The sequence below is a fragment of the Sphaerodactylus townsendi genome, linkage group LG03, assembly GCF_021028975.2.
Source record: "Sphaerodactylus townsendi isolate TG3544 linkage group LG03, MPM_Stown_v2.3, whole genome shotgun sequence".
Taxonomy (NCBI): domain Eukaryota; kingdom Metazoa; phylum Chordata; class Lepidosauria; order Squamata; family Sphaerodactylidae; genus Sphaerodactylus; species Sphaerodactylus townsendi.
Window position 1 is genome coordinate 151,619,906 of NC_059427.1, and position 69,117 is coordinate 151,689,022.

The 69,117-nt window shown below is 70.7% G+C and overlaps 1 protein-coding gene across 2 annotated transcripts; it reads left to right on the plus strand.

The window, feature by feature from the left end:
* The first annotated feature begins 279 nt into the window (after nt 1-279).
* ABCD1 (ATP binding cassette subfamily D member 1) lies at nt 280-27,857 on the plus strand. Of its 2 annotated transcripts, XM_048490333.1 has the most exons (10): nt 281-1,454; nt 3,679-3,859; nt 9,731-9,873; nt 14,322-14,490; nt 17,321-17,415; nt 18,916-19,061; nt 20,269-20,414; nt 21,362-21,446; nt 21,642-21,767; nt 23,977-27,857. In XM_048490333.1, the coding sequence occupies exons 1-10, from the start codon at nt 531-533 to the stop codon at nt 24,179-24,181; spliced, it is 2,220 nt and encodes a 739-aa protein (XP_048346290.1). In that variant the 5' UTR covers nt 281-530; the 3' UTR covers nt 24,182-27,857. The 2 variants fall into 2 exon arrangements, 1 of the variants encoding a protein (XP_048346290.1); XR_007243976.1 differs by lacking the exons at nt 21,362-21,446; nt 21,642-21,767; nt 23,977-27,857 and adding an exon at nt 20,649-20,693 and having other exon boundaries at nt 280-1,454; nt 20,269-20,539.
* The last annotated feature ends 41,260 nt before the right edge of the window (nt 27,858-69,117 follow it).

The window sequence follows — 69,117 nt, forward strand, 5'->3', positions numbered from 1 at the left end:
ACATGGGAAGGTTAATCTTAATTAAATCAATGGGCTCTTAATTGCCGGAGGAAGAGCTGGGCTGGGCGGGAAGGGAAGGGAAGGTCCGCGGCTCGCAGCTCGAGAGTGCAACCTTTGGAAAGGCGGCTTGGAGGCGCGCCGCAAAGGAGGTCACGGCCGCGCGCCCCTCCCTCCGCGGCCCGCGCACGCGCGCCGCGTCCCGCGCTCGCTACCCACCGCCGCTCGGCCGCCTCCTCCTCCCCTCCTCCTCCTCCTGCCCGGCCGCCTGCCCGCTCGCCGCTCTATGGTGCCCCGCGGCCCCCTCTCTATGATCCGAGGGATGGCCAGGTCTCAATCCCCTCCCACGTTGTCACTGGGAGGGCCGGGCCTCGGGGAATGAGCCCGGACTCCGGGTAGATAAGCCGATCCTGCCGAAGCTGCAGGCAGGAAGACTTCTGCCTGCCTGCCTGCCAGCTGGAGGAGCTGGAGGGAGAGGAGGAAGCCCGGGGGCCAAGGATAAAGGGGCTCTGCCCCACTCTGCTGGCAGCACCATGCCACTGGCCACTGCCAAAGTGGCCGCCCGGCTGGCACAGGGGGTCACCGCCAAGAGGGCAGCTGTCGCGCTCTTGGTGGCCGCTTATGGTGCCAAGAAGCTGTACCCTGTCCTGCGGCAACAGTGGGCTGCCTCGGACCTAGGGGCCAACGCAGGAAGAGGTGGAGAGCCCCTGGGCAAGTGGGGGCCAGCAGATGATGCCACGGCAGCACCCCCAGGGGTGAACAGGGTGTTCTTTGTCCGCCTGCTGCGTCTCCTGAGGATGCTCTTCCCCGGGCCACTGTGCCAGGAGACAGGGCTGCTGGCCTTGCATTCGGCTGCCTTGGCTAGCCGCACCTTCCTCTCTGTGTACGTGGCCCAGCTGGATGGACGCTTGGCCCGCTGCATTGTCCGCAAGAACCCCCGTGAGTTCACGTGGCAGCTGCTCCAGTGGCTCTTGATTGCTCTGCCAGCCACGTTTGTCAACAGTGCCATTCGGTATCTGGAGGGTCAGCTGAGCCTGGCTTTCCGGGGGCGCTTGGTGGACCATGCCTACAAGTTCTACTTTGAAGGCCAGACGTACTACCGGGTCAGCAACATGGACGGACGCCTGCGCAATCCCGACCAGTCGCTCACGGAAGACATGGTGGCCTTCGCTAGCTCCGTGGCCCACCTCTACTCCAACCTGACCAAGCCGGTGCTCGACCTCATCGTGACCTCTTACACCTTGGTCAGCTCAGCCCACTCGAAGGGAGCCGGAGCGACCTGGCCATCCCTTATTGCCGGCCTGGTGGCCTGTCTCACCGCCAAGGTGCTGCGTGCCTGTTCGCCAAAGTTTGGCCAACTGGTGGCTGAGGAGGCCCGTCGGAAAGGGGAGCTTCGCTACATGCATTCCAGGGTTGTGGCCAATTCTGAAGAGATTGCCTTCTATGGGGGGCACAAGGTAAAAAAGGGGGGTACGCTAAAGACCAGAGCTCTCTAGGAGCAAAACAGGATTAAGCTGATGGGGGGAGCTCAAGAGCCATGATTCTCCGGCGCCTGTTGTAGAGGGTTAGCTCTGGGAGGCAGAAAAGGTTGTTTTCAGTCTGTGTTCTGCTTCTTCCTGTGTCTGCTTGCTCTGTAGGACTAAGTTTTCAAACGGAGGCTGCCAGCCCTCTTAAGCCGGGCGGGAACAAAGATGTCTCCAGAGAGGGCTGACACAGGCCTCCCTTCTTGTTTACTTCCTTTTCTGCGTTGTCTCCTTCCTTGAATTCACCCCAGAGCAAGACTGAAGGCCCTGACCTGATTTTATCAGACAGGGAATCTGTCCTTGCTCGGGAACTGCCTCTGAGGCTGCCAGCAGCTCTGCGATTTCTACAGGAATGCTTTCCCTTGCTGACGCTTGTCTTTCTCCAGGGCCAAGGCAAGGCTCAGAGGTTGTCGGTGTTTGCCAGGGCACCCAGAGTCCTTGTGTTTTCGGCAGCAGGGTGTGTGTTTGTGCATGCACTGAATAGCTGGGGGTGGGGACCCTCGAGATCCACAGCTCTGGAAAGTCAGCTGATCCCAGCAACAGATGCCAGCTGGGAATCTGGATCCTGCATTCTTTCTGTCCTGCTGGCAGCCAGCAGGAAAAGGCTGTTAGTATGAAAAGGAGATTTGATATCGATATTGATTTTTTTGTTTGGTCAGATAGCACTTTGCCCCCTCCCGGCCCTTCCACATGTTCCAATCCAGCCATGTCAGGAAAATCTCAAGGCCAGAAACTCTCCCACCTCTGGCATCTAGCCAAAACTGAGGGTAATTTTAGGTCATGAAGACTTTATTAATGTGGCCTGCTTTTATTCTCAGCCTTTTCTCCAAATCTAGGTGCACAGCATGGTACACACACACTCACTGAATAAAATGTCTGCAGAAACAATTCTTTGTGATACAGAAGATACCATGTCCCATCTAAGTGCTGACAAGAAATGTAATATGAGGAAGATAGATTGTGTCCCCCTAGTTGTGATATTTCAGGCACACCTGACAGTCCAGAGTATCCTTAGAGCTCTCAAGATGCATTGTGTGTGTTGCATCCAGAGTTCCTTTTGCCTGTTTGTCTCAGGCTTTAATCTGGAGCAGAGTGGGGTAGGGGTAGGAAGAAAGGACAGTTAAGCCCTCATTTCCGGTTCCCACAGGAAAGCCACCCTTGAAGTAGCAGGACCATCCCAGATGGAACAACCCCAAACCTACAAACCTGTGTCACTGTGTTGTGAAACATGATGGCTGCTATCCTAATAGCTGGATTCTGGGAATGGGAAACTGCACTGGAACACAATAAACAAGTTGGGATGTGAGTACAGGATTTCCCTCTGCTGCCTTCTTTTTGGCGAGACGTTTCCCAAGTATTGCTTTGGCAGTAGTTGAGAGTCCCAGTCCCAGGGCAGTCTGAGACTCTGTTATCCAATCAATGCTATTTAATGCACTCAAAGGTGAAGCCAGTGGGGGGAGGCATTCAGAGGTGATTTGCTGGTGTCTACTGTCCCCATTGTCTACCTTTGCAAAGCCACACTGGTATTCCTCCCATCCAAGTATTGACCAGGGCCAATCCTGCTTAGCTTTGGAAATCTGATGAGATTGGGCCAGCCTGGGCCTCCCAGGTCAGGAATCACCAACAAGGTGCCCAGGGGCACCACGGCACCCGCCAGCATCTTTCCTGGTGCCCACGCAGTGTTTTGAGGAAGTGGGCAGGGCTTGTGTCCGGCAAGGCTTCTGACTGTCTGCTCAGATGAAAAGGCAAACAGAGCTTCTGCCTTAAATATCAGTGAGTTACTGCAGGCGTTATACATCATGTCACTCCCTGACATTTTGTTGCCAGCTCTGCCCCTTTTTTGTTGCACCCACTGTCCTGTCTCAGGATTTGAAGGGTGTCCACTGGCTCAGAAAGTTTGCGGACCTTTGCCTACGTCAATTGCTGATTTTTTAAAAAGTCCTCCCGCAGTGGACCTCTAGGGCAGGAGAATGGGACCTTGGGGGCTAGAGAAAGGAGAATGGTTCTGATATGGGCACCTGGACTTTCCCACCTTCAAGGCAGCTTTCCTGACTGTTCTAAAATGTATCAGCAAAGCAGGTTTGGGCAGCCCTGCAGTCCATGGAAGGACCACTGTGAGCCGAATAATGCAGGTCTCTCCCTCTGGCGCCCACTCTAGGTGGAACTGACCCTCCTGCAGAAGTGTTATCAGGAGCTGGCCTCCCAGATCAACGTGCTGCTCCTTGAGAGACTCTGGTATGTCATGCTGGAGCAGTTCCTCATGAAGTACGTGTGGAGTGCTGCCGGACTCGTCATGGTGGCTGTGCCCATTATCACAGCCACTGGCTACTCTGAGACGGGTGAGTACAGGCACATGTTGTCGCTTGGAGGGGACCAGAGGACAATCTGCCAGGGTGTAGCCTGGACAGTTGGCCCTGAAACGGGCATTGTGTGATAGTAAATAATGGAAAGAAGGTTTCAACATGTTCAGCGAGAGTTTTGCTCATAAGCTCAGTCAGGGCAGCTGGCCAGGCAACTCTCTCACAGACCCTCTGCCTAAGGGACTAAAGCGGGTTCATCATAACCAAATACTGTCAGAGGGCAGAAAGAAAATTGAAGCCCTGACAGAGAGCATTAGCATTCGGTAGTACCCCTTGACCCGGAGCAGTCGAGGTGTCTGTGTGTAACCTTTGGTGGAGACCTAAGTGAGAATCCTGGTCCTTGGCAAACAGCTGCGAAGCAAAAGGAGTTATTAAAAACTAGGGAATGGATGTTCTTAACTGTTTCCTCCCTTTCCCAAGCAACCAATCCCTGGTTACTTTGTCTTAAGATTTGGCATAGAGGTGTCTCAGATCCCAGCTGGGGAAGCTGCAGGAGAGTGTCTACCCAAACCCATTTCCTGATAGTCTTTTTCAAGTTGCATTGGCTGTTGTGCAGCTCTTCAGGGAACAGCTCTGTTCCCAAAACTCTGATCTCTGTCCAGATCTAAGTCCAAACTAGACATGTTTTTTTTTAAAGAATTGGGTCCAAGTTTCCGGTTCTTGTTCTTGCTGGGCAGCTGCGGGGAATGGCTTTTTACAAATAAAGGTTAATATGAAAAGGAGATTTGATATTAGTATTGACTTTTTTGTTTGGTCAGATAGCACACTTTGTCCTCTTTCAGCCCTTCCTATGTTCCAATCTAGCGGTGTCAGGAAAATCCCAAGCCACCTGGCCAAAACTGAGAGTAATTTTAGGTCATGTAGACCTTATTAATGGGGTCTGCTTTTATTCTCAACCCTTTCACAAAATCCCAGGGTGCTTGTACAGCCACGGAGGTCTCTAGGGGACCTCTGTGGCCCCACAGTACCCAGGTAAGAAAAGAAAAGAAAGTATCTCCTCATCCCCCGCTTCCCGCTTGAAACATTTGAATGGTGGGCAGCAAGAGATCCCCACCACCCCAGCTGAACATGGCGGCCGTCATTTGAGTGGATTCTCTAGAGCTGCCATTTGAGTGAACTCTAGAGAATCCATTCAAATGGTGGATAGAAGGGGAGGAACTGGATGCTTCCTGCAGGCGTAGTTCTCACAGCCAAGCAGGAAGCATTTGAAACCCGGGATTTTGCTAGTCTAGCAATTTCTATAAAACTCAGGTTGAAATAAACATAACAGGCTGAGCCCGTTTTGGGGGAAGAGGCCTGTGTGAAGTTCTTCCCCAAAATGGGATATTTTCCTTCCTAAGGCTGGCATTGTTTTCCACGGGGAAAATAAGTGGGAGGGAAGCGAGAGCTGTTCCTCTCCCTGCAGTGGCATGCTGAGCACCTTTGGGGTCTGTGTTGTTCTGAACTCCACCCTGGGGAGACTATCTTTGTGGACTACCTATCTTTTCATTATTGTAATTTATTCGGGTTCTAGCCCGCCTTTTCTTGACAAGTCGGGCTCAGGGCAGTTTATGACCAAACTGACATACATGAGTTCAATTAAAATTATCTGAATTTCCAATGTTAAAACCTCTCTAGACAGTTCCAAAACATACTCAGGACCAATGATGGGAGTATAAGATCAGAAACAGATGGAAGAACAAATTCAGTATAAAAGGGAATAAATGGGTGGAGGGAGGCAGGACATAGGTATAGATTTTTAAGGGGGGGGTTCGGTGGTGGGGCCACACTCCCACCCGCCTCTAGGGCATGGCCACGCCTCCCCAAGCCCCGCCCCTGGCCTAGCGCTTATAAAAGCAGCTCTCAGAGGTCGGGGATGGCAGACTGCCCTGCCCTGCCCTGCCCCTCCCCTCTGGGCAGAGGCATAGAGGGAAAATGGAGCCTGGTGCAAAATCTGAGTTTTGCACACGCACACACACACACACACCCCCGGGCAGCCACTGTGATGCCGGAATCCACCCCCAAACAGCATCACTTTCAATGGTGGTTAAACCAAATTCTCCTTTTAAATCCAACAACATTGAAAGTGATGCTGTTTTGGGGTGGATTATCCCCCACCCTGAAACAGCATCACTTTCAATGTGGTGTAGTGGTTAAGAGCAGGTGCATTCTAATCTGGAGGAACCGGGTTTGATTCCCTGCTCTTCCACATGAGCTGTGGAGGTTTATCTGGGGAATTCAAATTAGCCTGTGCACTCCCACACATGCCAGCTGGGTGACCTTGGCCTAGTCACAGCTTTTCAGAGCTCTCCCAGCCCCACCCACCTCACAGGGTGTTTGTTGTGAGGGAGCAAGGGAAAGGAGATTGTAAGCTCCTTTGAGTCTCCTACAGGAGAGAAAGGGGGGATATAAATCCAAACGCTGCTTCTTCTTCTAAACTGAGGACCTCAGATTCTCCCTTTAAATCTGGGGTGGATTTAAAACGAGAATCTGGGGAAATTTGGGGGGTGCCTGCTGTCAGGAGTGCAATTGTTAAGCTAGAAGCACCAAACTTTCAGGGTATCTTTAGGAGTCTCTCCTAATGATATCAACTGGGTTAGGTGAAGTTTGGTTCAGGGGGTCCAAAGTTATGGTGTAGCCAAAGTTATGGTGTAGCCAAAAGTGTAGCCCGCATCTCCTGTTAGCTCCCATTGGAAACAATGGGGGATGGGGGCACCCCCTTTGGGAGTCCATAGCTTTGGACCCCCTGGACCAAACTTCACAACACCTGGGTGGTATCAATAAGAGACTCTCCTGATAGTACATCCCAGGTTTGGTGAAGTTTGGTTTAGGATGTCCAAAGTTATGGACCCTCAAAGATGTAGCCTTCATCTTCTATTAGCTCCCATTGAAAACAATGGAGGATGGGGCACCCCCTTTGGGAGTCCATAACTTTGCACCCCCTGAACCAAACCTCACCAAACCCGGGTTGTGTCATCAGGAGAGTCCCCCAAACAATCCCAGAAAGTTTGGTGCTGCTAGCCCAAACAATGCGCCCCTGCAGGCCAAAAACCGAAAAAGCACTAAAATGTTTTTAAAACCACCAACGGGGCGGAGCTTCGGACATGAATGGGGGCGTTCAAACCCGAGGAACCCCCCCTTACCTACGTCCATGTGGGGAGGCCAGCTAAGATGGAAACTCACTTTCCTCAAATGTAGGCCTGGTGGAACAACTGAGAAAATATAGCGAAGAGGGCATATTGTTGAGAGCCAGCGTGGTGTGGTTCTTAAGAGCAGGTGGTTTTTTGATTCCCCTCTCTTCCACATGAAGCCTGCTTGGGTGACCTTGGGCCAGTCACAGTTCTGCACAATTCTCTCAGTCCCACCTACCCCCCACCCCCCCCACCCCAGGTGTCTTCTTTTGAGGAGAGGAAGGGAAAGGAGTTTGTAAGACCCTTTGAGTCTCCTTACAGAAGAGAAAGGTGGGGTATAAATCTAACTCTACTCCTTCTCTTCTTAACTGTGGTCCAGTGTAAGGCTGGCCGTCTCACAGGGTTTTATGTATAGATTTATTAATGAGCTTTCCTGTTGCTTCATGATATTTCCATGAGCCCATTGTTGGAATATACATGCAGGATAATGACATCCTGCTGGTTTATTTCATGCTTCCTGCCTCCTCTCTGCTTCTGACAAAGTGGGAAAAGGAGCTGCAGGTGGATGAAGGGGGCCGAGGGAGTTCACTCTGGAGGGAAGGGCATGCTCCTCCCTCCCCTGGCATGCTCCTTGGGGTCAGTGGTTCTGGCGTGGCAGCAGTCTCTGTCCCCCTCGCTTGCTCATCAGCCTGCCTTGCAACTGCCTCTGGGATATCATCTCGCCCTGATAGCCAGGTGAGAAGTGTCTCCCCCGGCCCAGATTCCCAAAAAGAGAGAGGTAGTCTAGAAATTTAAAAATAAATAACAATAATTCTCATCAAAACGCTCCACTGGGATCCGAAAGAGCGGTCAGGCCAGTTTCGTTCCCTGTGCTTCATCAGCTCAGATTCTTGATGATCAAATGCGAAGGTGTAGCAGAAGTCTCAAGGGTAAGCAAGCGTTCAGGGCGGCTGACCACACCTTGTTTGGCATTCTGCGTTGCTTCTCTGGGTGGTGGTTTGGAAGGCTGCTGGTTTCACTTCCATTGCTTTCTCGGCTAAATAAAGAGAGGAGTCTGGAGGCCCAACACAGCCCCCGGAGCCACATTTGGCCCCGGCCAGATCCTTGGACACTGCTTTGGTGTGAGTCTACTTAGCCGAGACATAGGCAAAGGGCTCATACAGACAAGGGGCTCTTTAAGAGACACCCCTCCTCCCCTGTGTGGACAGCTTCATGATTTGAGTCTTGAGAAGGGAGAGGCACGAGGGAAGCATTTTTTACCATTCATACAGAAGAAGAGCAAAAAGCGCTTGCCCATACCTTGAACAGTGTGGCCAAAGTCCCATGACAAGGAAGGGCACCACTGGAGCTGCCTTTGCTCCCTAGGAGAGAGAGGATAAAGAGCCCTTTGCCTACATGTTGATTCCCATGAAAATCAGACAGAGGGCGGAGCTTGTGTCACTTAACCTTTACCCCTGGATTGGTTCAATGCCCTGTTATTTTTTCAAAAAATAAAAATAATTTGCTGACTCAAGGATAAAAAAAATCTCCAAGCAAAACCAGGGTTCTGTTTTCAGCAGTTTGGTGCCAGAGCATCACTCCAGCATGCCGGCGCCCAAGAAGGTGGCAGGGAGCAGCTTGAGGTCCCATGTGTTGGGCCTGGGAGAGAAGGGCTTTTGGGTCAAGTAATGGGATTGTCCAGGTGGACTTCAGCTCCAAGGCTGGGGGTCATGCACTGAGGAAGGGTTGCCGGGTCTGGCACTCTTCTCTTTGGAAAAGAACTGACTCAGGGGGGCTCAGAGTAGAGGTTTATAAGATTGTGTAGAAGGTGAAGGAAGAGGCCAGAGATAACTTTTTCTCCCTCTGCCAAAATACCAGAATTCGAGGGCATCCCATGAAATTGATGGGCAGTAGATTTGGGAAGGGCAAAAGAAAATACCTTTTTACTGAACAAGTGATTAAAATGTGGAATTCACTACCAGGGGATGTAGCGATGGCTGCCAGCACAGATAGCTTTAAAAGGAGGATGGATCTATCCATGACTGCTGACCATGGTGTCTAAAGAGAACCTCCACACCCAGAGGCCATAAACCTTGGCCATTTATGCACTTGTGGTCTGCTCTGCACTGAGCGTACGTTCTCTTCGGGTCAGATTCTTGGTTGCACACACATTTCCCTCCCTCCTGAACTCACTGCGCCGCAGATCAGAGAAGCCCAGCAGTATTTGAAACCTGGCAAAATGTGAATTTTCACCCTCCTCCTTTCACAGGGAAAGCAAAATGAATTACCGTGCGTTTTGCATTCTTTGACTTTGCTCATTCCTCCTGGCTTTTCCCGCTCACATGACAGCAGTTCTTCCCTGTGCGGATAGAACAAGGAAGTGGAGGGTAGGCAAAAGGGCAGATTGGATCATCTGTGTTCACTTTGCAGCGGGAGAAACCCACTGAAACAGTCAACCACAGGCAAACCCCCCTGCAAAGTACACTTCTGCAATGCTGCATGCATAAATGGCCCTTGAAATACCTGTGCCAGGTGGCAACGTTGGAGGAAGGCCTCAGCCTGCATGCCCTGTTGTTGACTCTCCAGAGGAACTGGTTGGCCACTGGGAGATAGGATGCTGGACTGGGTGGACCCTCACTGTTCTGATCCAGCAAGGCTCTTCTGATGGTTCTTATGTCCTTAAACTGGGCATGGTGATGCTATTCTGGAAGCTCCTGTGATCTTTCTCAGCCTCCCCTCTTGCCTCCACGTTCCTTCCCAGATACGGAGGCGGTGAAGCAGGCGATGCTGGAAATGGAAGAGAATGAGTTGGTGAGCATGAGGACGGAGGCCTTCACCACCGCCCGGAGCTTGCTGAATGCGTTAGCAGATGCCACCGAGAGGGTCATCTCCTCCTACAAAGAGGTGTGGAAGCAGCAAGAATTATTGGTTTGGCTCAGGAGGAAACAAGGTTGGGGAAGTAAAGATGCTCGACATTGCTTGTCCCTCGAGACACAGGGCTAAATGGAGCATTTGCATCGAGAGTGGCCCACACCCACAGCTCGGTTTCCATCCTAGACAACCTGGGAGGAGAACTTCCCGCCTTCAGCTACTGCTAATTGCCATTCCTGGGTGCTCTTATATTCTGTCCTCTTATGCAATCCTTGACTTTAAGTGCTCTTTGCCTGTCACCTCAGGAAGGGGAAAAATAAATACTTCTTTATGCAGTGAGTAATTAAAATGTGGAATGCGCTGCCAGAGCATGGGTTGGCAGCCACAAATAAACGCAGGCAGATTTTAAAGGGGATTAGATGGACTTGTGGAGAAGTCTATCAGTAGCTGCTAGCCATGGTGGCTAAAGAGAACTTCCATATTCAGAGGCAGCCCGTCACTGAATCCCAGTGCTAGGAGGCAACATCAGGGGAAGGCCTCAGCATCTGTGCCCTGTTGTTCAACCTTCAGAGGAGCTGGCGGGCCACGGCATGAGGCAGAATTTTGGATGGACTGCTTCTCTGATCCAGCTGGGCTCTCCTTACATTCTTATGATCTCAGCTCAGCAGGCTGGTTTTGATCCATAATGACCTAAACCTAGATGGCCCAGCGTAGCCTGGTCTTGTCAGATCTCAGAAGCTAAGCAGGGTCGGTCCTGGTTAGTACTTGGATGGGAGACCCTTAAGGAAGGCCGGGTTCACTGACATAGAGGCAGGCAGTGGTAAACAACCTCTGTTGGTCTCTGGCCTTGAAAGCCCTACTGGGTTGCTGTTAAGTCAGCGTAACTTGATGGCATCTTACATACGCAAACTGCTGAAACCCATTGAAGGGACCTGCTCTTAGGAGTCAGTCCTGTTAAACTTGGTTGGTCTTCTAAATAAACCACACATGGAGGCCAGGTGCTGAGTACATCCCAAGGGCATATCCGTGCTATGCAGAGAGCTAGGATGAGGTAGTGGTTAGAGCAGTGGTGGCGAACCTATGGCACTCCAGATGTTCATGGACTACAATTCCCATCAGCCCCAATTGGCCATGCTGGCAGGGGCTGATGGGAATGGTAGTCCATGAACATCTGGAGTGCCATAGGTTCGCCACCATGGGGTTAGAGTGTCGGACTAGGATCAAATGATCCGGGTTCAAATCCCCACTCTGCCAAGTTAGCTCTCTGGGTGTTCTTTGGCTGGTCACACACTCTCAACATAACCTACCTCATAGGGTTGTTGCAGGGATAAAATGGAGGACAGTCATAGGTTTGCCAGCTCTGGACTGGGAGGGGGAGAGTTTTTGGAGGTGAGGGACCTCAATAGGGTACAATCCCATGGTCTGCCCTCTAAAACAGGGATTTTCTCTATAGTCTAGCAATCGATTATAAAAGCAGGAGATTTCCACGCCCCACTGGAAGGTTATACAAGCTAATCCACTCTGCACCCAGGGCTAACTCTCTTGTTACAAAACAACTAGGTATGTTTATTTAAATTTCTTATATTGTTCAAAATTCATAAATATATGATAGTACAGATTCTCTAACAGACATTGACAAACAAAAATCAGCTATCCAGCTTTATATTTAAATTACACCTTCTCCAACAAGTATCAAAATGTTGAACCAGAGGCATGTGAACCCTCTGGTTCAGCATTTTATGGTTAAACGTCATACTCCAGATGCTTCTAAAATTACAGCTTGGCTACGGTTGAAAGAAGAGACACCCGCCAAAACATCAAACCAAAACATACCTTGTGTTTTGTAACAAGAGGGTTAGCCTTGGGCGTAGAGTATATAGTGTAGGCTTGTATAACTTAGATGCACCCACCCCAAACTCATTGCAGAATGGTTAAAGGACGGAGAATATTGTAAGCTACTTTGGGTCCCCGTTAAGAAGAAAAGTGGGGCTTAAATGATAGAAACAAACAGTTACTGATGTTCTGTCCCTTTTGAAACGATTTCGTTATAGTTTCCTCACAGAATTCTGGGAACTGTAATTTTATGGAGAGGTATACTGAGAATTCCTGGTTACAGATCCCTAGCCACTTCAGAAAGCTACAATTCCCAGACTTTTCCAGTTGGGAATCATTACAACTAAATAGGTTTGATGCTTATATTCATGCCCACCAGGGCATTAGGTATGCTCTGATGGACTGGTTTATGCAGAAGAGAGCCTAGGGCCTAGCTGCCCGTAGAATTGTCTAAGGAAGGCTACTAGATTTAAGGTGCAACACGCAACAAGCTATGCTGAACTTGATGGGACTTACTTTTGAGTAAGCATTCACAGGATGGTCAATTAGAGGACAATTCTGTTGGCGCTGGCATTGAGAGTGCTGAGAAAGTGAGCCAATCTGTACTTTCCCTATGTTTTTAGCTGTTGCCCTTGGATTTTAGCTAAATTTTAACAGGATATTTTCAGGCTGGCCTTCTTTCTGTGAAATAGAGGCAAGAACCTGTATGTCACCATTGGAAGAATGGGATGGAATTATACCCCATTTGTTTGTTCTGTGTGATTCTGTTACCAATGGGTTGTTCAGATGATCACCTCTGCCACTCAAGGGTTCACCAGGCTACGCCCAGATGTCTTTGTGTCCACAAGGCAAGGTCGTAGGTAAGGGTTTTTTTTTCCTCGGGTTCAAACCCTCCCCATTGCATATCCGGAAGCTGCACCCACCCCGTTTGCTTGGATTTTGTAGTTTTAAAAAAAAGTGTGTATTTTCAGTTTTGGCCTGCAGGAGGCGCAGTTTTAGGCTAATGGCACTGCCAAAATTTCAGGAGGGTATCGTCAACTGTGACACTCCCTGATGAGTACAGAGCCAAGTTTGGTGAAGTTTGGTTCAGGGGGTCCAAAGTTATGGACCCCCAAAAGGGAGATGCCCATCCCCATTGTTTCCAATGGGAGCTAATAGTAGATGGGGCTACCCTTTTGAGGGTCCATATCTTTGGAACCCCCTAATCAAACTCTCTTCACTAAACTCCCTGAGTGGTATCAGCAGGAGAGTCTCCTAAAGATACCCTGAAAGTTTGGTGCTGGTAGCTTAACAACTGTACCTCTGACAGCAGGCACCCCCTCAAATTTCCCCAGATTCTCTTTTTAAATCCACCTCCTTCGGCATGAATTTAAAGGGAGAATCTGAGATCCCCAGGTTAAACACTGAAAATTATGCTGTTTCAGGGTGGAGGAGAATCCACCCCAAAACAGCATCACTTTCAATGTTGTTTTAAATGGGGACCCCAGATTCTCCCTTTGAGATGGATTTAAAAGGAGAATCTGGGCTCCCTAGTTGAAACACCACTGAAAGTGATACTGTTTGGGGGTGGATTCCAGCATCACAGCAGCGGGGGAGGGCTCAGATTTTGCACCGGGCTCCATTTTTCCTAGGTACCCCTCTGCCTGGAGGGGAGGGAGAAGGGACTGCTGGTCTGCCAGCTGGGAGCCCAGCTAGTGGGGGGTGGGTAGGCTGGGGGGGCAGGGAAGTCTGCCATCCCTTGCCCCGAGAGCTGCTTTTATAAGCACTAAGGCTAGGGGCAGGGCTTGGGGAGGCGTGGCCACGCCCCCAGGGTGGGCGGCGGGCATGGTCTCGCCCCCAGAACCCCCCCATAAAAAATCTATACCTACATCACTGCCACAAGGACTATAAACTTGATTTTCAAAATGTTCTGCATGGATGTTGACATATAAATAAAGAACAGGCCTCTACCACCTATAGCTATGTTAGCACAACTCTTTTCCCCCTGTATCTATAGCAGGAGCCTCCAACATGGTGCCCTGAAGAACCAGGGTGCCCTCCAACACTTTCCCTAGTAAGGCAGGGTTAGATTTGGTGTTTGCCCATCGAGGCTTTCGATTAGCTATTGTAGATTTGATTGGTTGTGTATATTTTTAAAATGTTGTCATTTTGTGTCATCCATATTGTGCCTCTGCCCACGACCCCATGACAGAATTCTGAAGGTGCCCACGGGCTCAGAAATGCTGGAAACCCTTCATCTGTAGGAATTCTGTTTGCCTATTTTATTGCCACCTGAATAGCCAACACTTTGGGATTCTTTTCCTATTGTTAAAAATTAGCATCATGGGTAAAATATGGGTCGGATGGTGGTTCATAGTTCAAGAAGATGATAGACTGACCCCTTTTGTAGGCTGGGACCTGCAAATGCTTGTGTTCTTTGCAGATTCTGACTTGTGTGTTTCCAAGGAGGTCTGTACTAGCGTAAGGGCTAAGTATTTGACTGTGGGTTTTGTTTTTTTTAAAGGAACATATTCAGTTTTGTTCAGAGTCCCAGATTCCATGCAAAATCTTTTAAGCATGAAATTCAAGCCAGACGTCCCTTACCTCAAAGCCAAAGACTAGGTTTCCCTCCCAGCGCTCAAATCTTTGGTTGCTCTTTCGTTGTTCAGGTCACAGAGCTGGCGGGATACACGGCCCGCGTCTATGAGATGTTCCAAGTGTTTCAGGATGTGAAATGCGGCAACTTCCGGCGTCCTGGAGAGCTGGAGAAAGGGGCGCCTCGAGCCGGAGCCGTGATGAAGCACGGTGTGCGAGTTGAGGGGCCACTGCAGATCAAAGGTAAGGCCCTGTATCTGGGTTCAAGAGGGAGCGTTGCCAGCCTCCAGGCAGGGCCAGGAATTGCAAACGATTTCCAGGTTACATAGATTAGTTCCCTTGCAGGAAATGGCAGCTTTGGAAGGGAGCCTGTATGAAGAAGAGTTGGATTTATATCCCCCCCTTTCTCTCCTGTAAGGAGACTTAAAGGGGCTTACAATCTCCTTTCCCTTCCCCCCCTACAACAAATACCCTGTGTGGTGGGTGGGGCTGAGAGAGCTCCGAAGAACTGTGACTAGCCCAAGGTCACCCAGCTGGCATGTGTTGGAGTGCACAAGCTAATCTAGTTCACCAGATAAGCCTCCACATCTCAGGTGGCAGAGGGGGGAATCAAACCCAGTTCCTCCAGATTAGAGTACACCTGCTCTTAACCACTATGCCACTGCTGCTGGTAAACCATAGAGCAGGGGATACATGGCCTGCGTCTATGAGACCAATTGGCCATGCCTGCAGGGGCTGATGGGAATTGTAGTCCATGAACATCTGAAGCACCAGAATTGGACACCCCTGCCTAGGAGAAACACAAGCCTTAGGGTGACATCACATCCCTTCTGAGCTTTCCCCCTGCCAAACTCTGCCTTTCCCAGGCACCATCCCGAAACCTCCAGGAATTTCCCAAGCTGTGATTGCCAACTCTACTCCACATGTTACGCACATGCTTGCATAGGCAATGTGGGCTGCTAATTGCCTTTTAACCTAAGGAAGGCTTGAGTAACTTATTGTGGTCCTGTGGGAAGGCAGCTCATTAATTAGTGTTTTCAAAGGAACCTCAGGCCACCTGCTTTTCAGGGCTTGGTGGTGAGGTCAGTTCTCTTTGGTCGATTCCGCACTCACTAACTCGACCTAGTTCGACCTAGGTACTCCCCACATCCGGCGAGTTCCATGCGGGTCTGTTCCTGCTCTGCTCCGTCCTGCCGTTAAATTTCCAACTCCACCAGGGAGGTACAGTTTTATCGGGGAACCCAGTTCGAACTCAGGTCGAAGCTGGTAAAGTGGGGAAACTCCATCAATTCACCCATTCAGCCAATTACAGACGAATGTCTTGGGCATGCGCGGAAAGGGAGACTCGTGCTGGTGAAAAGCATGCCTTTTTTTCCCCCGCTTCTGTATAGAAGCGACAGCCATGCGCATAAACGGAGGGCAGATTACATGCTGCTCATAGCAACAAAATGGAAAAGGGGGGGAAAGGGACGCATGCTCACATTCCCGCTGCAATGCGGCAGACTATCAGGAACTAGGAGCGAATGACGCGCTGAGGTGATCCCGCCCTCTGAGCTCAGCTCCGGCAGGACGACCTTCGCTGCTGTGGGGAGTAACGGAGGAATCGACCTAGGTCGGCACTTTCAGCCCGATGGGTCGAACCTAGGTCGAGTTAGTGAGTGTGGAATTGCCCTTTTTCTTGCTGGAGAGCAGTCTCTTCTCCCGCTGCCCCTGGTAGCTGTCAGCACCTCTTTACCTTCTCTCCCCCCTCCTCACTAGACCTTGGTCTATCCTACCACAGAAGACAGCATTACAGCATTTCCTTGCTTTCTGTTCTTGATCGCTTCCATAGCTACCAGAGGTTGTGGTTCTAGACCCAGGCCTAACTAGGAGATTTGTTGGGTTGCCCATACAGGTTAGGAAATTGGTGGAGATTTGGGAATGGAGCCTGCGGAGGAAGGGAACTTAGCTGGGTATAGAATCAGCCCCTCTTGAAGCAGCCATTTTCTCCAGGGGGAACTGATCTCTGTCTTCTGGAAATCAATTGTGATCCCAGGAGCTCTCCAGCCCCCATGTGGGGTTTGGCAGCACGGATACGCTGTCCCCCGGCGCAGTTCCTGGTGTCCCTAACAGTGCCCACGAGTCCCTTCATTCTCCTTGCGCTTCGTAACAGCAAACCCAATGCCATCGGCAAACAAAGCTGGAAACTGCCATCTCAGCCAAACGAGGTTGCGCAGGATTTGTGCCGGAAGGAAGTAAATCACGTGTCCAGAAAAGCTGGCCATAGGGAGCAAGACCAGCCAAGTTGATTCCGCTGGCGAGGTGGTAGTCCCCTTTCTCCCTCACTGCTCCGTGTCCATTCCTTCCAAAGCAGTGCACTTTATGGACAAGGACAACCATCGCAGACAGAAGGAGCATACCATTCTTCGGTCAAGGGTGTACGACAGCTGTGCTCCCCTGCTAGAACTCGAAACTAATGTGTTTTGTTGATCCTGAGAATTGGTTTATGAACACCATGGAGGTGGCACTAGACTAAACTGACTGCATGCTGATAAGCTTTACTTGTTGAGCCAGAAAGGATGATTAGATTCTGATGTCTCCAGACAGCTCGAGTATCATTAATTGCTGAGCGGAGGGGATTTGGGCCGTTGCTGGCTCCCCCACCCCTAAAGTCCGAGCAGCCCCTGCTGAAATTCTGCTTTCTGAGCCACCTTTAGTCATGCTGCAGTCCTCTCTGCTCAACTCTCCTCCATTTGCATGGTTTGCAAACCCACTTTGTTCCCCAACGAGGTCTTGCCCCCTGCTCGGAGTTCCGGAACAAGTGGAGAATTTTTAAAATGCCCTTCAATAAAACAATAATAAAGGCACAATTCAGATTTGCCTACAGACATCAAGCCAGTGTTTGGCAGTTTGTACATTTCACCAGACCACGGTTAAGTTTCTTTCCTATTGAGTGGAAAGCTAGTCTGAACCAAGCCTTATAAAGAGAAAAGACTTGAGAAAGGGACTTCAGTCCTTCTGGTTGAGCAAGAGTACCATTCTCGTTACAGATTTAATGCTCGTTCTCTGTCCTCATTCCCCTTCCTGCTTACAGGCCATGTGGTTGATGTTGAACAAGGGATCATCTGTGAAAATATCCCCATCATCACCCCCACGGGAGACGTGGTGGTCAGCAGCCTCAATATCCGGGTGAGTAGTCACAGCGCTAATTCTGCACATGCAGAATAATGCACTTTCAATCCACGTTCAATGCACTTTGCAGCTGAATTTTATTGTGCAGAATAGCAAAATCTACTTTCAAACAATTGTGAAAGTGGATTGAAAGTGTATTATTCTGCATGTGTGGAAGAGGCCTAAGAGAGGGAACAGAAAAGATTCCTTCAGGGCCAGAAAAATCACAGTGTGTAATATATTTCCAGAATCACGGGGCATCCAAGTGACTGGGAGCCCTGCCCTTTAACCTGGAGGCACTTCCTTAGAGCTGCAGAGGGCCAGAGAACAGGCCATGGCCACTCATAGCAAATGGGTATTGCATAGTTGGTTGCCCTTTCAAAGGGTCCTTGGTCACCTCTCCACCTGTAACAGATCCCCAGGCTATGAACAAGCTTAGTAGGCTGATTTCTGCAAATCAAACCATTGGAGGCAGCAGGGAGCTCCTGAGTGTGTGGGTGGAGAGGGGCCCAGGGTTCCCAAGATGGTACCTATGGGTGCAATATCTCCTGCCAGCACCTTTCATTGTGCCTGCAGGAAGTGGGCAGGGCTAAGAGGGGCATCTGCCCAGCAAGGTTTCTGACTGGCCACTGGAGATTTGATTGGCTTTACAGATTTTTTAAAATCGTGGCCATCCAGTCCAACCCCCTGCCATGCAGGAATACACAATCAAAGCGCTCCTGACAGATGACCATCTAGCCTCTATTTAAAAACCTCCAAAGGAGGAGACTCCACCACACTCCGAGGGAGTGCATCCCACTGTTGAGCCCTGCTGAAAATGTTGCCTTAGAAGTGGCAGCTACCACAGACCAAAGATCTTCACTACGTGACTGAAATCAAGCTGCGGCAGCCATTTTGTGGCTAGCTGGGCCTCCTGCACAGCCATTTTGTGACAACGCCTACCATGTGTGTCAGAATTCTAAAGGCATTCACAGAGAGCCAGTGCTCTGTTTGTGATTACATCTGGCTTATCCTCGAGTACTAAGACGGTAGGCCTGCTGATTCCTTTTTCCAGATTCAACCGGAAGCTTAAGGGAGGGGCGAAGTTGGGCTCGCAAGCATTTTGCAGGCTAGGACTCAGAGGGGCAGGAAACACAGAGAATGCAGAGCCAGAGTCCCTGCCACTATTGCTGACTGTGGTTGTTTCAAGGTTAGGCGGGAGAGGCCGGGGTGGTGGTCTGATAAGGCCTTGCCTACCAGTTGCTAACTTTTGTGCAGAAGGATTTTTTTTTAAATCTGGGAATCCTGCCGGAGCACAGGAATGAGTTGGGAGAGATAACATCTCTCCCAAAGTGGAGTGTCTTGGAGTGTCTCCACAAAGTGGAGCGTCTTGGCAGGCTGCCTGACGTGCTGGCAGATCGTGATGAATACAAGCTCCAGTCTTGGACTTGGGGAAGGGGGGGGGCATAGAACTCAATCAGGGGGCGTGGGTAAGAGTCAAGGTCAAGAGCTAATTCTTCATTTCTGTGCTCCCTGCAGGTAGAGGAGGGCATGCACTTGCTGATCACTGGCCCCAACGGCTGCGGGAAGAGCTCGCTGTTCCGGATCCTGGGGGGGCTGTGGCCAACCTATGAAGGTGTCCTATACAAGCCACCCCCACATCGTATGTTCTACATCCCCCAGAGGTATGGTGTGGGCCAGTGTTTGGGAGTTTTGCAAGAAAAGGAACGTGAAACCACAGAGGGGAAAAGAGGAAGGATGTGTTCTGCTTGGTGTTGCCAACATCCAGGTGGGGACTAGAGTTCTGCCGGAATTATAGCTGATCTGTGGGGACCCGTTCCCCCGGAGGACATCTCCTTTGAAGGGTACGCTCTATATCACAACCCTGCTGAGGTACCTCTCCTTCTTGCTCCACAGGCTCCACCCACAAACCTCCAGGATTTCCCAACCTGGAGTTGGCAACTCTAGTTCTGTTCCCAGTCCTGAGCAGGCAGCTGTGGTGGTTTGGGATCTCCAGAGGCCTAAGTTCCCCATGATCTTCTTAAGTAGGGGAGAAGAAAGAGAGCTGGGGTAACATAGTGGGTGTAGTGTGGTTCAATAGTTACAGCATCAGTCTGGGTCCAGATCCACACTCAGCCATGGAATTTGATAGGTGACAGTTGTGCCAGTCACACAATTGGAAGCCTACCTTGCAGGCTCGTTCTGAGGATAAAATGGTAGTGAAGAGAATACAGTGTTTGGGAGAAGAGTAGGGTATGTATAAATATCTTGGGGGCCCTGATGGGGTGGAAAGGCAGCATAAAAATGTTTTTATTAAATAAATCAATTTACAATGTGGATTTAATAAGATTGGTTGGTTGGTTGGTTGGTTGGTTGGTTGGTTGGTTATATTTATATACCGCCCTCCCCTGGAGGGCTCAGGGCGGTGAACAGTAAAACATAAATAGAGCACATAAGACCAAGACTAAAAACCATTAAATTAACTTTCTGGCTCTATAGAAAATAAAGCCCCATCCCATTAAAACACAACATACTAAAAACCACATGACAGATGGCACCTACTTTCAAATCCCCTGAAGAGAAAGGGGAGGGGACGGCAGGGTCTACTGATGTTGTAAAAGAAGGGGGGGGGGCATCAGCGACCAACCTCCCCAAAGGCCCTACCTTTCTACCTACTGTTCTACCTTGCGGTGGGGCTATTGTATGCATTGACAAGAAAAAGACACAAAACTTTCCACACTGCTTGTTTTGTAACTACGTTCTAAGATCCCATGTGTTTGATTTGAGCTCTGTGGCCATTGGACTGGAAGAGAAATAAAATGAAAGAGTGTTGGAGAATTTAGTCAACAGGAGGCCAGATTCTAACCGGGCTGTTTTGTGGTCTTGCTGTAGGCCATACATGTCCGTGGGGACCCTACGAGATCAGGTAATCTACCCCGACACAGTGGAAGAAATGAGCCAGAAAGGGCAGACAACGGCTGACCTGGAACAGATCTTGGACATTGTTAACCTCAATTATATTGTGCAGCGGGAAGGAGGTATGTGCAGGTGGTAGAAAGCTGGCATCAGGAACCCAGAAGAGGAAAAGGGCATGCTTTGAAATAGACAGACACACACACACACATATACATACATAAATGAAGTAGGCTGAGTAAGTAAGTAAAATATATACATTCACCGTCTGCGATGCGTGTGATACATATACATACATAAGTAAGTAAAATATATGCGATAGATGGTCGCGATGCGTGCATACATACATACATACATACATACATACATACATACATACTCTGTACATGGCCCACCCACTCTAGCGGAGGGAGAGGGAAGGGAGGTTTGGGGAGGGGTGGCATGCAAGGGAAGGAGAATGAGGGAGGGAAGGGAGTGAGGGGTAGTATGCAAGGGAGGGGAGGGGAGGGGGCGGTATATAAAATAAATAATAATAAAATAATAATAATTTGGAATGGGGTGCAGAGGAAAGTGGACATCATGCATTCCTGGCGACGGGGAGATGGCAAGCGAAAATAGAATTGCCAAACTCCAAGTAATAATAGGCCTTTAGGTGCAGACTGGAAATTTCCCGGGATGGCATCTTATCTCCAGACGACATCAATTGCTCATTTAGAGCAATCGATGTAGTCTGGGGATTGATTCCACTTCTGGAGAAAATGTCTGCTTTGGAAGGCATGATACTCGATCAAGGCCTCTCCCCTCCCTACAGCCCCATCTCCTGGGCTCTGCCCTCACATTTCCAAGCATTTCCAAACCCAGAGTCAGCAGCCCTCACTGACAGCCCGCCTGGACAAAATGGCTGCTTCAGAGGGCAACTGAAATTCCTGACCCTTCCCGCTCCCCAAGGGCTCCCCTTAAATCTCCAGGAATTCCCCAAGCTGGACTTGGCAACCATATAAGAGGTGAGGAGGGGGTGGCATCTGTCACCAGAGTGGTCTGTGACACTTCTTATCTTCTGGGCGGGGGGCAGGCTGGGATGCCGTCAGCGATTGGAAGGATGTGCTGTCCGGCGGCGAGAAGCAGCGGATGGGAATGGCTCGGATGTTCTACCACAGGTGAGTTCCTCCAGATGCAAACGAGGAAGCGTCCCTGTCATGCACACACACCCCATTATCATACCCTCTTCGACTTCAGCTTTTCTTGCCACCTCAGCCATGAGCTGATGGGGATGGGGGGAGGCTGGTTTTTCTGGGGTGGGGGGATGGAGACTGGTCTGGGCTGACTATTATGGGCTGCTTCCTCTCCTCCAGACCCAAGTATGCTCTCCTGGATGAATGCACCAGCGCTGTCAGCATTGATGTGGAAGGCAAGATCTTCCAGGCTGCAAAGGATGCTGGGATAGCATTGCTCTCTATCACCCATCGACCCTCCTTATGGTATGTCCTGCTCTTTCTTTCTTTCTTTCTTTCTTTCTTTCTTTCTTTCTTTCTTTCTTTCTTTCTTTCTTTCTTTCTTTCTTTCTTTCTTTCTTTCTTTCTTTCTTTCTTTCTTTCCTTTCTTTCTTTCTTTCTTTCTTTCTTTCTTTCTTTCTTAATATATATATATTCTTTCTTAATATATACATATATTCTGAGGGAATCTGAAAAGGGACCATATATATAAGGTCCCATATATATAAGGTCACTTTTCAGATTCCCTCAGAATCCCTGGCAAACAGGCAGACCTTGCAGGGCCTGCTACAGGTTTCCACAGAGGGAGCGTTCCCTCACCTCTTCAGGTAGCCCATTTAACAGAGCAAGAGCTGTGATGGAAAAGGCCAGGCTTTGGGCGATGCCGGACAGGCCACTGTTTCCTTAGAGACACTGGGGAGATTAATCATATGTACTCCACTTCTCAGTGAGGCCTGACAGGTTTGGCAGCTCTGCAGCATTGGTGGTCCTCAGCTGTCAGAAAATTTGCAGACGTGGATGCGGGGAGTCAGTCAGGTGCCGTGGGTCAGGCCTGCTTTCTTTCTCCTCAAGGGTTCACCTCCCTTTTAATAAAAACCACATTTATTTATTTACCGCAGTCAGCCAGCGTGGCGTCGTGGTTAGAATCTCCCCTCTGACCTGAAAGCCTGCTGGTTGACCTTGGGCCTGTTCCATCCTCTCAACCAAACCTGCCTCACAGGGTTGTTGTAAGGATGAAACAGAGGACAGAAGATGGATGCAAACCACTTTGGAGAGAGATAGGCTACAATCAGGGGTGGCCATCCTATGGCGCCCCAGATGTTCATGGACTACAATTCCTATCAGCCCCTACCAGCATGGCCAATTGGACATTCTGGCAGGGGCTGATTGGAATTGCAGTCCATGAACATCTGGAGTGCCATAGGATGGCCACCCCTGGACTACCTGAAGCTTATAAATAAGTGTGCCCCCTTCCTTTTTCCCCAGTGGGGGCCCAGGGAGGTTCACATCATACTCTTCTCCGTTTTATCCGTGAAACAATCTTGTGAAGCCCAATGGTTAGAGTCAGGGACAAAGGTTGACCCACTCCCTGACTGCCAGAAGCCCCAATCCATCGTATTTTCCTACTGACCCCCCTTTCCCAAACCAGCAAACGGACTCTAATTTGGAGATCTGGGTTTGAATTCCCACTCATCCACATGAGCAGTGGACTCTTTTGGTGAACTGGATTTGTTTCCCCACTCCTGCATGTGAAGCCTGATGGGTGACCTTAGGCTAGTCACAGTTCTCTCAGAACTTCCTCAGCCCCACCAACCTCACAAGGTGTCTGTTATGGAGAGAGGAAAGGGAAGGAGTTTGTAAACTCCTTTGAGTCTCCATACAGGAGAGAAAGGGGGATGTAAATCTAAACCTCCTCCTCCTCCTCCTGGGGATATAAATCTAAACTCCTCCTCCTCCTTCTCCTTCTTCTTCATCTTCTTCTTCTCCTCTTCTCCTCTTCTTCTTCTTCTTCTTCTTCTTCCCAGCTACCCTCCACACTGGGCAGGTGGTCCCTTTGCTATCCTCGAGGCAGAAGCTGCAATTATCTTCTATTACCAGTAGATATCGTGGGTGACCTGTTTTGTACCTTCTTGCTGCAGCATAGACCCAAAACAGATGGGGTGGGGGTGGGGGGGATGACTTTTGAAATAATAATGCTCCATGCAGGACTAGAGTGTGTTCTCTTAAATCTGAAACTTTATGGCAGGAGCATTAAGCTGGACCTTCCCTTTCTGCGTGCCCAAAGGGACACGGGAGGAAAGTTTGTGTTAAATCGAGCCTGCCTGCCTGCCTCCCAGAGCTCCTTCCTCACTACAAACAGAGATCTCCTTTCCATGATCTCTCAGTCCCCTGGCTGCTGTCCCAAGCAGAGAATCATGTCCCTAGCAGGAAGCCGTGGGGGGAGGCTGCATGTGGGGGGCGGGGGGCGGGACATGATTGTTCCCAAAGCCTGAGGTTCGCTTTGTTCTTGACTCCCCCTGGAGCAGAAAGATCCTTCCAAAGTAACAGACAGGGGCTGCCAACTCTGCCCGTGCACAGGACACCCTCTATCCCCAGTGGAACTGAGAAGCTGCATCATATCTTGGGGTGGAGTGAGACTAGGAGTTGAGGGCAAGGCCTCGGTGAGAACCTCAGGGGTCTCTTCTCTCACCTCCAGGAAGTATCACACGCATCTCCTGCAGTTCGATGGAGAGGGTGGCTGGCATTTCGAAAAGCTGGATCCTGCAGCCCGCCTCTCGCTGCGGGAAGAGAAAGAGCGCCTCGAGCAGCAGCTGGCCGGCGTCCCCAAAATGCAGCATCGGTTCGAAGAACTGTGTCAGATCCTGGGCGAGGGCTCCATCTCTGAAGCGGGACAGGTCTGAGATCTGGGTGCACCCGAAGCATTCCCTTCTCCTCCCCCGGCCTGGCTCAGCCACGTGCTTGAGATGAAGGGTCGGGGCCACTGGGCCCTGGTGTCAAGAAACCACACAGGAGGAGGGGCCAGCTACCATCACAGCCAATCTCAGAGGAGCCGCAGTGGCCCCTGCCAGCCTCCCCTGTTTCCCATCCACTTAGTAAACTTCTTTGGTTACCTGCCACAGTTTTGGGCTGGAAGGAAAGAAGCAGTCGGCCCTTTCTGGAGTCCGAGTGGAGGATGCCTCCAATGCATCACAGTGCCTAAAGATCCCAAGATAGTCACCCCCTAGCTTTGCTTCTGGGGTTCCTGTGTGAATTATCTTGCTTTACTGCCAGTCTCTGATATTTTGGGGAGGGGAGTTAAGCTTCCAGCAGCTGCCCTTTCCACTTCAGAGGGCCCCAGGTTTTGGACGGACCAAATGCAGCCTTCCTTTGCAAAACCAACCGCACAAAGTTTTGATACGAGTCAAAGCCACAATTGTGGCACCTTCCAAAGTTGTCGTTCATTTATTCGTTTTGGCCATACCTAGACTGCAGCAGCCAACCGTGTGCTCTGCAGTGCCGAAACCTTGACAGCCACTTTGAGGAAGCATTTGCTTGAGACTTCTTTCTCTGAGCAGCACTTTGGTGAATGGACAGCTGAGATGGCGAAACACACATTGTTCTTGGCTCGCTGATTTCAGCCATCTTCAGGAAAGCTTTTTGAGAGTGTAAAGATAGGAAATAAGCTGCCTGAAAGAGCTTGCGTCCCCTCTTTCCAATCTTTCTCTGCCTGGCAGGGCTTCCTGGCAACATTGCAAAAGGTGGCCTAGCCCATCAGCTTTGTTTGACACCCCAATACAGCCAATTAGCTTGCTCTAAAAAAATCCTCTGTGACATCTGGGGATATTGCGGAGTTCTTTTTAAGACATGCTTGTAAGTTCATGCAGTGCGATTTCCTTGTCAGGGAAGCTGTGAAAAAGGTTTCTTTTCTGTTCAGATGTTTTTGAAAATTGCTTTCTCTAGGATAATGCAGGCCTTTCCCCGGGGGCTCTTCAGGATATAAAGTCCAGCCTGCGAGGCTTCTTATACCTGACTGTCTTCATTTGGGGCTTGTGTTTTCAGCTGAGTAGGCCTTCCTTGCCAAAACAGTGTTATCGGGGTTGACTGCGGTGGCCACAGAAGAATGTCCTGCAGTCCTGTTTCTTTTCACAAGTTTCTCGCTCAGACCTGTTGACAGTTGAGCCCACGTAGCCACCATGGAGCACATTTGCCAAGAAATGTAAAGGCCTACCGAAATTCTTCTGGCTAAATTTTATCTACCAAATCCCAAGGGTGTGCTTATCTATATAGGGAAAAAAGGCTTGGGCCAGCGGAGGTGCAGTGGTGTAACTTAGCCACCAAAGACGGACCGAAACAACTGAGTTACACCACGCATCTCTTTAGTTCTTACTGCTGTGACGGGGGCCAGAAAAGCCCCCTTTGCTCTTCCGAGGAGATGCTTGCTCGTTTACTTTGCTAGGCCTGTGTTTTTCTGCACATAGATGCTTCTGGAATATTAAGTAGATGGTGGAGCTTTTCTCATTAGAAAAGAAGAAGAAAATGAGAGGAAGACTTGCTGCTAGTTTGTTTCCCACGTGAAAGTCCAGACCTGCAAAGTATTCTGATGTGCTGGCAGGTGTTTGAAATGTATATTAGCTGTAGCCATCGCATTTATTTTAATCCCTAGATGCCACCTTTTGTGGTCCGCTCCACCTTTTCCTCAACCTGCTTCTCTCTCAAAGGCCTCCAAGCTTCCCGCTTCCCTCTCTCAAGGCCTCCAAATCTCCCTCATCCCACCTCTGCCCCCCAAGACTCCCTCAGCTCACCTCTCTGCCCAAAGCCTCCCCCTGTCCACCTCTCTCCCAAGACCACCAAGACTCCCTCAGCTCACCTTTCTGCCCAAAGCCTCCCCCTGTCCACCTCTCTTCCAAGACCTCCAAGACTCCCTCTGCTCACCTCTCTCCTAAGGCCTCCAAGACTCCCTCGGCTCACCTCTCTGCCCAAAGCCTCCCCCTGTCCACCTCTCTCCCAAGACCACCAAGACTCCCTCTTCCCACCTCTCACCAAAGGCCTTGAAGCCTCCCTCCACCCACTTCTCCCCAAAGCCTTCTTCTGCTCCCCCAAAACCTCCAAGCCTCCCTCTGCCCACTTAGCCACCACCGCACCTTTCTCCACTGCCCAGGATGACGACTGATGTTTTGATCTAGTCGCCACCAGCGCGCGTAAGGATCCCGGCTGTCAGGACTGGCACCTTGGCTGCCAGCTCCCTCAGGGGACTTGGGATTTTGAAGCTGTGCATTCTTCTCTTGAGCCACACCCCTGCATGTTTTGAGGAGTGAATCAGTTCTCCAGCCTGTTTGATGGGGGGAATGTTGGGGGGAGCCTTTCCTACCTCACTTCCCACTTCCTCGGCTGCTTCACTTGGGCTGGATCCACACGCTTCCAAGAAAGCAACGTAATGAGGAAGATCACAGTTGCATTTAAGAGTGCTGGAGGGAGGGGGGGGTCGCTTTTCTTAAATTCAAAACTCTCCAGGAGAGGGGCTGGCTACTACCCCCCTGCTTGGTGCACTAACTTCTATTTGCAGGGGTGTATTTAGGGTGGACAAACACTCCCCCCCCCCGGCTGCCTGGAGGGGTACAGTCCATTCCGCCATCTTGTTCTGTTAATTACATCGCTTTGGTCTGAGCCATGCTCAATACCTGTGGGTCACCGTGGGAAAACCAGAAGCCGCAGAACAATCCCCCCCCCCCCCCCCCCCGAGAAGGAAAGGAAAATTGTTCCATGGCATCTGCTTCTCTCTGCCACCCTGGAGGAGGACGTCTACCACCTCAGGACATCTGTTTTCTCCCTCCATGGCATAATTCACCTGTTACCCAGCAAAGCGGAGGTAATATATCTGCCACCAGCTCAAGGTCCTCTGTTGTTTTCATTCCTGATCAGACCCTCTACCTCCGATCAAATCAGTTCAGACAAGCCAAGAGGCAAACGTGTCTCTGAACCTACCAGACCCTTCTCTTGCTGGTGAAAAATGTTTGGGCTGCCTGTTGTGAAACTGTATAAATATGTGACGGCAACAAGAACTTCTGGGTGTGTTTATAACTGGGAGGCGGGTTCAGTTTTTATTTATTTAATTCTTTGCCCTTCCATCCGTTGACTTCAATGGTAAAAGTGGTTGAATTATATCAACGGAATGTCTTTATCTGTGAGATAATTTTCAAGAGCTACTTGTGAACTTTTTGGCCCATCTTTGAATCCTGCCATTCACTGTATATCCTTGGAGAAAAATCTAGCAAGCACAAACTACAATTCAATTGTGGGAAGTGGGGGGGTTGTTGGAGAAAGCGGGATGGAAAATGCAGTGTGAGCCTCCTGCTATGGAAGCTTAACTACTGGGTCAAAATAAAAGATTCATATAACGGAAGGAGACTGTTCACATCTGCCTGCCCTTGTGCCAGGATTTTACAAACTATGCAACAAAGACTCTTTTTCTCTGCTGTTTTGAACGTGCAAAATTGCCACCCTGCTGTCCCCCCCTTCCCTGTGTTCTGACAGTGCCTTCAATGCTGGCAAAAGCCAGCTCTTTTCAGATGATGATAATAAAATATTATGGACTACAAACAGCTGTTGGCGTGATTCAGAATTTGGCGAGCAGAGTGCAGGCTACAAAGTGTGCGGCAGCGGGCACTCTGTAGCGATCAGAAATGGAGACAGGGCATGAAAGTTCACCCCTGGGGTTGGGGGACCTGTTTCTCTGCTCTTACTCATGAAGCCTACTGGGTGATCTTGGGCTAGTCACAGTTCTCTCCAAACTCTCTCTCAGTCCTACCTGCCTCACATGGTGTCTGTTGTAGGGAGAGGAAGGGTAAAGAAGTTTGTGAGCCATTTTGAGACTCCTTACAGGAAAGAAAGGTGGGGTATAAATAAATCCAAATCCAAAAAGGTTTCCCATTGCCTGCCTCTGTATAATGACCCTGGTATGACTTGGGGGTCTCCCTTCTAGGTATTAAGCAGGGTGGATCCTGCTTAGCTTCTGAGATCAAGCTAGCCTGGACCATCAGGGCAGATTTTATTTTATTTTATTGCCTTCAAGTCACATCCCTGTTTGAATTTTCAAGGCAAGAGATGTTCAGAGGTGGTTTGCCATTCATTGCCTTCCTCCACATCATGCCCTCCGTATTCTTTGGATACCCATCCAAGTACTGTACTAGCCGGGGCCGAGAATGAGAGCATGTGACTAACCTGGGGTTGACCCAGCAAGCTCCCATTACACAAGTGGGGATTAGAGCCTTGGTTCCCTAGGTCCTTGTCTCAACTGCTGCACCCCACTGGCTCTCAGAAACGCAGCAGCAGCTAGAGAAAGTCAAAGTCCTGGATAATGCTACAGTTGCCTCAAACACCTGCACAAAAAAAGAGTTCGAGTAAAACAAACAACCGAGTGTGTTCTCCATAAGTAAAAGGCCTAGAGATTTCCTTTATTTCTTGGTGCAAACTGAATTATTGAGGAAGGGCCTTGGAGTATCTCTGGGGTAGTTCAGGAGCCCCCAACTCCTGCTGTTTTGGTTAAATGTACCCTAGTTCTTTATCCGTGTGTGTGCTGCTCTCCAGAGACAATATTGTCGAAGGCTTTCACGGCCGGATTCAACTGGTTCTGGAGGGTTTTCCGGGCTAGCCCACGGCCACACAGCCCGGAAAACCCTCCAGAACCAGAGACAATATTGTTTCTGCTAGAATAGTTTTGACTTAGGATTGCCAGCACTGGATTGGGAAGTCCTTGGGTATTGGGGGGGGGGGGCGCACAGCCTGGGGAGGGTGCTCAGCAGGAACATGAAGCCATAGGTTCCACCCTCCACAGCTGCCGTTCCCTCCGGGGCAATTTATCTCTGTAGTCTGGAAAGCCATGACAATTACAGGTGAACTCTCCAGGTCCCGCCTGGAGATTGGCAACACTGTTATGACTTCACTGTATTTATGGAGCTTGAATTTTCGTAAGGGGAAAAACAGATTCCTGCCTCTGAGGAACTTGTTTACGTTGCAGCTGGGAAAGATGAGAAGAGACAAGCGTGATGGATTGAATGTGAGCAAATAAGGGGCTGAGCTGAGGTTTTCTTGGGAAAAGTGGGTTTTGAGGAGAGATCTACCTGCTTTATAGGCAGATGCTGAGCCTGGCTGACCCTGGGGGAGGGAAAAGAGAAGGCTTAACATTGGATTTCTGTCTCTGCGTCAGGATAAGGAAGGAAAGGGATCTGTGCCTTACAATCCCTGTGCATAGGCTGAATGACATCTCACCCCGTTGGCAGGGACGAACCTGCCTTCCCCTCATCTTTACAAGCACTTGGCATAGCTCATAATGCCAATCAAGCATAATTAAAGGCACTTATTTTAAGAAGTGGGTGTGTGGCATTCATTTAGTCATGGCCAGAATAAATGAAATGGTGTCACTCCATTAATAACTATGGTGCTGAGCTGGATTTTAATTAAATTAGAGATCATTAATTGTATTGCGTGTTTGCTGTAGAGGCTAAACCAGGGGTAGGGAACCTGCGGCTCTCCAGATGTTCAGGAACTACAATTCCCATCAGCCTCTGTCAGCATGGCCAATTGGCCAATCTGAGAGTCAGCAGAGGGAACTAGGTTGTCCAAGTGTTCATTCTTTGGGGGTTTAGCCTCCTGCCCCCGCAACCAATAGATTCACTTACCAGATGAACAAGTTTTCCTGAGCTCTCGCTAGTGATTCCTTGCAATGAAGAGTGCTGATATTGGGGGACAGTCCAGTTCTCCAAAGTCCTGCTTGAGCCGGAAGAAGAAACACAGCTGGAATGAGGCCTCAGCGCTCTGACCTTTGATCTTTCTATAATGACTAAGCTGTAATTCCACTAATTTATTGGTCATTTGTAAGTATATCTGCACACACACCTGCGCATCATGTATGCACACAGACACACACATATATTTATGTTCACATAATACACATGAATATTTGTTCCAGAGGGTAGCCATGTTGATCTCCAGAAGAAGGGCTGGATTCCAGTCCAGCAGCATGAAGATTTCAGGGGCATAAGCTATCAAGAGTCAAAGTTCTCTTTGTCAGATACCAATAGGGCTGGAGATCCCAGAGTCCTTATATCCCAGTCAGAACGTGAGAGGAGTGTTGCAAAACAGGAAAATGGGGATGCAAAGAAATAATGCAAAATATAATTGACTTAATTGGAGCAGGTGAGAAATACTTGGTGGCAGCAAACTAGTTTCTGTGGTGAGATTAGAAAAAACTCCTATATCTCTCTTCATCCCTGGGAGTCCATTGCTCTGAATTTATAAAGGAACTGAAGTTTAGCAATTTCCTGTCATAAATCTCCCCTTGAAGCTTCTGTTTGCGGATGACCAGTCTTAGGACAGTAATAGAATGTCCTGGAACATTAAAAAGGTTCCTCGCTGGTCTTGGTGAGTGCCGTGATTGTTTATGTCAGGTGACGCCCATCTATTATTTTGTATAAGGACTGACCTATGTTTAGATCTGTGTGTGCTTATGCAGTGTGCATCCGTTTTCCTTTCTTACATTTCTCATGTGCACGCTATGGAGAAAAACAGGATAAATCAGAAAAGCAACAAGAATGGAAGGAAAAATAATCAAAAGGTGTAGGGAGAACTGGAATTGCAGCTCCCAGAATTATAACTGATCCCCAGACAAAAGAGATTAATTCCCCTGGAGAAAATGACTGCTTTGGAGGGAGACCTACTGGCAGAAAACAAGCTTGCTCCCTCACCAACATGACATCCCTTCAAATACCCAGTGAGGCCCCTCCCTTCCCCAAACCCTGCCTGTAGTCATCCCCACAGGGTCGTCGCTAAGGAAGAGGCGAGACGCGGAGGTTTCATCTGGTGGAGGGAGCGCCAGCAGCGGGAGCGCGGGTGTCCGTGTTCCTAGCGCCTCTGCCGCGTGCTGGTTCCTGGCACCTTTTATTATGATTCTAGCGGGGGCGTGTAGAAGGAGGCGGGCAGGGGGGAATTCCGGGAGGCCCGGAGACTGAGAGATCATCATGTGATGCATGATCTCACCTGGCTGCTACGTGCGGAGAGAAGCATCAGCGTCTGGGCCTAATCCTCACCTGGGGGCAAGACCATTGTCCCTTTGTCCGGGACACCCGGTGGTTGTGAGCCAGGTAGTTCATGACCTGTGACTCATCGGGGGGATGAGGGGTGGGGGAGCAGTGCGACCAGAAGGCCGTAGGAGCGCCGGTGTGCCAGCGCTCTACTGACCACTGCTGGAGTCTTGAGTGCATCCCTACATCTCCTCCTTTTTTACATTTAGAAGGGAGGCCGAAATGTTGGGGGGTGATTTAAAGGGACGCTCATCTCCTCCGCCGTTTGGCCAAGCTGGCCGAGCTGCTTGTGCAACATTAGAACTTGGTTGCGATGTAAGGGAAGGTTGAGGGGTTTCTTACACATGTTACAGGCAATATTAGATATACATTGAATGAAACAAGATCCGACGATGAGGCACACAATCAAGCCAATGCATCTGGCAACTCATGCACTTTCATATGAATCAACAATGACAAACAATCAATGGCGGCACGATTAGAATTGGTGAACTTCGCAAGGGCACAGGCCAGAACGGCCGATAGTCTTGGTGTTACAGGAAATAAGTCCGGGGATTCCCACAAGCGAGGGAAACATACTCCGCCTTGGCTAGAGCCGCTGCGTCGCTCCGGCAAAAAAGGGGGGCCGAAGGGAAGGGGGAGCGACGGCGGCGCGTGGGCTTCCGGGGTGGAGCCTGAGGCAGGACGATGGTGAGGCGGCAGCAGACAGTTCCGGCAGACGGATGCAACAACAACAAATAACATAACTTCTAAAATTAAAGCATGCAATAACTTCCATGATCAGCTGGGTTACAGTACTCAATAATTCCTTTGGAGGTCGGCTCCAAAGGGCATCATGTAGATGGAAACAATAAACATAGCTAAACAATACAAAGGCTAGGTGATGAAAGGAAAAAGGGGGGCAGCCCATGGCTGCATAATTGTCCAATGCACGGCTCTTGCTGTTTGGCCACCAAAGCCTTTAGAGCGATGGTGGTAGAGTCCATGGATTTCTCAAGAACGTAGAGAGAGAGCTACTGATAGTCTTTAGCATTGCAAGTTCAGTGACTCTCACGAGCAAGGCTGCGAGAGAAGGCATGTTCCGATAACAATCAGGTGACTGGAAACAGCGGAGAGTTCCAAAGGTTAACCTATCAGGAATGTTCCTGGCTGCAACTTCAAACTCCAGCCAGGGGGCGGCAGAGAGGGAGAGAGAATGGCAGCTGTAGATGAGGAGCAGCGACACACAGCGTCAACCTCTGAGCCATAGCTGGCCCAGGCAGAAGGACGAAACGTTGGCGGAGGCAGCGAATTGCTCCCAGATGTTGGTCTGGTCAAAGCTCATCAGGGGGTGGCCGACTGCCACCGGCAGGAGGCAGCAGAGCAGGCAGAGGATGGTGGCCGCCGAGTTGGCAGTGATGATTGCAAAGAGGGCGGCACAGAGATCCTCGGGCGTCTCGGGGTAGCCTTGCTGGCGCAGCAGCTCTTGAGCTTGGCTGGCGGTCGCCTTGACATCCCCCCAGGTCATCCGGGTCTTTGGACCGTCTGGGCGTCGGTGGCGGTGTTTCCGTTGAGGCCGCTGGGCGGGATCCTCCAGAGAGATTCGTTCCATCTCTGGGATGGGGTTGGTTTCCTCCTGGCGCCATTCCATGGGCTGGCCTGTCATGGCGAGTCGGGATCCACAGGAGATCTGTAGGAAGAAGGACTGAAACACACCCCCTTCCCCAGGTTATAGGAGGGGGCCGGGTCCTGCCAGGCTTGGAGAGCCGATGGCGGGAGGTCAAGATCAAGTTTTGTTGGATTTTAGTGTTTGATATAAGAAGACTATATAAGAAGGCTTATCTTGCAGCCTGCGTAGGGGTTGCTTTTAATGCACTCTGTTGGGGGCCGCCTACTCCTCTTTCTTTAAGTTGTTTGACAGGGAGGGCAGAGGGTAGGCGATCCCGATGGAAGCTGGCTTCAGAGCATCATCAGGGTGCGTCAAAGCGAGGGTCCGAGCCTCGTGGGAGGAGGGGGCTAGCGGACCCTGAGGGAATTGTGGGTGTGCATGCTTAATTTGCAACACAAAAGAGGGCTTGGATGCGCTTTTGGGTGATGGATGCATCCGGGAGACAAAGTAATCAGGCGATTAGGGGTAAATTTCACACACAAAGGGGGAGGGGGTCTTTCTTTGCAGGGAGAATGTACTTACCGTGACCTTGGTGGTTAACGCCGAGAGGCTGGAATGGTGCTGAATTTGTAATCGAATTATCTTGGGGAGATGCTGCCCGCCGAGACCGCTCCTTAAGGGGCGGCCTCGGCCAAGGGCCGGAATAAGTCAGAAAACCGGAGAGCAACATTGTTGGGGCGCCCAAGCCGGTTTATGCGTGAATTTGGTGCGGCAGCATCCCCCCAATTTAGGGCCTGTCCTGGCAGTGCTGCGGTACCAGGATGGGCCCAGATTTTAATCCAGGGAGGGCCAGTCAGCCAATTGGCCCTCCCGCCTTTGCTGGTTGAAAAATAGAAGGAAGGAAGGAGGGAGGGGGAACAGCTCCTGGGCGGAATTTAGGGAGTGAATTCAGGAGACAATACAAAGGGTACGCAGAAGAAAGAAAAGGGGGGGGGGAAGGTTTTGGAAATTTACCTTCCCCCCCTGTAAGGAGACCTTGGGCGGTTTGAACTTGCTTCCTACCTTCACAGCGGAGGCTGTGTAAGGTAGGTGTGGCTGAGAGAGCCCCCAGGCATTGTGACTAGCCAGGTGTTCCCAGCGGAAAATGTGGGAGCACGGAAATAACTCTGGCTCCATATATAAACTTGTGCTACGCCAATGTGGTAATGTAGGCTCAAACCTTTCAGGGCACTGGCACACATAATCAAAAGGAGAAAAACTTTAATTGAGGCACAAGAGCATAGCTTAGAAGCAATGGAAAAATCCCTCTTATGAGGGGAAAACTTTAGGGGTCTCTGAGAAGGGGGCAAGACATACAGAACATATATAGGCATACAGAGCACATATAAAGTAATGAGGAGGATTGCAACTCTGATTTGAGATCTTGCTCTCTGGATCTTGCAGGGCGATTCCTTTGTAGGCTGCGACCCTGCTTTCCCTGAGGTACTGACGATTTTGCTGCCACTGGGAGCTTTGAGCTTAGGGCTTTGCACAGGCTCAGAGGCTATGAGATCTGGTTTGAGCCTTACAGCTGGAGAGGGCCAAGGGGGCTTCTTCTTCATGAAGGACTTTGGGCTTAAGGCCATTGTGCGAGCATCTTCCCCTTTCCATTGTCCTGTAGATTGGCTATGGGGCATTCTGAGGAGGGTTCAAAACGGCAGTCCTCTTGCTTAATGAGACGGACTGGGCATAGTGCCAGAATGTTGGCATTCTCTTCCGTCAGCATTTCTTTCTGTGGCAATTCAGTGACTGTGGACTCTGCAGAGATTTTGAAATGCGTGCCACTCTGGGGCACTGGCGGAGGCATGGTGACTTTGGAAGTAGAAGGGGTTAGCAGAGCAGGAAGTATAGACGTAGGGGGGGAGCAAGCAACGAGATTTAGATTAGCTGAACTTAGATCAGACTCGAGTGAAAGCATTGGGGCAGGATGATCGGATGAACTTGGCAGTTCCTGCGGGATGTTTGTCCGCACCTGGATGTGGATGGCTCCCTGGTGCGTGGAGTCGATGACCCCTGGGATGATGAACAATCCCTGTTCAGCGGCAGAAGCTTTTGGCAAGACCAGCCCAATGGTCTCCGTGGGGATGGGATCACTACACTGAGCTGGAGCAGTGAAGATCTCATAGGGGAGCTCCGGGGGAAGGGTTTGAGGTGCGGACCTTGGTTCCGGGCTGGGGAGATGCCCGGGTGCGGGCCTCCCCAGCGGGCATTGGGAGCACCTGGTCTTAGACCCCCCTCCGTTCGGGCTGTAGGCCCCCCCGCCGGGCAGCCTACAATCCTTACGGAAGTGTCCTGGCTTGTTGCAATTGAAACACTCGTCTCGGGGCTGTCTCATGGCAGCGGAGAGGGCTGCGGCTAGAAGGCTGGCTTGATGGGCGAAAGACCCGATATCCTGGCAAGCCTTAAGCATGTCGGCCAGTTCGGGGTTCCTACCTAGACCTGTGACTGCTTTGCTGCACTCAGCGGAGGCGTTCTCTTTGGCAAGGCGCTTAAGGAGTTCGCCCTGGGCCTCCTTGTTGTCAACCTGCCTCTTGAGGGCCTCCTGGAGCCTGTTCACGAATTCGGCATAGGGCTCCTGAGGCTTCTGCCGGACGCTAGAAAAGCTTTGGGCTGGCCGTCCGGTGCTGGGGACTTTCAAAAACGCCTTGTAGGCGCATTCAGAGGCGACCATAAGGGTGGCCTCCGGCAGGACAATTTGTGCGTTGGGGTTAGTGAAAGCTTCGCAGCCATAAAGCTGCGCGGCGGTGTAGGCGCCGCCAGAGGCTGCTCCTCTGCTTATGCACTGCTGGCGGTACTCGCCTTCCCAGATCACATACTGTGCGGGGTTTAAAAGCATGCGAAAGGTGGTTTTCCAGTCCTCCGGAACCATTAGGTGGTTCCTGGCGACTGCTTCCAACATGCCTCTCACATAGGGGCTGGTGATTCCTACGTCCCGCATTGCCTTGCGGAGCTCAGTGAGAATGTTGTAACCTAGGGGGCGGTACTCGACAACTCGCCGAATGATGCCATCCTCCCCCTCGTTATCTGTGTAGTGGACGGGGCACATGGCAAGGATGTCGGCATCGTCTTCCGTCAGGGTTTCCTTCTTTTGCAGATCGTGGCTAATACGCTCTGTTAGGGTTTTGAAACCCGCGCCATTATGTGGCGCCGACGGAGGTGCGGTGGCTTTAGAAAATGAAGGCGGAGCGAAGGGAGGAGGCGGCCGAGCCGCGGGAGAATTTGAAGGAGGCGGGGAAGCAAGGGAGGCAGAGGGAGGACAGGCGTCCAATTTAGTGGATAGAGAAAATTCCGGGGGTGAGACTGAAGCTGAAGGGTCGAAAGGAGGGCGATCTACAGCAAGGGAGCCATAGACCTGCAGGCTGATGGCGACATAACACTGCCTCCATGTCAGTAGCAGTGACATCGGCGCGCGAGGCTCTGTGTGAAGAGTGCGCCCGATGTTTTCCCAATCCTTAAGATTCAATGTCCCCCTTTCTGGGTACCATGGACATTGAGCTTCAATCTCCTCAACCAATTTGCGCAGCTCCCCTCTCTTTATGGAGACCCTGCCGCATTTTGCTAGCGTTTTCAATTCGCTAACGCGCTTGTCATAAGCCCTGCTTTTGCAAGCTCCCATACTTACCATTGGTTCGTCAGACGAGAGAGAGTGTCCTAGAACTCGAGTCCCTGGATGCGCCGATCCAGCAGACGGGCGGTACCGAGAGGTGGGTCCCTGGATGCGCCGATCCAGCGGACGTCGGTACCGCGGCCCTTTCCCAGGCGACAGTAAGCAGGGTGGAGGTTTGAGGATTCCCGGGTTTCAGGCACCAGCTTGTAGTCATCCCCGCAGGGTCGTCGCTAAGGAAGAGGCGAGACGCGGAGGTTTCATCTGGTCCCCCCCCACCCCCCCCCCCCCCCACCCCCCCCCCCCCCCACCCCCCCCCCCCCCCACCCCCCCCCCCCCCCACCCCCCCCCCCCCCCACCCCCCCCCCCCCCCACCCCCCCCCCCCCCCACCCCCCCCCCCCCCCACCCCCCCCCCCCCCCACCCCCCCCCCCCCCCACCCCCCCCCCCCCCCACCCCCCCCCCCCCCCACCCCCCCCCCCCCCCACCCCCCCCCCCCCCCACCCCCCCCCCCCCCCACCCCCCCCCCCCCCCACCCCCCCCCCCCCCCACCCCCCCCCCCCCCCACCCCCCCCCCCCCCCACCCCCCCCCCCCCCCACCCCCCCCCCCCCCCACCCCCCCCCCCCCCCACCCCCCCCCCCCCCCACCCCCCCCCCCCCCCACCCCCCCCCCCCCCCACCCCCCCCCCCCCCCACCCCCCCCCCCCCCCACCCCCCCCCCCCCCCACCCCCCCCCCCCCCCACCCCCCCCCCCCCCCACCCCCCCCCCCCCCCACCCCCCCCCCCCCCCACCCCCCCCCCCCCCCACCCCCCCCCCCCCCCACCCCCCCCCCCCCCCACCCCCCCCCCCCCCCACCCCCCCCCCCCCCCACCCCCCCCCCCCCCCACCCCCCCCCCCCCCCACCCCCCCCCCCCCCCACCCCCCCCCCCCCCCACCCCCCCCCCCCCCCACCCCCCCCCCCCCCCACCCCCCCCCCCCCCCACCCCCCCCCCCCCCCACCCCCCCCCCCCCCCACCCCCCCCCCCCCCCACCCCCCCCCCCCCCCACCCCCCCCCCCCCCCACCCCCCCCCCCCCCCACCCCCCCCCCCCCCCACCCCCCCCCCCCCCCACCCCCCCCCCCCCCCACCCCCCCCCCCCCCCACCCCCCCCCCCCCCCACCCCCCCCCCCCCCCACCCCCCCCCCCCCCCACCCCCCCCCCCCCCCACCCCCCCCCCCCCCCACCCCCCCCCCCCCCCACCCCCCCCCCCCCCCACCCCCCCCCCCCCCCACCCCCCCCCCCCCCCACCCCCCCCCCCCCCCACCCCCCCCCCCCCCCACCCCCCCCCCCCCCCACCCCCCCCCCCCCCCACCCCCCCCCCCCCCCACCCCCCCCCCCCCCCACCCCCCCCCCCCCCCACCCCCCCCCCCCCCCACCCCCCCCCCCCCCCACCCCCCCCCCCCCCCACCCCCCCCCCCCCCCACCCCCCCCCCCCCCCACCCCCCCCCCCCCCCACCCCCCCCCCCCCCCACCCCCCCCCCCCCCCACCCCCCCCCCCCCCCACCCCCCCCCCCCCCCACCCCCCCCCCCCCCCACCCCCCCCCCCCCCCACCCCCCCCCCCCCCCACCCCCCCCCCCCCCCACCCCCCCCCCCCCCCACCCCCCCCCCCCCCCACCCCCCCCCCCCCCCACCCCCCCCCCCCCCCACCCCCCCCCCCCCCCACCCCCCCCCCCCCCCACCCCCCCCCCCCCCCACCCCCCCCCCCCCCCACCCCCCCCCCCCCCCACCCCCCCCCCCCCCCACCCCCCCCCCCCCCCACCCCCCCCCCCCCCCACCCCCCCCCCCCCCCACCCCCCCCCCCCCCCACCCCCCCCCCCCCCCACCCCCCCCCCCCCCCACCCCCCCCCCCCCCCACCCCCCCCCCCCCCCACCCCCCCCCCCCCCCACCCCCCCCCCCCCCCACCCCCCCCCCCCCCCACCCCCCCCCCCCCCCACCCCCCCCCCCCCCCACCCCCCCCCCCCCCCACCCCCCCCCCCCCCCACCCCCCCCCCCCCCCACCCCCCCCCCCCCCCACCCCCCCCCCCCCCCACCCCCCCCCCCCCCCACCCCCCCCCCCCCCCACCCCCCCCCCCCCCCACCCCCCCCCCCCCCCACCCCCCCCCCCCCCCACCCCCCCCCCCCCCCACCCCCCCCCCCCCCCACCCCCCCCCCCCCCCACCCCCCCCCCCCCCCACCCCCCCCCCCCCCCACCCCCCCCCCCCCCCACCCCCCCCCCCCCCCACCCCCCCCCCCCCCCACCCCCCCCCCCCCCCACCCCCCCCCCCCCCCACCCCCCCCCCCCCCCACCCCCCCCCCCCCCCACCCCCCCCCCCCCCCACCCCCCCCCCCCCCCACCCCCCCCCCCCCCCACCCCCCCCCCCCCCCACCCCCCCCCCCCCCCACCCCCCCCCCCCCCCACCCCCCCCCCCCCCCACCCCCCCCCCCCCCCACCCCCCCCCCCCCCCACCCCCCCCCCCCCCCACCCCCCCCCCCCCCCACCCCCCCCCCCCCCCACCCCCCCCCCCCCCCACCCCCCCCCCCCCCCACCCCCCCCCCCCCCCACCCCCCCCCCCCCCCACCCCCCCCCCCCCCCACCCCCCCCCCCCCCCACCCCCCCCCCCCCCCACCCCCCCCCCCCCCCACCCCCCCCCCCCCCCACCCCCCCCCCCCCCCACCCCCCCCCCCCCCCACCCCCCCCCCCCCCCACCCCCCCCCCCCCCCACCCCCCCCCCCCCCCACCCCCCCCCCCCCCCACCCCCCCCCCCCCCCACCCCCCCCCCCCCCCACCCCCCCCCCCCCCCACCCCCCCCCCCCCCCACCCCCCCCCCCCCCCACCCCCCCCCCCCCCCACCCCCCCCCCCCCCCACCCCCCCCCCCCCCCACCCCCCCCCCCCCCCACCCCCCCCCCCCCCCACCCCCCCCCCCCCCCACCCCCCCCCCCCCCCACCCCCCCCCCCCCCCACCCCCCCCCCCCCCCACCCCCCCCCCCCCCCACCCCCCCCCCCCCCCACCCCCCCCCCCCCCCACCCCCCCCCCCCCCCACCCCCCCCCCCCCCCACCCCCCCCCCCCCCCACCCCCCCCCCCCCCCACCCCCCCCCCCCCCCACCCCCCCCCCCCCCCACCCCCCCCCCCCCCCACCCCCCCCCCCCCCCACCCCCCCCCCCCCCCACCCCCCCCCCCCCCCACCCCCCCCCCCCCCCACCCCCCCCCCCCCCCACCCCCCCCCCCCCCCACCCCCCCCCCCCCCCACCCCCCCCCCCCCCCACCCCCCCCCCCCCCCACCCCCCCCCCCCCCCACCCCCCCCCCCCCCCACCCCCCCCCCCCCCCACCCCCCCCCCCCCCCACCCCCCCCCCCCCCCACCCCCCCCCCCCCCCACCCCCCCCCCCCCCCACCCCCCCCCCCCCCCACCCCCCCCCCCCCCCACCCCCCCCCCCCCCCACCCCCCCCCCCCCCCACCCCCCCCCCCCCCCACCCCCCCCCCCCCCCACCCCCCCCCCCCCCCACCCCCCCCCCCCCCCACCCCCCCCCCCCCCCACCCCCCCCCCCCCCCACCCCCCCCCCCCCCCACCCCCCCCCCCCCCCACCCCCCCCCCCCCCCACCCCCCCCCCCCCCCACCCCCCCCCCCCCCCACCCCCCCCCCCCCCCACCCCCCCCCCCCCCCACCCCCCCCCCCCCCCACCCCCCCCCCCCCCCACCCCCCCCCCCCCCCACCCCCCCCCCCCCCCACCCCCCCCCCCCCCCACCCCCCCCCCCCCCCACCCCCCCCCCCCCCCACCCCCCCCCCCCCCCACCCCCCCCCCCCCCCACCCCCCCCCCCCCCCACCCCCCCCCCCCCCCACCCCCCCCCCCCCCCACCCCCCCCCCCCCCCACCCCCCCCCCCCCCCACCCCCCCCCCCCCCCACCCCCCCCCCCCCCCACCCCCCCCCCCCCCCACCCCCCCCCCCCCCCACCCCCCCCCCCCCCCACCCCCCCCCCCCCCCACCCCCCCCCCCCCCCACCCCCCCCCCCCCCCACCCCCCCCCCCCCCCACCCCCCCCCCCCCCCACCCCCCCCCCCCCCCACCCCCCCCCCCCCCCACCCCCCCCCCCCCCCACCCCCCCCCCCCCCCACCCCCCCCCCCCCCCACCCCCCCCCCCCCCCACCCCCCCCCCCCCCCACCCCCCCCCCCCCCCACCCCCCCCCCCCCCCACCCCCCCCCCCCCCCACCCCCCCCCCCCCCCACCCCCCCCCCCCCCCACCCCCCCCCCCCCCCACCCCCCCCCCCCCCCACCCCCCCCCCCCCCCACCCCCCCCCCCCCCCACCCCCCCCCCCCCCCACCCCCCCCCCCCCCCACCCCCCCCCCCCCCCACCCCCCCCCCCCCCCACCCCCCCCCCCCCCCACCCCCCCCCCCCCCCACCCCCCCCCCCCCCCACCCCCCCCCCCCCCCACCCCCCCCCCCCCCCACCCCCCCCCCCCCCCACCCCCCCCCCCCCCCACCCCCCCCCCCCCCCACCCCCCCCCCCCCCCACCCCCCCCCCCCCCCACCCCCCCCCCCCCCCACCCCCCCCCCCCCCCACCCCCCCCCCCCCCCACCCCCCCCCCCCCCCACCCCCCCCCCCCCCCACCCCCCCCCCCCCCCACCCCCCCCCCCCCCCACCCCCCCCCCCCCCCACCCCCCCCCCCCCCCACCCCCCCCCCCCCCCACCCCCCCCCCCCCCCACCCCCCCCCCCCCCCACCCCCCCCCCCCCCCACCCCCCCCCCCCCCCACCCCCCCCCCCCCCCACCCCCCCCCCCCCCCACCCCCCCCCCCCCCCACCCCCCCCCCCCCCCACCCCCCCCCCCCCCCACCCCCCCCCCCCCCCACCCCCCCCCCCCCCCACCCCCCCCCCCCCCCACCCCCCCCCCCCCCCACCCCCCCCCCCCCCCACCCCCCCCCCCCCCCACCCCCCCCCCCCCCCACCCCCCCCCCCCCCCACCCCCCCCCCCCCCCACCCCCCCCCCCCCCCACCCCCCCCCCCCCCCACCCCCCCCCCCCCCCACCCCCCCCCCCCCCCACCCCCCCCCCCCCCCACCCCCCCCCCCCCCCACCCCCCCCCCCCCCCACCCCCCCCCCCCCCCACCCCCCCCCCCCCCCACCCCCCCCCCCCCCCACCCCCCCCCCCCCCCACCCCCCCCCCCCCCCACCCCCCCCCCCCCCCACCCCCCCCCCCCCCCACCCCCCCCCCCCCCCACCCCCCCCCCCCCCCACCCCCCCCCCCCCCCACCCCCCCCCCCCCCCACCCCCCCCCCCCCCCACCCCCCCCCCCCCCCACCCCCCCCCCCCCCCACCCCCCCCCCCCCCCACCCCCCCCCCCCCCCACCCCCCCCCCCCCCCACCCCCCCCCCCCCCCACCCCCCCCCCCCCCCACCCCCCCCCCCCCCCACCCCCCCCCCCCCCCACCCCCCCCCCCCCCCACCCCCCCCCCCCCCCACCCCCCCCCCCCCCCACCCCCCCCCCCCCCCACCCCCCCCCCCCCCCACCCCCCCCCCCCCCCACCCCCCCCCCCCCCCACCCCCCCCCCCCCCCACCCCCCCCCCCCCCCACCCCCCCCCCCCCCCACCCCCCCCCCCCCCCACCCCCCCCCCCCCCCACCCCCCCCCCCCCCCACCCCCCCCCCCCCCCACCCCCCCCCCCCCCCACCCCCCCCCCCCCCCACCCCCCCCCCCCCCCACCCCCCCCCCCCCCCACCCCCCCCCCCCCCCACCCCCCCCCCCCCCCACCCCCCCCCCCCCCCACCCCCCCCCCCCCCCACCCCCCCCCCCCCCCACCCCCCCCCCCCCCCACCCCCCCCCCCCCCCACCCCCCCCCCCCCCCACCCCCCCCCCCCCCCACCCCCCCCCCCCCCCACCCCCCCCCCCCCCCACCCCCCCCCCCCCCCACCCCCCCCCCCCCCCACCCCCCCCCCCCCCCACCCCCCCCCCCCCCCACCCCCCCCCCCCCCCACCCCCCCCCCCCCCCACCCCCCCCCCCCCCCACCCCCCCCCCCCCCCACCCCCCCCCCCCCCCACCCCCCCCCCCCCCCACCCCCCCCCCCCCCCACCCCCCCCCCCCCCCACCCCCCCCCCCCCCCACCCCCCCCCCCCCCCACCCCCCCCCCCCCCCACCCCCCCCCCCCCCCACCCCCCCCCCCCCCCACCCCCCCCCCCCCCCACCCCCCCCCCCCCCCACCCCCCCCCCCCCCCACCCCCCCCCCCCCCCACCCCCCCCCCCCCCCACCCCCCCCCCCCCCCACCCCCCCCCCCCCCCACCCCCCCCCCCCCCCACCCCCCCCCCCCCCCACCCCCCCCCCCCCCCACCCCCCCCCCCCCCCACCCCCCCCCCCCCCCACCCCCCCCCCCCCCCACCCCCCCCCCCCCCCACCCCCCCCCCCCCCCACCCCCCCCCCCCCCCACCCCCCCCCCCCCCCACCCCCCCCCCCCCCCACCCCCCCCCCCCCCCACCCCCCCCCCCCCCCACCCCCCCCCCCCCCCACCCCCCCCCCCCCCCACCCCCCCCCCCCCCCACCCCCCCCCCCCCCCACCCCCCCCCCCCCCCACCCCCCCCCCCCCCCACCCCCCCCCCCCCCCACCCCCCCCCCCCCCCACCCCCCCCCCCCCCCACCCCCCCCCCCCCCCACCCCCCCCCCCCCCCACCCCCCCCCCCCCCCACCCCCCCCCCCCCCCACCCCCCCCCCCCCCCACCCCCCCCCCCCCCCACCCCCCCCCCCCCCCACCCCCCCCCCCCCCCACCCCCCCCCCCCCCCACCCCCCCCCCCCCCCACCCCCCCCCCCCCCCACCCCCCCCCCCCCCCACCCCCCCCCCCCCCCACCCCCCCCCCCCCCCACCCCCCCCCCCCCCCACCCCCCCCCCCCCCCACCCCCCCCCCCCCCCACCCCCCCCCCCCCCCACCCCCCCCCCCCCCCACCCCCCCCCCCCCCCACCCCCCCCCCCCCCCACCCCCCCCCCCCCCCACCCCCCCCCCCCCCCACCCCCCCCCCCCCCCACCCCCCCCCCCCCCCACCCCCCCCCCCCCCCACCCCCCCCCCCCCCCACCCCCCCCCCCCCCCACCCCCCCCCCCCCCCACCCCCCCCCCCCCCCACCCCCCCCCCCCCCCACCCCCCCCCCCCCCCACCCCCCCCCCCCCCCACCCCCCCCCCCCCCCACCCCCCCCCCCCCCCACCCCCCCCCCCCCCCACCCCCCCCCCCCCCCACCCCCCCCCCCCCCCACCCCCCCCCCCCCCCACCCCCCCCCCCCCCCACCCCCCCCCCCCCCCACCCCCCCCCCCCCCCACCCCCCCCCCCCCCCACCCCCCCCCCCCCCCACCCCCCCCCCCCCCCACCCCCCCCCCCCCCCACCCCCCCCCCCCCCCACCCCCCCCCCCCCCCACCCCCCCCCCCCCCCACCCCCCCCCCCCCCCACCCCCCCCCCCCCCCACCCCCCCCCCCCCCCACCCCCCCCCCCCCCCACCCCCCCCCCCCCCCACCCCCCCCCCCCCCCACCCCCCCCCCCCCCCACCCCCCCCCCCCCCCACCCCCCCCCCCCCCCACCCCCCCCCCCCCCCACCCCCCCCCCCCCCCACCCCCCCCCCCCCCCACCCCCCCCCCCCCCCACCCCCCCCCCCCCCCACCCCCCCCCCCCCCCACCCCCCCCCCCCCCCACCCCCCCCCCCCCCCACCCCCCCCCCCCCCCACCCCCCCCCCCCCCCACCCCCCCCCCCCCCCACCCCCCCCCCCCCCCACCCCCCCCCCCCCCCACCCCCCCCCCCCCCCACCCCCCCCCCCCCCCACCCCCCCCCCCCCCCACCCCCCCCCCCCCCCACCCCCCCCCCCCCCCACCCCCCCCCCCCCCCACCCCCCCCCCCCCCCACCCCCCCCCCCCCCCACCCCCCCCCCCCCCCACCCCCCCCCCCCCCCACCCCCCCCCCCCCCCACCCCCCCCCCCCCCCACCCCCCCCCCCCCCCACCCCCCCCCCCCCCCACCCCCCCCCCCCCCCACCCCCCCCCCCCCCCACCCCCCCCCCCCCCCACCCCCCCCCCCCCCCACCCCCCCCCCCCCCCACCCCCCCCCCCCCCCACCCCCCCCCCCCCCCACCCCCCCCCCCCCCCACCCCCCCCCCCCCCCACCCCCCCCCCCCCCCACCCCCCCCCCCCCCCACCCCCCCCCCCCCCCACCCCCCCCCCCCCCCACCCCCCCCCCCCCCCACCCCCCCCCCCCCCCACCCCCCCCCCCCCCCACCCCCCCCCCCCCCCACCCCCCCCCCCCCCCACCCCCCCCCCCCCCCACCCCCCCCCCCCCCCACCCCCCCCCCCCCCCACCCCCCCCCCCCCCCACCCCCCCCCCCCCCCACCCCCCCCCCCCCCCACCCCCCCCCCCCCCCACCCCCCCCCCCCCCCACCCCCCCCCCCCCCCACCCCCCCCCCCCCCCACCCCCCCCCCCCCCCACCCCCCCCCCCCCCCACCCCCCCCCCCCCCCACCCCCCCCCCCCCCCACCCCCCCCCCCCCCCACCCCCCCCCCCCCCCACCCCCCCCCCCCCCCACCCCCCCCCCCCCCCACCCCCCCCCCCCCCCACCCCCCCCCCCCCCCACCCCCCCCCCCCCCCACCCCCCCCCCCCCCCACCCCCCCCCCCCCCCACCCCCCCCCCCCCCCACCCCCCCCCCCCCCCACCCCCCCCCCCCCCCACCCCCCCCCCCCCCCACCCCCCCCCCCCCCCACCCCCCCCCCCCCCCACCCCCCCCCCCCCCCACCCCCCCCCCCCCCCACCCCCCCCCCCCCCCACCCCCCCCCCCCCCCACCCCCCCCCCCCCCCACCCCCCCCCCCCCCCACCCCCCCCCCCCCCCACCCCCCCCCCCCCCCACCCCCCCCCCCCCCCACCCCCCCCCCCCCCCACCCCCCCCCCCCCCCACCCCCCCCCCCCCCCACCCCCCCCCCCCCCCACCCCCCCCCCCCCCCACCCCCCCCCCCCCCCACCCCCCCCCCCCCCCACCCCCCCCCCCCCCCACCCCCCCCCCCCCCCACCCCCCCCCCCCCCCACCCCCCCCCCCCCCCACCCCCCCCCCCCCCCACCCCCCCCCCCCCCCACCCCCCCCCCCCCCCACCCCCCCCCCCCCCCACCCCCCCCCCCCCCCACCCCCCCCCCCCCCCACCCCCCCCCCCCCCCACCCCCCCCCCCCCCCACCCCCCCCCCCCCCCACCCCCCCCCCCCCCCACCCCCCCCCCCCCCCACCCCCCCCCCCCCCCACCCCCCCCCCCCCCCACCCCCCCCCCCCCCCACCCCCCCCCCCCCCCACCCCCCCCCCCCCCCACCCCCCCCCCCCCCCACCCCCCCCCCCCCCCACCCCCCCCCCCCCCCACCCCCCCCCCCCCCCACCCCCCCCCCCCCCCACCCCCCCCCCCCCCCACCCCCCCCCCCCCCCACCCCCCCCCCCCCCCACCCCCCCCCCCCCCCACCCCCCCCCCCCCCCACCCCCCCCCCCCCCCACCCCCCCCCCCCCCCACCCCCCCCCCCCCCCACCCCCCCCCCCCCCCACCCCCCCCCCCCCCCACCCCCCCCCCCCCCCACCCCCCCCCCCCCCCACCCCCCCCCCCCCCCACCCCCCCCCCCCCCCACCCCCCCCCCCCCCCACCCCCCCCCCCCCCCACCCCCCCCCCCCCCCACCCCCCCCCCCCCCCACCCCCCCCCCCCCCCACCCCCCCCCCCCCCCACCCCCCCCCCCCCCCACCCCCCCCCCCCCCCACCCCCCCCCCCCCCCACCCCCCCCCCCCCCCACCCCCCCCCCCCCCCACCCCCCCCCCCCCCCACCCCCCCCCCCCCCCACCCCCCCCCCCCCCCACCCCCCCCCCCCCCCACCCCCCCCCCCCCCCACCCCCCCCCCCCCCCACCCCCCCCCCCCCCCACCCCCCCCCCCCCCCACCCCCCCCCCCCCCCACCCCCCCCCCCCCCCACCCCCCCCCCCCCCCACCCCCCCCCCCCCCCACCCCCCCCCCCCCCCACCCCCCCCCCCCCCCACCCCCCCCCCCCCCCACCCCCCCCCCCCCCCACCCCCCCCCCCCCCCACCCCCCCCCCCCCCCACCCCCCCCCCCCCCCACCCCCCCCCCCCCCCACCCCCCCCCCCCCCCACCCCCCCCCCCCCCCACCCCCCCCCCCCCCCACCCCCCCCCCCCCCCACCCCCCCCCCCCCCCACCCCCCCCCCCCCCCACCCCCCCCCCCCCCCACCCCCCCCCCCCCCCACCCCCCCCCCCCCCCACCCCCCCCCCCCCCCACCCCCCCCCCCCCCCACCCCCCCCCCCCCCCACCCCCCCCCCCCCCCACCCCCCCCCCCCCCCACCCCCCCCCCCCCCCACCCCCCCCCCCCCCCACCCCCCCCCCCCCCCACCCCCCCCCCCCCCCACCCCCCCCCCCCCCCACCCCCCCCCCCCCCCACCCCCCCCCCCCCCCACCCCCCCCCCCCCCCACCCCCCCCCCCCCCCACCCCCCCCCCCCCCCACCCCCCCCCCCCCCCACCCCCCCCCCCCCCCACCCCCCCCCCCCCCCACCCCCCCCCCCCCCCACCCCCCCCCCCCCCCACCCCCCCCCCCCCCCACCCCCCCCCCCCCCCACCCCCCCCCCCCCCCACCCCCCCCCCCCCCCACCCCCCCCCCCCCCCACCCCCCCCCCCCCCCACCCCCCCCCCCCCCCACCCCCCCCCCCCCCCACCCCCCCCCCCCCCCACCCCCCCCCCCCCCCACCCCCCCCCCCCCCCACCCCCCCCCCCCCCCACCCCCCCCCCCCCCCACCCCCCCCCCCCCCCACCCCCCCCCCCCCCCACCCCCCCCCCCCCCCACCCCCCCCCCCCCCCACCCCCCCCCCCCCCCACCCCCCCCCCCCCCCACCCCCCCCCCCCCCCACCCCCCCCCCCCCCCACCCCCCCCCCCCCCCACCCCCCCCCCCCCCCACCCCCCCCCCCCCCCACCCCCCCCCCCCCCCACCCCCCCCCCCCCCCACCCCCCCCCCCCCCCACCCCCCCCCCCCCCCACCCCCCCCCCCCCCCACCCCCCCCCCCCCCCACCCCCCCCCCCCCCCACCCCCCCCCCCCCCCACCCCCCCCCCCCCCCACCCCCCCCCCCCCCCACCCCCCCCCCCCCCCACCCCCCCCCCCCCCCACCCCCCCCCCCCCCCACCCCCCCCCCCCCCCACCCCCCCCCCCCCCCACCCCCCCCCCCCCCCACCCCCCCCCCCCCCCACCCCCCCCCCCCCCCACCCCCCCCCCCCCCCACCCCCCCCCCCCCCCACCCCCCCCCCCCCCCACCCCCCCCCCCCCCCACCCCCCCCCCCCCCCACCCCCCCCCCCCCCCACCCCCCCCCCCCCCCACCCCCCCCCCCCCCCACCCCCCCCCCCCCCCACCCCCCCCCCCCCCCACCCCCCCCCCCCCCCACCCCCCCCCCCCCCCACCCCCCCCCCCCCCCACCCCCCCCCCCCCCCACCCCCCCCCCCCCCCACCCCCCCCCCCCCCCACCCCCCCCCCCCCCCACCCCCCCCCCCCCCCACCCCCCCCCCCCCCCACCCCCCCCCCCCCCCACCCCCCCCCCCCCCCACCCCCCCCCCCCCCCACCCCCCCCCCCCCCCACCCCCCCCCCCCCCCACCCCCCCCCCCCCCCACCCCCCCCCCCCCCCACCCCCCCCCCCCCCCACCCCCCCCCCCCCCCACCCCCCCCCCCCCCCACCCCCCCCCCCCCCCACCCCCCCCCCCCCCCACCCCCCCCCCCCCCCACCCCCCCCCCCCCCCACCCCCCCCCCCCCCCACCCCCCCCCCCCCCCACCCCCCCCCCCCCCCACCCCCCCCCCCCCCCACCCCCCCCCCCCCCCACCCCCCCCCCCCCCCACCCCCCCCCCCCCCCACCCCCCCCCCCCCCCACCCCCCCCCCCCCCCACCCCCCCCCCCCCCCACCCCCCCCCCCCCCCACCCCCCCCCCCCCCCACCCCCCCCCCCCCCCACCCCCCCCCCCCCCCACCCCCCCCCCCCCCCACCCCCCCCCCCCCCCACCCCCCCCCCCCCCCACCCCCCCCCCCCCCCACCCCCCCCCCCCCCCACCCCCCCCCCCCCCCACCCCCCCCCCCCCCCACCCCCCCCCCCCCCCACCCCCCCCCCCCCCCACCCCCCCCCCCCCCCACCCCCCCCCCCCCCCACCCCCCCCCCCCCCCACCCCCCCCCCCCCCCACCCCCCCCCCCCCCCACCCCCCCCCCCCCCCACCCCCCCCCCCCCCCACCCCCCCCCCCCCCCACCCCCCCCCCCCCCCACCCCCCCCCCCCCCCACCCCCCCCCCCCCCCACCCCCCCCCCCCCCCACCCCCCCCCCCCCCCACCCCCCCCCCCCCCCACCCCCCCCCCCCCCCACCCCCCCCCCCCCCCACCCCCCCCCCCCCCCACCCCCCCCCCCCCCCACCCCCCCCCCCCCCCACCCCCCCCCCCCCCCACCCCCCCCCCCCCCCACCCCCCCCCCCCCCCACCCCCCCCCCCCCCCACCCCCCCCCCCCCCCACCCCCCCCCCCCCCCACCCCCCCCCCCCCCCACCCCCCCCCCCCCCCACCCCCCCCCCCCCCCACCCCCCCCCCCCCCCACCCCCCCCCCCCCCCACCCCCCCCCCCCCCCACCCCCCCCCCCCCCCACCCCCCCCCCCCCCCACCCCCCCCCCCCCCCACCCCCCCCCCCCCCCACCCCCCCCCCCCCCCACCCCCCCCCCCCCCCACCCCCCCCCCCCCCCACCCCCCCCCCCCCCCACCCCCCCCCCCCCCCACCCCCCCCCCCCCCCACCCCCCCCCCCCCCCACCCCCCCCCCCCCCCACCCCCCCCCCCCCCCACCCCCCCCCCCCCCCACCCCCCCCCCCCCCCACCCCCCCCCCCCCCCACCCCCCCCCCCCCCCACCCCCCCCCCCCCCCACCCCCCCCCCCCCCCACCCCCCCCCCCCCCCACCCCCCCCCCCCCCCACCCCCCCCCCCCCCCACCCCCCCCCCCCCCCACCCCCCCCCCCCCCCACCCCCCCCCCCCCCCACCCCCCCCCCCCCCCACCCCCCCCCCCCCCCACCCCCCCCCCCCCCCACCCCCCCCCCCCCCCACCCCCCCCCCCCCCCACCCCCCCCCCCCCCCACCCCCCCCCCCCCCCACCCCCCCCCCCCCCCACCCCCCCCCCCCCCCACCCCCCCCCCCCCCCACCCCCCCCCCCCCCCACCCCCCCCCCCCCCCACCCCCCCCCCCCCCCACCCCCCCCCCCCCCCACCCCCCCCCCCCCCCACCCCCCCCCCCCCCCACCCCCCCCCCCCCCCACCCCCCCCCCCCCCCACCCCCCCCCCCCCCCACCCCCCCCCCCCCCCACCCCCCCCCCCCCCCACCCCCCCCCCCCCCCACCCCCCCCCCCCCCCACCCCCCCCCCCCCCCACCCCCCCCCCCCCCCACCCCCCCCCCCCCCCACCCCCCCCCCCCCCCACCCCCCCCCCCCCCCACCCCCCCCCCCCCCCACCCCCCCCCCCCCCCACCCCCCCCCCCCCCCACCCCCCCCCCCCCCCACCCCCCCCCCCCCCCACCCCCCCCCCCCCCCACCCCCCCCCCCCCCCACCCCCCCCCCCCCCCACCCCCCCCCCCCCCCACCCCCCCCCCCCCCCACCCCCCCCCCCCCCCACCCCCCCCCCCCCCCACCCCCCCCCCCCCCCACCCCCCCCCCCCCCCACCCCCCCCCCCCCCCACCCCCCCCCCCCCCCACCCCCCCCCCCCCCCACCCCCCCCCCCCCCCACCCCCCCCCCCCCCCACCCCCCCCCCCCCCCACCCCCCCCCCCCCCCACCCCCCCCCCCCCCCACCCCCCCCCCCCCCCACCCCCCCCCCCCCCCACCCCCCCCCCCCCCCACCCCCCCCCCCCCCCACCCCCCCCCCCCCCCACCCCCCCCCCCCCCCACCCCCCCCCCCCCCCACCCCCCCCCCCCCCCACCCCCCCCCCCCCCCACCCCCCCCCCCCCCCACCCCCCCCCCCCCCCACCCCCCCCCCCCCCCACCCCCCCCCCCCCCCACCCCCCCCCCCCCCCACCCCCCCCCCCCCCCACCCCCCCCCCCCCCCACCCCCCCCCCCCCCCACCCCCCCCCCCCCCCACCCCCCCCCCCCCCCACCCCCCCCCCCCCCCACCCCCCCCCCCCCCCACCCCCCCCCCCCCCCACCCCCCCCCCCCCCCACCCCCCCCCCCCCCCACCCCCCCCCCCCCCCACCCCCCCCCCCCCCCACCCCCCCCCCCCCCCACCCCCCCCCCCCCCCACCCCCCCCCCCCCCCACCCCCCCCCCCCCCCACCCCCCCCCCCCCCCACCCCCCCCCCCCCCCACCCCCCCCCCCCCCCACCCCCCCCCCCCCCCACCCCCCCCCCCCCCCACCCCCCCCCCCCCCCACCCCCCCCCCCCCCCACCCCCCCCCCCCCCCACCCCCCCCCCCCCCCACCCCCCCCCCCCCCCACCCCCCCCCCCCCCCACCCCCCCCCCCCCCCACCCCCCCCCCCCCCCACCCCCCCCCCCCCCCACCCCCCCCCCCCCCCACCCCCCCCCCCCCCCACCCCCCCCCCCCCCCACCCCCCCCCCCCCCCACCCCCCCCCCCCCCCACCCCCCCCCCCCCCCACCCCCCCCCCCCCCCACCCCCCCCCCCCCCCACCCCCCCCCCCCCCCACCCCCCCCCCCCCCCACCCCCCCCCCCCCCCACCCCCCCCCCCCCCCACCCCCCCCCCCCCCCACCCCCCCCCCCCCCCACCCCCCCCCCCCCCCACCCCCCCCCCCCCCCACCCCCCCCCCCCCCCACCCCCCCCCCCCCCCACCCCCCCCCCCCCCCACCCCCCCCCCCCCCCACCCCCCCCCCCCCCCACCCCCCCCCCCCCCCACCCCCCCCCCCCCCCACCCCCCCCCCCCCCCACCCCCCCCCCCCCCCACCCCCCCCCCCCCCCACCCCCCCCCCCCCCCACCCCCCCCCCCCCCCACCCCCCCCCCCCCCCACCCCCCCCCCCCCCCACCCCCCCCCCCCCCCACCCCCCCCCCCCCCCACCCCCCCCCCCCCCCACCCCCCCCCCCCCCCACCCCCCCCCCCCCCCACCCCCCCCCCCCCCCACCCCCCCCCCCCCCCACCCCCCCCCCCCCCCACCCCCCCCCCCCCCCACCCCCCCCCCCCCCCACCCCCCCCCCCCCCCACCCCCCCCCCCCCCCACCCCCCCCCCCCCCCACCCCCCCCCCCCCCCACCCCCCCCCCCCCCCACCCCCCCCCCCCCCCACCCCCCCCCCCCCCCACCCCCCCCCCCCCCCACCCCCCCCCCCCCCCACCCCCCCCCCCCCCCACCCCCCCCCCCCCCCACCCCCCCCCCCCCCCACCCCCCCCCCCCCCCACCCCCCCCCCCCCCCACCCCCCCCCCCCCCCACCCCCCCCCCCCCCCACCCCCCCCCCCCCCCACCCCCCCCCCCCCCCACCCCCCCCCCCCCCCACCCCCCCCCCCCCCCACCCCCCCCCCCCCCCACCCCCCCCCCCCCCCACCCCCCCCCCCCCCCACCCCCCCCCCCCCCCACCCCCCCCCCCCCCCACCCCCCCCCCCCCCCACCCCCCCCCCCCCCCACCCCCCCCCCCCCCCACCCCCCCCCCCCCCCACCCCCCCCCCCCCCCACCCCCCCCCCCCCCCACCCCCCCCCCCCCCCACCCCCCCCCCCCCCCACCCCCCCCCCCCCCCACCCCCCCCCCCCCCCACCCCCCCCCCCCCCCACCCCCCCCCCCCCCCACCCCCCCCCCCCCCCACCCCCCCCCCCCCCCACCCCCCCCCCCCCCCACCCCCCCCCCCCCCCACCCCCCCCCCCCCCCACCCCCCCCCCCCCCCACCCCCCCCCCCCCCCACCCCCCCCCCCCCCCACCCCCCCCCCCCCCCACCCCCCCCCCCCCCCACCCCCCCCCCCCCCCACCCCCCCCCCCCCCCACCCCCCCCCCCCCCCACCCCCCCCCCCCCCCACCCCCCCCCCCCCCCACCCCCCCCCCCCCCCACCCCCCCCCCCCCCCACCCCCCCCCCCCCCCACCCCCCCCCCCCCCCACCCCCCCCCCCCCCCACCCCCCCCCCCCCCCACCCCCCCCCCCCCCCACCCCCCCCCCCCCCCACCCCCCCCCCCCCCCACCCCCCCCCCCCCCCACCCCCCCCCCCCCCCACCCCCCCCCCCCCCCACCCCCCCCCCCCCCCACCCCCCCCCCCCCCCACCCCCCCCCCCCCCCACCCCCCCCCCCCCCCACCCCCCCCCCCCCCCACCCCCCCCCCCCCCCACCCCCCCCCCCCCCCACCCCCCCCCCCCCCCACCCCCCCCCCCCCCCACCCCCCCCCCCCCCCACCCCCCCCCCCCCCCACCCCCCCCCCCCCCCACCCCCCCCCCCCCCCACCCCCCCCCCCCCCCACCCCCCCCCCCCCCCACCCCCCCCCCCCCCCACCCCCCCCCCCCCCCACCCCCCCCCCCCCCCACCCCCCCCCCCCCCCACCCCCCCCCCCCCCCACCCCCCCCCCCCCCCACCCCCCCCCCCCCCCACCCCCCCCCCCCCCCACCCCCCCCCCCCCCCACCCCCCCCCCCCCCCACCCCCCCCCCCCCCCACCCCCCCCCCCCCCCACCCCCCCCCCCCCCCACCCCCCCCCCCCCCCACCCCCCCCCCCCCCCACCCCCCCCCCCCCCCACCCCCCCCCCCCCCCACCCCCCCCCCCCCCCACCCCCCCCCCCCCCCACCCCCCCCCCCCCCCACCCCCCCCCCCCCCCACCCCCCCCCCCCCCCACCCCCCCCCCCCCCCACCCCCCCCCCCCCCCACCCCCCCCCCCCCCCACCCCCCCCCCCCCCCACCCCCCCCCCCCCCCACCCCCCCCCCCCCCCACCCCCCCCCCCCCCCACCCCCCCCCCCCCCCACCCCCCCCCCCCCCCACCCCCCCCCCCCCCCACCCCCCCCCCCCCCCACCCCCCCCCCCCCCCACCCCCCCCCCCCCCCACCCCCCCCCCCCCCCACCCCCCCCCCCCCCCACCCCCCCCCCCCCCCACCCCCCCCCCCCCCCACCCCCCCCCCCCCCCACCCCCCCCCCCCCCCACCCCCCCCCCCCCCCACCCCCCCCCCCCCCCACCCCCCCCCCCCCCCACCCCCCCCCCCCCCCACCCCCCCCCCCCCCCACCCCCCCCCCCCCCCACCCCCCCCCCCCCCCACCCCCCCCCCCCCCCACCCCCCCCCCCCCCCACCCCCCCCCCCCCCCACCCCCCCCCCCCCCCACCCCCCCCCCCCCCCACCCCCCCCCCCCCCCACCCCCCCCCCCCCCCACCCCCCCCCCCCCCCACCCCCCCCCCCCCCCACCCCCCCCCCCCCCCACCCCCCCCCCCCCCCACCCCCCCCCCCCCCCACCCCCCCCCCCCCCCACCCCCCCCCCCCCCCACCCCCCCCCCCCCCCACCCCCCCCCCCCCCCACCCCCCCCCCCCCCCACCCCCCCCCCCCCCCACCCCCCCCCCCCCCCACCCCCCCCCCCCCCCACCCCCCCCCCCCCCCACCCCCCCCCCCCCCCACCCCCCCCCCCCCCCACCCCCCCCCCCCCCCACCCCCCCCCCCCCCCACCCCCCCCCCCCCCCACCCCCCCCCCCCCCCACCCCCCCCCCCCCCCACCCCCCCCCCCCCCCACCCCCCCCCCCCCCCACCCCCCCCCCCCCCCACCCCCCCCCCCCCCCACCCCCCCCCCCCCCCACCCCCCCCCCCCCCCACCCCCCCCCCCCCCCACCCCCCCCCCCCCCCACCCCCCCCCCCCCCCACCCCCCCCCCCCCCCACCCCCCCCCCCCCCCACCCCCCCCCCCCCCCACCCCCCCCCCCCCCCACCCCCCCCCCCCCCCACCCCCCCCCCCCCCCACCCCCCCCCCCCCCCACCCCCCCCCCCCCCCACCCCCCCCCCCCCCCACCCCCCCCCCCCCCCACCCCCCCCCCCCCCCACCCCCCCCCCCCCCCACCCCCCCCCCCCCCCACCCCCCCCCCCCCCCACCCCCCCCCCCCCCCACCCCCCCCCCCCCCCACCCCCCCCCCCCCCCACCCCCCCCCCCCCCCACCCCCCCCCCCCCCCACCCCCCCCCCCCCCCACCCCCCCCCCCCCCCACCCCCCCCCCCCCCCACCCCCCCCCCCCCCCACCCCCCCCCCCCCCCACCCCCCCCCCCCCCCACCCCCCCCCCCCCCCACCCCCCCCCCCCCCCACCCCCCCCCCCCCCCACCCCCCCCCCCCCCCACCCCCCCCCCCCCCCACCCCCCCCCCCCCCCACCCCCCCCCCCCCCCACCCCCCCCCCCCCCCACCCCCCCCCCCCCCCACCCCCCCCCCCCCCCACCCCCCCCCCCCCCCACCCCCCCCCCCCCCCACCCCCCCCCCCCCCCACCCCCCCCCCCCCCCACCCCCCCCCCCCCCCACCCCCCCCCCCCCCCACCCCCCCCCCCCCCCACCCCCCCCCCCCCCCACCCCCCCCCCCCCCCACCCCCCCCCCCCCCCACCCCCCCCCCCCCCCACCCCCCCCCCCCCCCACCCCCCCCCCCCCCCACCCCCCCCCCCCCCCACCCCCCCCCCCCCCCACCCCCCCCCCCCCCCACCCCCCCCCCCCCCCACCCCCCCCCCCCCCCACCCCCCCCCCCCCCCACCCCCCCCCCCCCCCACCCCCCCCCCCCCCCACCCCCCCCCCCCCCCACCCCCCCCCCCCCCCACCCCCCCCCCCCCCCACCCCCCCCCCCCCCCACCCCCCCCCCCCCCCACCCCCCCCCCCCCCCACCCCCCCCCCCCCCCACCCCCCCCCCCCCCCACCCCCCCCCCCCCCCACCCCCCCCCCCCCCCACCCCCCCCCCCCCCCACCCCCCCCCCCCCCCACCCCCCCCCCCCCCCACCCCCCCCCCCCCCCACCCCCCCCCCCCCCCACCCCCCCCCCCCCCCACCCCCCCCCCCCCCCACCCCCCCCCCCCCCCACCCCCCCCCCCCCCCACCCCCCCCCCCCCCCACCCCCCCCCCCCCCCACCCCCCCCCCCCCCCACCCCCCCCCCCCCCCACCCCCCCCCCCCCCCACCCCCCCCCCCCCCCACCCCCCCCCCCCCCCACCCCCCCCCCCCCCCACCCCCCCCCCCCCCCACCCCCCCCCCCCCCCACCCCCCCCCCCCCCCACCCCCCCCCCCCCCCACCCCCCCCCCCCCCCACCCCCCCCCCCCCCCACCCCCCCCCCCCCCCACCCCCCCCCCCCCCCACCCCCCCCCCCCCCCACCCCCCCCCCCCCCCACCCCCCCCCCCCCCCACCCCCCCCCCCCCCCACCCCCCCCCCCCCCCACCCCCCCCCCCCCCCACCCCCCCCCCCCCCCACCCCCCCCCCCCCCCACCCCCCCCCCCCCCCACCCCCCCCCCCCCCCACCCCCCCCCCCCCCCACCCCCCCCCCCCCCCACCCCCCCCCCCCCCCACCCCCCCCCCCCCCCACCCCCCCCCCCCCCCACCCCCCCCCCCCCCCACCCCCCCCCCCCCCCACCCCCCCCCCCCCCCACCCCCCCCCCCCCCCACCCCCCCCCCCCCCCACCCCCCCCCCCCCCCACCCCCCCCCCCCCCCACCCCCCCCCCCCCCCACCCCCCCCCCCCCCCACCCCCCCCCCCCCCCACCCCCCCCCCCCCCCACCCCCCCCCCCCCCCACCCCCCCCCCCCCCCACCCCCCCCCCCCCCCACCCCCCCCCCCCCCCACCCCCCCCCCCCCCCACCCCCCCCCCCCCCCACCCCCCCCCCCCCCCACCCCCCCCCCCCCCCACCCCCCCCCCCCCCCACCCCCCCCCCCCCCCACCCCCCCCCCCCCCCACCCCCCCCCCCCCCCACCCCCCCCCCCCCCCACCCCCCCCCCCCCCCACCCCCCCCCCCCCCCACCCCCCCCCCCCCCCACCCCCCCCCCCCCCCACCCCCCCCCCCCCCCACCCCCCCCCCCCCCCACCCCCCCCCCCCCCCACCCCCCCCCCCCCCCACCCCCCCCCCCCCCCACCCCCCCCCCCCCCCACCCCCCCCCCCCCCCACCCCCCCCCCCCCCCACCCCCCCCCCCCCCCACCCCCCCCCCCCCCCACCCCCCCCCCCCCCCACCCCCCCCCCCCCCCACCCCCCCCCCCCCCCACCCCCCCCCCCCCCCACCCCCCCCCCCCCCCACCCCCCCCCCCCCCCACCCCCCCCCCCCCCCACCCCCCCCCCCCCCCACCCCCCCCCCCCCCCACCCCCCCCCCCCCCCACCCCCCCCCCCCCCCACCCCCCCCCCCCCCCACCCCCCCCCCCCCCCACCCCCCCCCCCCCCCACCCCCCCCCCCCCCCACCCCCCCCCCCCCCCACCCCCCCCCCCCCCCACCCCCCCCCCCCCCCACCCCCCCCCCCCCCCACCCCCCCCCCCCCCCACCCCCCCCCCCCCCCACCCCCCCCCCCCCCCACCCCCCCCCCCCCCCACCCCCCCCCCCCCCCACCCCCCCCCCCCCCCACCCCCCCCCCCCCCCACCCCCCCCCCCCCCCACCCCCCCCCCCCCCCACCCCCCCCCCCCCCCACCCCCCCCCCCCCCCACCCCCCCCCCCCCCCACCCCCCCCCCCCCCCACCCCCCCCCCCCCCCACCCCCCCCCCCCCCCACCCCCCCCCCCCCCCACCCCCCCCCCCCCCCACCCCCCCCCCCCCCCACCCCCCCCCCCCCCCACCCCCCCCCCCCCCCACCCCCCCCCCCCCCCACCCCCCCCCCCCCCCACCCCCCCCCCCCCCCACCCCCCCCCCCCCCCACCCCCCCCCCCCCCCACCCCCCCCCCCCCCCACCCCCCCCCCCCCCCACCCCCCCCCCCCCCCACCCCCCCCCCCCCCCACCCCCCCCCCCCCCCACCCCCCCCCCCCCCCACCCCCCCCCCCCCCCACCCCCCCCCCCCCCCACCCCCCCCCCCCCCCACCCCCCCCCCCCCCCACCCCCCCCCCCCCCCACCCCCCCCCCCCCCCACCCCCCCCCCCCCCCACCCCCCCCCCCCCCCACCCCCCCCCCCCCCCACCCCCCCCCCCCCCCACCCCCCCCCCCCCCCACCCCCCCCCCCCCCCACCCCCCCCCCCCCCCACCCCCCCCCCCCCCCACCCCCCCCCCCCCCCACCCCCCCCCCCCCCCACCCCCCCCCCCCCCCACCCCCCCCCCCCCCCACCCCCCCCCCCCCCCACCCCCCCCCCCCCCCACCCCCCCCCCCCCCCACCCCCCCCCCCCCCCACCCCCCCCCCCCCCCACCCCCCCCCCCCCCCACCCCCCCCCCCCCCCACCCCCCCCCCCCCCCACCCCCCCCCCCCCCCACCCCCCCCCCCCCCCACCCCCCCCCCCCCCCACCCCCCCCCCCCCCCACCCCCCCCCCCCCCCACCCCCCCCCCCCCCCACCCCCCCCCCCCCCCACCCCCCCCCCCCCCCACCCCCCCCCCCCCCCACCCCCCCCCCCCCCCACCCCCCCCCCCCCCCACCCCCCCCCCCCCCCACCCCCCCCCCCCCCCACCCCCCCCCCCCCCCACCCCCCCCCCCCCCCACCCCCCCCCCCCCCCACCCCCCCCCCCCCCCACCCCCCCCCCCCCCCACCCCCCCCCCCCCCCACCCCCCCCCCCCCCCACCCCCCCCCCCCCCCACCCCCCCCCCCCCCCACCCCCCCCCCCCCCCACCCCCCCCCCCCCCCACCCCCCCCCCCCCCCACCCCCCCCCCCCCCCACCCCCCCCCCCCCCCACCCCCCCCCCCCCCCACCCCCCCCCCCCCCCACCCCCCCCCCCCCCCACCCCCCCCCCCCCCCACCCCCCCCCCCCCCCACCCCCCCCCCCCCCCACCCCCCCCCCCCCCCACCCCCCCCCCCCCCCACCCCCCCCCCCCCCCACCCCCCCCCCCCCCCACCCCCCCCCCCCCCCACCCCCCCCCCCCCCCACCCCCCCCCCCCCCCACCCCCCCCCCCCCCCACCCCCCCCCCCCCCCACCCCCCCCCCCCCCCACCCCCCCCCCCCCCCACCCCCCCCCCCCCCCACCCCCCCCCCCCCCCACCCCCCCCCCCCCCCACCCCCCCCCCCCCCCACCCCCCCCCCCCCCCACCCCCCCCCCCCCCCACCCCCCCCCCCCCCCACCCCCCCCCCCCCCCACCCCCCCCCCCCCCCACCCCCCCCCCCCCCCACCCCCCCCCCCCCCCACCCCCCCCCCCCCCCACCCCCCCCCCCCCCCACCCCCCCCCCCCCCCACCCCCCCCCCCCCCCACCCCCCCCCCCCCCCACCCCCCCCCCCCCCCACCCCCCCCCCCCCCCACCCCCCCCCCCCCCCACCCCCCCCCCCCCCCACCCCCCCCCCCCCCCACCCCCCCCCCCCCCCACCCCCCCCCCCCCCCACCCCCCCCCCCCCCCACCCCCCCCCCCCCCCACCCCCCCCCCCCCCCACCCCCCCCCCCCCCCACCCCCCCCCCCCCCCACCCCCCCCCCCCCCCACCCCCCCCCCCCCCCACCCCCCCCCCCCCCCACCCCCCCCCCCCCCCACCCCCCCCCCCCCCCACCCCCCCCCCCCCCCACCCCCCCCCCCCCCCACCCCCCCCCCCCCCCACCCCCCCCCCCCCCCACCCCCCCCCCCCCCCACCCCCCCCCCCCCCCACCCCCCCCCCCCCCCACCCCCCCCCCCCCCCACCCCCCCCCCCCCCCACCCCCCCCCCCCCCCACCCCCCCCCCCCCCCACCCCCCCCCCCCCCCACCCCCCCCCCCCCCCACCCCCCCCCCCCCCCACCCCCCCCCCCCCCCACCCCCCCCCCCCCCCACCCCCCCCCCCCCCCACCCCCCCCCCCCCCCACCCCCCCCCCCCCCCACCCCCCCCCCCCCCCACCCCCCCCCCCCCCCACCCCCCCCCCCCCCCACCCCCCCCCCCCCCCACCCCCCCCCCCCCCCACCCCCCCCCCCCCCCACCCCCCCCCCCCCCCACCCCCCCCCCCCCCCACCCCCCCCCCCCCCCACCCCCCCCCCCCCCCACCCCCCCCCCCCCCCACCCCCCCCCCCCCCCACCCCCCCCCCCCCCCACCCCCCCCCCCCCCCACCCCCCCCCCCCCCCACCCCCCCCCCCCCCCACCCCCCCCCCCCCCCACCCCCCCCCCCCCCCACCCCCCCCCCCCCCCACCCCCCCCCCCCCCCACCCCCCCCCCCCCCCACCCCCCCCCCCCCCCACCCCCCCCCCCCCCCACCCCCCCCCCCCCCCACCCCCCCCCCCCCCCACCCCCCCCCCCCCCCACCCCCCCCCCCCCCCACCCCCCCCCCCCCCCACCCCCCCCCCCCCCCACCCCCCCCCCCCCCCACCCCCCCCCCCCCCCACCCCCCCCCCCCCCCACCCCCCCCCCCCCCCACCCCCCCCCCCCCCCACCCCCCCCCCCCCCCACCCCCCCCCCCCCCCACCCCCCCCCCCCCCCACCCCCCCCCCCCCCCACCCCCCCCCCCCCCCACCCCCCCCCCCCCCCACCCCCCCCCCCCCCCACCCCCCCCCCCCCCCACCCCCCCCCCCCCCCACCCCCCCCCCCCCCCACCCCCCCCCCCCCCCACCCCCCCCCCCCCCCACCCCCCCCCCCCCCCACCCCCCCCCCCCCCCACCCCCCCCCCCCCCCACCCCCCCCCCCCCCCACCCCCCCCCCCCCCCACCCCCCCCCCCCCCCACCCCCCCCCCCCCCCACCCCCCCCCCCCCCCACCCCCCCCCCCCCCCACCCCCCCCCCCCCCCACCCCCCCCCCCCCCCACCCCCCCCCCCCCCCACCCCCCCCCCCCCCCACCCCCCCCCCCCCCCACCCCCCCCCCCCCCCACCCCCCCCCCCCCCCACCCCCCCCCCCCCCCACCCCCCCCCCCCCCCACCCCCCCCCCCCCCCACCCCCCCCCCCCCCCACCCCCCCCCCCCCCCACCCCCCCCCCCCCCCACCCCCCCCCCCCCCCACCCCCCCCCCCCCCCACCCCCCCCCCCCCCCACCCCCCCCCCCCCCCACCCCCCCCCCCCCCCACCCCCCCCCCCCCCCACCCCCCCCCCCCCCCACCCCCCCCCCCCCCCACCCCCCCCCCCCCCCACCCCCCCCCCCCCCCACCCCCCCCCCCCCCCACCCCCCCCCCCCCCCACCCCCCCCCCCCCCCACCCCCCCCCCCCCCCACCCCCCCCCCCCCCCACCCCCCCCCCCCCCCACCCCCCCCCCCCCCCACCCCCCCCCCCCCCCACCCCCCCCCCCCCCCACCCCCCCCCCCCCCCACCCCCCCCCCCCCCCACCCCCCCCCCCCCCCACCCCCCCCCCCCCCCACCCCCCCCCCCCCCCACCCCCCCCCCCCCCCACCCCCCCCCCCCCCCACCCCCCCCCCCCCCCACCCCCCCCCCCCCCCACCCCCCCCCCCCCCCACCCCCCCCCCCCCCCACCCCCCCCCCCCCCCACCCCCCCCCCCCCCCACCCCCCCCCCCCCCCACCCCCCCCCCCCCCCACCCCCCCCCCCCCCCACCCCCCCCCCCCCCCACCCCCCCCCCCCCCCACCCCCCCCCCCCCCCACCCCCCCCCCCCCCCACCCCCCCCCCCCCCCACCCCCCCCCCCCCCCACCCCCCCCCCCCCCCACCCCCCCCCCCCCCCACCCCCCCCCCCCCCCACCCCCCCCCCCCCCCACCCCCCCCCCCCCCCACCCCCCCCCCCCCCCACCCCCCCCCCCCCCCACCCCCCCCCCCCCCCACCCCCCCCCCCCCCCACCCCCCCCCCCCCCCACCCCCCCCCCCCCCCACCCCCCCCCCCCCCCACCCCCCCCCCCCCCCACCCCCCCCCCCCCCCACCCCCCCCCCCCCCCACCCCCCCCCCCCCCCACCCCCCCCCCCCCCCACCCCCCCCCCCCCCCACCCCCCCCCCCCCCCACCCCCCCCCCCCCCCACCCCCCCCCCCCCCCACCCCCCCCCCCCCCCACCCCCCCCCCCCCCCACCCCCCCCCCCCCCCACCCCCCCCCCCCCCCACCCCCCCCCCCCCCCACCCCCCCCCCCCCCCACCCCCCCCCCCCCCCACCCCCCCCCCCCCCCACCCCCCCCCCCCCCCACCCCCCCCCCCCCCCACCCCCCCCCCCCCCCACCCCCCCCCCCCCCCACCCCCCCCCCCCCCCACCCCCCCCCCCCCCCACCCCCCCCCCCCCCCACCCCCCCCCCCCCCCACCCCCCCCCCCCCCCACCCCCCCCCCCCCCCACCCCCCCCCCCCCCCACCCCCCCCCCCCCCCACCCCCCCCCCCCCCCACCCCCCCCCCCCCCCACCCCCCCCCCCCCCCACCCCCCCCCCCCCCCACCCCCCCCCCCCCCCACCCCCCCCCCCCCCCACCCCCCCCCCCCCCCACCCCCCCCCCCCCCCACCCCCCCCCCCCCCCACCCCCCCCCCCCCCCACCCCCCCCCCCCCCCACCCCCCCCCCCCCCCACCCCCCCCCCCCCCCACCCCCCCCCCCCCCCACCCCCCCCCCCCCCCACCCCCCCCCCCCCCCACCCCCCCCCCCCCCCACCCCCCCCCCCCCCCACCCCCCCCCCCCCCCACCCCCCCCCCCCCCCACCCCCCCCCCCCCCCACCCCCCCCCCCCCCCACCCCCCCCCCCCCCCACCCCCCCCCCCCCCCACCCCCCCCCCCCCCCACCCCCCCCCCCCCCCACCCCCCCCCCCCCCCACCCCCCCCCCCCCCCACCCCCCCCCCCCCCCACCCCCCCCCCCCCCCACCCCCCCCCCCCCCCACCCCCCCCCCCCCCCACCCCCCCCCCCCCCCACCCCCCCCCCCCCCCACCCCCCCCCCCCCCCACCCCCCCCCCCCCCCACCCCCCCCCCCCCCCACCCCCCCCCCCCCCCACCCCCCCCCCCCCCCACCCCCCCCCCCCCCCACCCCCCCCCCCCCCCACCCCCCCCCCCCCCCACCCCCCCCCCCCCCCACCCCCCCCCCCCCCCACCCCCCCCCCCCCCCACCCCCCCCCCCCCCCACCCCCCCCCCCCCCCACCCCCCCCCCCCCCCACCCCCCCCCCCCCCCACCCCCCCCCCCCCCCACCCCCCCCCCCCCCCACCCCCCCCCCCCCCCACCCCCCCCCCCCCCCACCCCCCCCCCCCCCCACCCCCCCCCCCCCCCACCCCCCCCCCCCCCCACCCCCCCCCCCCCCCACCCCCCCCCCCCCCCACCCCCCCCCCCCCCCACCCCCCCCCCCCCCCACCCCCCCCCCCCCCCACCCCCCCCCCCCCCCACCCCCCCCCCCCCCCACCCCCCCCCCCCCCCACCCCCCCCCCCCCCCACCCCCCCCCCCCCCCACCCCCCCCCCCCCCCACCCCCCCCCCCCCCCACCCCCCCCCCCCCCCACCCCCCCCCCCCCCCACCCCCCCCCCCCCCCACCCCCCCCCCCCCCCACCCCCCCCCCCCCCCACCCCCCCCCCCCCCCACCCCCCCCCCCCCCCACCCCCCCCCCCCCCCACCCCCCCCCCCCCCCACCCCCCCCCCCCCCCACCCCCCCCCCCCCCCACCCCCCCCCCCCCCCACCCCCCCCCCCCCCCACCCCCCCCCCCCCCCACCCCCCCCCCCCCCCACCCCCCCCCCCCCCCACCCCCCCCCCCCCCCACCCCCCCCCCCCCCCACCCCCCCCCCCCCCCACCCCCCCCCCCCCCCACCCCCCCCCCCCCCCACCCCCCCCCCCCCCCACCCCCCCCCCCCCCCACCCCCCCCCCCCCCCACCCCCCCCCCCCCCCACCCCCCCCCCCCCCCACCCCCCCCCCCCCCCACCCCCCCCCCCCCCCACCCCCCCCCCCCCCCACCCCCCCCCCCCCCCACCCCCCCCCCCCCCCACCCCCCCCCCCCCCCACCCCCCCCCCCCCCCACCCCCCCCCCCCCCCACCCCCCCCCCCCCCCACCCCCCCCCCCCCCCACCCCCCCCCCCCCCCACCCCCCCCCCCCCCCACCCCCCCCCCCCCCCACCCCCCCCCCCCCCCACCCCCCCCCCCCCCCACCCCCCCCCCCCCCCACCCCCCCCCCCCCCCACCCCCCCCCCCCCCCACCCCCCCCCCCCCCCACCCCCCCCCCCCCCCACCCCCCCCCCCCCCCACCCCCCCCCCCCCCCACCCCCCCCCCCCCCCACCCCCCCCCCCCCCCACCCCCCCCCCCCCCCACCCCCCCCCCCCCCCACCCCCCCCCCCCCCCACCCCCCCCCCCCCCCACCCCCCCCCCCCCCCACCCCCCCCCCCCCCCACCCCCCCCCCCCCCCACCCCCCCCCCCCCCCACCCCCCCCCCCCCCCACCCCCCCCCCCCCCCACCCCCCCCCCCCCCCACCCCCCCCCCCCCCCACCCCCCCCCCCCCCCACCCCCCCCCCCCCCCACCCCCCCCCCCCCCCACCCCCCCCCCCCCCCACCCCCCCCCCCCCCCACCCCCCCCCCCCCCCACCCCCCCCCCCCCCCACCCCCCCCCCCCCCCACCCCCCCCCCCCCCCACCCCCCCCCCCCCCCACCCCCCCCCCCCCCCACCCCCCCCCCCCCCCACCCCCCCCCCCCCCCACCCCCCCCCCCCCCCACCCCCCCCCCCCCCCACCCCCCCCCCCCCCCACCCCCCCCCCCCCCCACCCCCCCCCCCCCCCACCCCCCCCCCCCCCCACCCCCCCCCCCCCCCACCCCCCCCCCCCCCCACCCCCCCCCCCCCCCACCCCCCCCCCCCCCCACCCCCCCCCCCCCCCACCCCCCCCCCCCCCCACCCCCCCCCCCCCCCACCCCCCCCCCCCCCCACCCCCCCCCCCCCCCACCCCCCCCCCCCCCCACCCCCCCCCCCCCCCACCCCCCCCCCCCCCCACCCCCCCCCCCCCCCACCCCCCCCCCCCCCCACCCCCCCCCCCCCCCACCCCCCCCCCCCCCCACCCCCCCCCCCCCCCACCCCCCCCCCCCCCCACCCCCCCCCCCCCCCACCCCCCCCCCCCCCCACCCCCCCCCCCCCCCACCCCCCCCCCCCCCCACCCCCCCCCCCCCCCACCCCCCCCCCCCCCCACCCCCCCCCCCCCCCACCCCCCCCCCCCCCCACCCCCCCCCCCCCCCACCCCCCCCCCCCCCCACCCCCCCCCCCCCCCACCCCCCCCCCCCCCCACCCCCCCCCCCCCCCACCCCCCCCCCCCCCCACCCCCCCCCCCCCCCACCCCCCCCCCCCCCCACCCCCCCCCCCCCCCACCCCCCCCCCCCCCCACCCCCCCCCCCCCCCACCCCCCCCCCCCCCCACCCCCCCCCCCCCCCACCCCCCCCCCCCCCCACCCCCCCCCCCCCCCACCCCCCCCCCCCCCCACCCCCCCCCCCCCCCACCCCCCCCCCCCCCCACCCCCCCCCCCCCCCACCCCCCCCCCCCCCCACCCCCCCCCCCCCCCACCCCCCCCCCCCCCCACCCCCCCCCCCCCCCACCCCCCCCCCCCCCCACCCCCCCCCCCCCCCACCCCCCCCCCCCCCCACCCCCCCCCCCCCCCACCCCCCCCCCCCCCCACCCCCCCCCCCCCCCACCCCCCCCCCCCCCCACCCCCCCCCCCCCCCACCCCCCCCCCCCCCCACCCCCCCCCCCCCCCACCCCCCCCCCCCCCCACCCCCCCCCCCCCCCACCCCCCCCCCCCCCCACCCCCCCCCCCCCCCACCCCCCCCCCCCCCCACCCCCCCCCCCCCCCACCCCCCCCCCCCCCCACCCCCCCCCCCCCCCACCCCCCCCCCCCCCCACCCCCCCCCCCCCCCACCCCCCCCCCCCCCCACCCCCCCCCCCCCCCACCCCCCCCCCCCCCCACCCCCCCCCCCCCCCACCCCCCCCCCCCCCCACCCCCCCCCCCCCCCACCCCCCCCCCCCCCCACCCCCCCCCCCCCCCACCCCCCCCCCCCCCCACCCCCCCCCCCCCCCACCCCCCCCCCCCCCCACCCCCCCCCCCCCCCACCCCCCCCCCCCCCCACCCCCCCCCCCCCCCACCCCCCCCCCCCCCCACCCCCCCCCCCCCCCACCCCCCCCCCCCCCCACCCCCCCCCCCCCCCACCCCCCCCCCCCCCCACCCCCCCCCCCCCCCACCCCCCCCCCCCCCCACCCCCCCCCCCCCCCACCCCCCCCCCCCCCCACCCCCCCCCCCCCCCACCCCCCCCCCCCCCCACCCCCCCCCCCCCCCACCCCCCCCCCCCCCCACCCCCCCCCCCCCCCACCCCCCCCCCCCCCCACCCCCCCCCCCCCCCACCCCCCCCCCCCCCCACCCCCCCCCCCCCCCACCCCCCCCCCCCCCCACCCCCCCCCCCCCCCACCCCCCCCCCCCCCCACCCCCCCCCCCCCCCACCCCCCCCCCCCCCCACCCCCCCCCCCCCCCACCCCCCCCCCCCCCCACCCCCCCCCCCCCCCACCCCCCCCCCCCCCCACCCCCCCCCCCCCCCACCCCCCCCCCCCCCCACCCCCCCCCCCCCCCACCCCCCCCCCCCCCCACCCCCCCCCCCCCCCACCCCCCCCCCCCCCCACCCCCCCCCCCCCCCACCCCCCCCCCCCCCCACCCCCCCCCCCCCCCACCCCCCCCCCCCCCCACCCCCCCCCCCCCCCACCCCCCCCCCCCCCCACCCCCCCCCCCCCCCACCCCCCCCCCCCCCCACCCCCCCCCCCCCCCACCCCCCCCCCCCCCCACCCCCCCCCCCCCCCACCCCCCCCCCCCCCCACCCCCCCCCCCCCCCACCCCCCCCCCCCCCCACCCCCCCCCCCCCCCACCCCCCCCCCCCCCCACCCCCCCCCCCCCCCACCCCCCCCCCCCCCCACCCCCCCCCCCCCCCACCCCCCCCCCCCCCCACCCCCCCCCCCCCCCACCCCCCCCCCCCCCCACCCCCCCCCCCCCCCACCCCCCCCCCCCCCCACCCCCCCCCCCCCCCACCCCCCCCCCCCCCCACCCCCCCCCCCCCCCACCCCCCCCCCCCCCCACCCCCCCCCCCCCCCACCCCCCCCCCCCCCCACCCCCCCCCCCCCCCACCCCCCCCCCCCCCCACCCCCCCCCCCCCCCACCCCCCCCCCCCCCCACCCCCCCCCCCCCCCACCCCCCCCCCCCCCCACCCCCCCCCCCCCCCACCCCCCCCCCCCCCCACCCCCCCCCCCCCCCACCCCCCCCCCCCCCCACCCCCCCCCCCCCCCACCCCCCCCCCCCCCCACCCCCCCCCCCCCCCACCCCCCCCCCCCCCCACCCCCCCCCCCCCCCACCCCCCCCCCCCCCCACCCCCCCCCCCCCCCACCCCCCCCCCCCCCCACCCCCCCCCCCCCCCACCCCCCCCCCCCCCCACCCCCCCCCCCCCCCACCCCCCCCCCCCCCCACCCCCCCCCCCCCCCACCCCCCCCCCCCCCCACCCCCCCCCCCCCCCACCCCCCCCCCCCCCCACCCCCCCCCCCCCCCACCCCCCCCCCCCCCCACCCCCCCCCCCCCCCACCCCCCCCCCCCCCCACCCCCCCCCCCCCCCACCCCCCCCCCCCCCCACCCCCCCCCCCCCCCACCCCCCCCCCCCCCCACCCCCCCCCCCCCCCACCCCCCCCCCCCCCCACCCCCCCCCCCCCCCACCCCCCCCCCCCCCCACCCCCCCCCCCCCCCACCCCCCCCCCCCCCCACCCCCCCCCCCCCCCACCCCCCCCCCCCCCCACCCCCCCCCCCCCCCACCCCCCCCCCCCCCCACCCCCCCCCCCCCCCACCCCCCCCCCCCCCCACCCCCCCCCCCCCCCACCCCCCCCCCCCCCCACCCCCCCCCCCCCCCACCCCCCCCCCCCCCCACCCCCCCCCCCCCCCACCCCCCCCCCCCCCCACCCCCCCCCCCCCCCACCCCCCCCCCCCCCCACCCCCCCCCCCCCCCACCCCCCCCCCCCCCCACCCCCCCCCCCCCCCACCCCCCCCCCCCCCCACCCCCCCCCCCCCCCACCCCCCCCCCCCCCCACCCCCCCCCCCCCCCACCCCCCCCCCCCCCCACCCCCCCCCCCCCCCACCCCCCCCCCCCCCCACCCCCCCCCCCCCCCACCCCCCCCCCCCCCCACCCCCCCCCCCCCCCACCCCCCCCCCCCCCCACCCCCCCCCCCCCCCACCCCCCCCCCCCCCCACCCCCCCCCCCCCCCACCCCCCCCCCCCCCCACCCCCCCCCCCCCCCACCCCCCCCCCCCCCCACCCCCCCCCCCCCCCACCCCCCCCCCCCCCCACCCCCCCCCCCCCCCACCCCCCCCCCCCCCCACCCCCCCCCCCCCCCACCCCCCCCCCCCCCCACCCCCCCCCCCCCCCACCCCCCCCCCCCCCCACCCCCCCCCCCCCCCACCCCCCCCCCCCCCCACCCCCCCCCCCCCCCACCCCCCCCCCCCCCCACCCCCCCCCCCCCCCACCCCCCCCCCCCCCCACCCCCCCCCCCCCCCACCCCCCCCCCCCCCCACCCCCCCCCCCCCCCACCCCCCCCCCCCCCCACCCCCCCCCCCCCCCACCCCCCCCCCCCCCCACCCCCCCCCCCCCCCACCCCCCCCCCCCCCCACCCCCCCCCCCCCCCACCCCCCCCCCCCCCCACCCCCCCCCCCCCCCACCCCCCCCCCCCCCCACCCCCCCCCCCCCCCACCCCCCCCCCCCCCCACCCCCCCCCCCCCCCACCCCCCCCCCCCCCCACCCCCCCCCCCCCCCACCCCCCCCCCCCCCCACCCCCCCCCCCCCCCACCCCCCCCCCCCCCCACCCCCCCCCCCCCCCACCCCCCCCCCCCCCCACCCCCCCCCCCCCCCACCCCCCCCCCCCCCCACCCCCCCCCCCCCCCACCCCCCCCCCCCCCCACCCCCCCCCCCCCCCACCCCCCCCCCCCCCCACCCCCCCCCCCCCCCACCCCCCCCCCCCCCCACCCCCCCCCCCCCCCACCCCCCCCCCCCCCCACCCCCCCCCCCCCCCACCCCCCCCCCCCCCCACCCCCCCCCCCCCCCACCCCCCCCCCCCCCCACCCCCCCCCCCCCCCACCCCCCCCCCCCCCCACCCCCCCCCCCCCCCACCCCCCCCCCCCCCCACCCCCCCCCCCCCCCACCCCCCCCCCCCCCCACCCCCCCCCCCCCCCACCCCCCCCCCCCCCCACCCCCCCCCCCCCCCACCCCCCCCCCCCCCCACCCCCCCCCCCCCCCACCCCCCCCCCCCCCCACCCCCCCCCCCCCCCACCCCCCCCCCCCCCCACCCCCCCCCCCCCCCACCCCCCCCCCCCCCCACCCCCCCCCCCCCCCACCCCCCCCCCCCCCCACCCCCCCCCCCCCCCACCCCCCCCCCCCCCCACCCCCCCCCCCCCCCACCCCCCCCCCCCCCCACCCCCCCCCCCCCCCACCCCCCCCCCCCCCCACCCCCCCCCCCCCCCACCCCCCCCCCCCCCCACCCCCCCCCCCCCCCACCCCCCCCCCCCCCCACCCCCCCCCCCCCCCACCCCCCCCCCCCCCCACCCCCCCCCCCCCCCACCCCCCCCCCCCCCCACCCCCCCCCCCCCCCACCCCCCCCCCCCCCCACCCCCCCCCCCCCCCA

Coding starts and splice junctions, on each gene's coding strand:
- ABCD1 (XM_048490333.1), top strand. CDS start 531: ATGCCACTGGCCACTGCCAAAGTGGCCGCCCGGCTGGCACAGGGGGTC. Junction 3,860..9,730: donor CACTGGCTACTCTGAGACGG/GTGAGTACAGGC, acceptor GTTCCTTCCCAG/ATACGGAGGCGGTGAAGCAG. Junction 19,062..20,268: donor ATGTTCTACATCCCCCAGAG/GTATGGTGTGGG, acceptor GTCTTGCTGTAG/GCCATACATGTCCGTGGGGA.